Here is a 58,828-nt window from a genome sequence, read left to right as displayed (position 1 = left end):
AGTATCTTTTTGGCTACTTTGTAGATGTACTGAGTATCTACGGAAGAGGATTAGGGCCAAGCAATAATAAAAAAATAAAACCATCTCGAGATTAAAGTTGTTAAATTATATATAGAGAAAATATTTAATATATAATGGAATTTGGAATGGTTGTATAAGGGGTGGGTAAATAATAAGCTTTTGCTTCATCCCACTCCTTTTCAGACGCATATAATGAATTGATGATCATTCGTAGATATTGTTTCTTTTTTATGTGGTAACACAATTGTTGTATTTCATATTTTATTTTATTTTATTTTTTATTGGCTGTTGTTTGAAATAAAATAAATAAAGAAATAAAGAAAGAAAGAAAGAAAGAAAGAAAGAAAGAAAGAAAGAAAGAAGGAAATTTCGAGAAAAAACTCGTTAAATTTCGAGAAAAAAGTCGAGATAAAATGTTGAGAAAAAACTCGTTAAATTATGAGAAAAAACTTGTTAAATTTCGAGAAAAAAGTCAAGATAAAATTTTGAGAATAAAGTCATTAAATTATGAGAAAAAAGTCGTTAAATTACGAGAACAAATTCGTTAAATTATGAGAAAAATGTCGTTAAATTTCGAGAAAAAAGTCGAGATAAAATGTTGAGAATAAACTCGTTAAATTACGAGAAAAAAAATCGTTAAATTTCGAGAAAAAAAAGTCGAGATAAAATGTTGAGAATAAAGTCATTAAATTATGAGAAAAAAATCGTTAAATTACGAGAACAAATTTGTTAAATTACGAATTTGTTCTCATAATTGAACAACTTTTTTCTCGTAATTTAATGACTTTATTCTCATAATTTAATGAGTTTATTCTCAACATTTTATCTCGACTTTTTTCTCGAAATTTAACGACATTTTTCTCATAATTTAACGAATTTGTTCTCGTAATTTAATGACTTTATTCTCAACATTTTATTTCGACTTTTTTTTTTTTCGAAATGTAACAAGTTTTTTCTCGAAATTTAACAACTTTAATCTCGAGATGGTTTTATTTTTTTATTACTGCTTGGCCCTAATCCTCTTCTGTAGAGTATCAGAGATATTGGCAACTTTTACTCTCTACTTGACTACATTTTTGAGCAAGTAAATGTACTTTTTACTCCACTACATTTGTGATGAGTAATGCAATTACAAATTACATTTTTCAGGACACCTAACTTTTTCTGCAGCAGTTTGTTTCTGATATATTATGAAGTGATATCACCATCTAAGGACATTGAAGGAACTATATCTTGTGCATTTTGCAATTAGCAGGTAGTTTCTGATCGCAGGTGTTTTATTTATTAGATGAGGAAATGACTGCAGCTGGTGATGAGGCTCAAACTAGCACATACAGTAGACTTTGACTATTTAATTTTACTTAACATTGTTTTATTTATCCGCTATATTGACAAGAGCGATTTGAAGGATATTGGTTTACTTATGGCCTTTCTGTGTGCTTGAGCTGTAGATGTTTAAAAGATTGTTAACCTTGATTTACTGCAATATTGAGGTGTTCAGTTTGATTTTAGAAAATAAATAAACTTGATTTCTCATCTTACAAATCAATTGTTTCTTATTTTCACTGGCAGTCTCTCAGGGTGCATCTCTGAGCCTACATTCAGCATGAGTAAAATACTTAAGTACTGTTAAAAATCAGATACTTTAAGACTTTTACTCAAGTCGTATTGGGATTGTAACTTGTAGTGGAGTCATTTTCAATGTAAGGTATCAGTACTTTTACTCGAGTATGGTTTTTAGGTACTCTTTACACCTCTGCATATAGATCAACTTTTCCAAAATCATTACAATTCAATTTTTTATTTATTTATATACCTTAAAACAATGTTAACAAAGTGCAAAAAGACAGGAGACTGACTTGCATTACAAGGAAATTAACATATGTAAGTTTAAAAGAAATAATTCACCCAACAAAAGAAGATACTTTGAAGAATATGTGTAACCAAACAGTTGATGGGCACCACTGATTTCAATAGTATTTATTTTTTTTCCTTTCTAAGTCAATAGGGTCCATCAACTTTTGGTGACCAACATTCTTCAAAATATATATATATATTTTCTTTTTTTAAAATGCTTTATTAACGCCAAACATGTACAGAATTGTAACAAGGTCAAAGCATAATATGCTTCAGAATACAATCTGTATTACATAAGAGTAAACCAAAAAAAAAAAAAAAAAAAAGAGAAAACAAGAGGAAATAAGAGAAGAAACTATGAAACACGATGAAATTGGGCTTGCTGTTTGTAAACTTGCACTTGTGGATATGAAATTTATAAAATATCTTCTTTTGTGTTCAACAGAAGCAAGAAACTCGTACAGGTTTGGAACAACTTGAGGGTGAGTAAATGATGACATAATTTCCATTTTTGGGTGAACTGTCCCTTTAATTATTATTCACAGCAATTTGGATCTGCATCAAGTTCTTGTCTCTTAGTGATATCAGTACTTTATAACACTAAATAAGCATTCAATTACCAAATATGTTGTGAACATGTAAATGGTGGTAAATAAATAAACTGGTAACAGAAATACTCCGTTATATGACCAACACGTTTTTTGAAACTTTGGCCATGTTTAGCATGAGAATCCAACTCTTTAACAGTGTGCAGCTTAATTTTTCATTTTTTCATAAATTAAAAAAATGCTGCTTGTTATAGGTGCTCATAGTAATTTATCCAGACAATTCCTGAGTTGCACAAACAAGGCCTATTAGGAGAAAATGTTGGAAGATCTTGAACTAGAAGCTGGGGTTAGTTCAGAGGAAACTGTGTGCATTTGTAGATGCTCAGAAACATAAGAACTTGAACATGTGAAAATGTGAAATTGAGCGATCTATTTTAATCAGTTATAAACAATAATGGTAACACTTTACAATAAGGTTCATTAGTTAACATTAGTTAATATGAACTAATAATGAACCACTTATACATCATTTATTTATCTTTGTTAATATTAATTTCAACATTTACTAATACATTATTAAAATCTTGTTAACATCAGTTAATGCACTGTGAACTAACATGAACACACAATGAACAACTTTATTTTCATCAACTAACGTTAACGAAGATTAGTAAACTCAGTATCAAATGTATTGCTCATGGTTAGTTCATGTTAATACATTAAATAATGTTTAACTAATGAAACTTATTGTAAAGTGTTACAAAAATAATAAACAATTCACCCAGGTTGCTTTGCCAATATCATTTTCAATAAAGTAAAAAAAGAAAAAAAAAAGAAAGAAAAGATTACAATAAAAAAAAAAACAGCCTATTTAATTACAACAAGTTTTTTTTCATTAACTCAACATATATTTTCAGAATGAGCCATTGTTAACAGCCTGTTTCTGCAAAATAATAAAATTTAATTCACAGAAATTTAACTGAGCCATATGAAAATTTAGATGCAACAACTAGCAAGTGTGGGTATCAGGTCAGAGTAATGGATGTGCATAAAGATCTTTACAATTGGTCATGAAGGCTACGCTGTGGGGAAGGGTTTTTTAGGCTTATTTTGAATAGGCTACTTACTTTGTGACCACTAAAAAGTATGTTCTATATAATATAAATGTGTGTAGTATGAATGTAATCAGGACGTACTACATTCGCCATGCTGTCATTATCATGTGACCTACCAGAGTCGTTTGCGTCGCTTCACTGCCATTCACAATTCCTCTCCCTTGGCCTCATGGGATAGTAAAGTGACCATTGTATGCGCACTTCAGAATCTTACTGGAAGAAGATTCTTTTGCCTACTCTTTTATAAGCACTGTGAATTCATACTTCTTTTGTCACATACTGTTTTTCGTATTAGGGAAGTATGCGATTTCTGATACAGCCTTTCTGTTGTAGCATTGTGTACCTTTCGGCACGCCCATTACTCCAACCTGCAGTTATCCCTGTCTCACAATCAGCCCTTTCTGACCATTTTGGTGCCCTAGACAAGATCCCCATTTGGCGCCCCCTGCCCCCTTACATTTTAAAGGTGCCCAAGAATGCTTTTTCACAAGATGTAATATAAGTCTAAGGTGTCCCCTGAATGTGTCTGTGAAGTTTCAGCTCAAAATACCCCATAGATTTTTTTTAATAAATTTTTTTAACTGCCTATTTTGGGGCATCATTAACTATGCACTGATTTTTTCAGCGCGCCGCCCCTTTAATTCACGTGCTCCCTGCCACACGAGCTCTCGATTATATTACAGCACATTTACAAAGTTCACACAGCTAATATAACCCTCAAATGGATCTTTACAAGATGTTCGTCATGCATGCTGTATGCATGCTTCGAATCATGTGAGTAAAGTATTTATTTTGATGTTTATATTTGATTCTCTATGAGTTTGAGGCTATATGCTCTGTGGCTAACGGCTAAAGCTACACTGTTGGAGAGATTTATAAAGAATGAAGTTGTGTTTATGAATTATACAGACTGCAAGTGTTTAAAAATGAAAATAGCGAAGGCTCTTGTCTCCGTGAATTCAGTAAGAAATGATGGTAACTTTAACCACATTTAACAGTACATTAGCAACATGCTAACGAAACATTTAGATAGACAATTTACAAATATCACTAAAAATATCATGATATCATGGATCATGTCAGTTATTATTGCTCCATCTGCCATTTTTGCTGTTGTTCTTGCTTGCTTACCTAGTCTGATGATTCAGCTGTGCACAGATCCAGACGTTGTCTAATGCCTTTCATAATGTTGGGAACATGGGCTGGCATATGCAAATATTGGGGGCGTACACCCCGACTGTTACGTAACAGTCGGTGTTATGTTGAGATCCGCGTGTTTTCCGGAAGTCTTTTAAACAAATGAGATTTACATAAGAAAGAGAAAGCAATGGAGTTTGAAACTCAATGTATGTCTTTTCCATGTACTGAACTCTTGTTATTCAACTATGCCAAGGTAAATTCAAATTTTGAAACACCTTTAAACACTCAATGATTCTAAGCATTGATTTGATATTTTTTTACAAATTAGATAAGTTCTTTCTTAAAAAGCATTGAAATTATTCACCAATTTATGTATATTTAACAGACAAACTTACATTTATTTATCACACTGCAGTTGCACGTCCATATAGAGTAACAACTGCTTCAGCGCAGTTACCAATGAAAGTTTGCAGGTTTTGTGTGCACAGTAGCCAAATCTAAACACATTGACTGCAAATAGATTTTCCATTTTACTTTCTATAGAGACCTGACCATTTCTCACTCCCTACCACTCAATGCCCGATCATCAACTGTTATTCCTGTTCCAAAAAAATCTCATCCATTAGAGTTAAATTATTACAGGTCCTTGTCTTTAACATCGATCATAATGAAATGTTTTCAATTTGCATATAAAAGAAAAGAGGTACTGATGATGCAGAGGCTTGTCTTCTGCATTGTCTATTCCAACACCTGGACATCCCTGGAAATTATGCCAGACTTCTTTTTATTGACTTTAGTTCTTTAGTTAATAATAACTGAGTATCATATTAATTAGAATGATTTCTGAAGGATCATGTGACACTGAAATAAATAGTACATAACATTTGCTGCAATGAAAATATATTTATTTTACATATTTACTACATTAGAATTAATTAAATGTGAAAAATAAATAACTGCTATTTCAACAAAATGTTTATATTTGTTTTTATATGATACATTTTATATAAAAATTATAAAAATTTTCCAAAATTTCCAATTAATTCCCATACATTCTCGTAAATTCCCATAAATTCCTGTTAAGTTTCCAAACTGGAATATTTCCAAAATTCCCCAGGTTAAGTTCCCGTGGAAAGTTTCTGGAAATTTACTGGAAACTTTCCACCCCTTTGCAACCCTAGTCCTGCTGAAGATCCTCAATGCATGAGGATGTTGATGACCTGTTTGAGTTAATTACTGCAGATGGATTCATGCCCACTATCCTAGACAGTTTTGGTATCAAAATCAGTTGAATCAGTTGAAGTTGTGGCAGCTGACGTTGCAATGGAAGTCAGCATTAGATAGATTTGCTGTCTGGAGAACTGTGTGGGAAAAAAGCAACATGAGTTATGTACCTAGAATACCCTATTGACCACATAGCAATCTCCAATCAACTACCATGCCTAGCAACACCCTACCAACCACACAGAAAAATCTGTGTGGCCTTAAAGGGATAGTTCACCCAAAAATGAAAATTCTGTCATCATTTACTCACCCTCAGGTTGTTCCAAACTTGTATACATTTTTTTTTTTTCATTTTTTTTGTAATGTTGAACACAAAGGAAGATGTTTTAAAGAATGTGGGAAACTGAACAGTTCTGGGGCACCATTGACTTCCATAGTATTTTATTTTTTTTTGCCTACTATGGAAGTCAATTGTGCTCCAAAGCGGACTGGTTACAAACTTTCTTTAAAATATCTTCCTTTGTGTTCAACAGAACAAAGACATTTTTACAGGTTTGGAACACCTTGAGGGTGAGTAAATGATGACCATATTTAATTGGTGTTTTAAAACCTGCAGATCGTTTGCTTTGTTCCAAAACATGGGCTTAGATTTTTTATAGAGTATTAATTTATATGGAAAAGTAGACTCAGTGCCAAATTTCTGAAAAACAGACATCTGTAAATCTGTATGTAAGGTTATGGCACCTAAGTATTTGTTATAAGAATACTATTTTCTATTATCTATTAGAAAATTATTATTATTATTATTATTATTATTATTATTATTATTATTAACGACTGTTGCAGTGGCCTTTATTTTGAAATGAGCAGTTTCCGGTGGGAGTTGCTCAACGTCTCTTTCACGCTGCTGCCATTTTAGTGCGCGGTGAGAGACGAGTGGCCGCACAAAGAGTCTGCACACATAAACAATGCTGCAATAGTCACGGTCTGCGGTTATTTGTGATAGCAGAGCAGTCGACGTTTCTTTGCTCGGATCGCACTCATATTCCATCATGTCCACCGAGACTCCACTGGACCAGGTAAAGTAAAGACATCTGTGGATTGTGGAGTGTTTGAAATCAAGTGCTCGTGTTTGCGGCCTAGCTTGTTGAGATCGCTCCTAAAGCAGGATGGTGTCGATGTTTATTACACGCCTTTTCACAGTATACGTCGAGTGTTTGTGCAGTGATTGCTTTGTACTGCTGTGATAAATTAGGAAAACAGTTGAGGTGGTAGGAGAGCCGAGTGTTGACGTAATGCTGTTGCTTAGGTGTTGGCGATTGTATGACTGCAGCGCGACACACCACGATGCCTTTGAATTTTTTTTTTTTTTTTTACTTGTACTATTGTTTACAGCAACACTCAGATTTATTATGTTGACTTGAGATGGCCAACGTACTATTTTTCTATTTTAACTTATTATTATTCTAAAATTGTTGACTGGAGAGCTTTAAAGCTACAACCCCAAACTCGTGCAAGATGTATCTTTTCTAACCGAACAGAAGATTTACCTAAAAATCCATAGACTTGCACTGACAGAATGCTCAAACGACACAATACTAATCAAACTCTCACCCATTCTAGCTATTTTTAATCTCTATCCGTTTATTGATATGTGCATCTGTAAAACCTTAAAATAATACCACCCAGGACTCCCTAGCAATGCCCTAGAAACTAATTAGAACACCATAACAACCTCCTAGCAACCATTCAAAAACCATAGCAACGCTGTAGCAACCACCTAGAATACCCTAGTGACCCCATAGCAATCTCCAAGCAACTACCATGCCTAGCAACACCCTACCAAACCACACAGAATATATCATCTATCTGTGTGGCCTTAAATTCTAGGCTACCATTTTAAAACTAATTCAAACATGAAACTATTTAAAGGAACACTCCACTTTTTTTGAAAATAGGCTCATTTTCCAACTCCCCTAGAGTTAAACAGTTCAGTTTTACCATTTTCGAATCCATTCAGACGATCTCCAGGTCTGGCGGTACCACTTTTAGCATAGCTTAGCATAGTTCATTGAATCTGATTAGACCATTAGCATCTCGCTCAAAAATGGCCAAAGAGTTTTGATATTTTGCCTATTTAAAACTTGACTCTTCTGTAGTTACATTGTGTACTAAGACCGACGGAAAATGAAAAGTTGCAATTTTTCTAGGCCGATATGGCTAGGAACTATACTCTCATTCTGCCGTAATAATCAAGGAACTTTGCTGCCGTACGATGGGTGCAGCAGGCGCAATGATATTACGCACCGCCTGTGACCCCCTGCTTACACAGGATAATCAAGTTCCTTGATTATTACGCCAGAATGAGAGTATAGTTCCTAGCCATATCGGCCTAGAAAATTGCAACACTTCATTTTCCATCAGTCTTAGTACACTTAGTTTTAAATAGGAAAAATATTGAAACTTTTGAGCGAGATGCTAACGGTCTAATCAGATTCAATGAACTATGCTAAGCTATGCTAAAAGTGGTACCGCCAGACCCGAGATCGGCTGAATGGATTCGAAAACGGTATAACCTAACTCTAGGGGAGTTGGAAAATGAGCCTATTTTCAAAAAAAGTGGAGTGTTTCTTTAAACTTAAAAGCTATTTAAACAGACTTAACTTTGAATTGAAAACCTTAAAACGTCAAGATTTTGAAACCACTTCAAATGTTTAGCCAGGCTTTCTCGAGACAACATCGAAGTTCGTCTGACATACTTTTTTTTTTTTTTTTATAAATCTAGTTTACTAATAACAAGATAAATGCTGAGTGAACCATGAAACTTTTTTTATCCTTTAGTATATTGAGGTGACTTTTTTTTTTGGTGTCAAAATGCTGTCTATGAAGGCAGCTTTCAAAGTTTTACAGCTGTATTTCAAGTACACTGCACACTTCTCATGTTTAAGATTGAGAACTGTTGATGTTCAGATTACGGTTATATATGCAAAATATGAATAGCTTTTCCCCAGTGTCTTTTGGGAACACACGTCGATGTTGCGCACACTTCAGGATAATCCGGTTTCACATTTGTCGTTTCTTTCCCCCCTCAACAGGCGGCAGAGTACATCCCAGAGAAGGTGAAGAAAGCAGAGAAGAAGTTGGAAGAAAATCCATATGACCTCGACGCTTGGAGCATACTGATTCGTGAAGCACAGGTTTAGTGACACAGGGTTGCATTCCTTTTTCCCCGGGGGTAACATGTTTTGGGAGGGGACGGGAGGGCGAATCTGATGCTGTTTCATGTAAACGGTCTTTGGGACGTACATTATGATTCTGTATGTAAACGAATTCTACTTCTTTTAGAATCAACCCATAGACAAAGCAAGGAAGACATATGAGCGACTTGTCGCCCAGTTTCCCAGTTCGGGCAGATTCTGGAAGCTATACATTGAAGCTGAGGTTAAACTTTATTTTAATTTGATGACATTTTCATATCTGTGCATGACAATGCTTCTCCCCATTTTGATCAACAATGTGATATTCACACAACACCAACAATGCACAATAACCGCAGGGCGTCAAGGGAAACTCTCATAGCTTGTATCATTTAGAGGTTCTCAAGTCATTCTTTTCCTTATACTTTGCAGTTTTATGAGGTGATATTGTTGCATGTTTTATCTGCAACAGCATTAAAACAATTTTAATGGTATTGGAGTGCTTTAGCCTTTATTACTTGTGTCAATTTCTTGCCTCCTGTGTCATTTCTTTGAGGTTGTTGTGGTTTGTTTGTAATTAATAATTCAAGATTTGGTCCATACTAGCATCTACCTCTCTCTCTTGTCCCTCATTCCATATTATACATGTGAGTCGTAGTCCACACATCAACAAAGTCTAGTTTGTCTGAATCCTGAGGCGAATTATATGGTATTTTACAAGTACACACTTGCACCACACAACGCAGCACATGCTCACATTCTTTTAGGTTTAGTATTAGATTTATTATTCACATCCAGAAATAGTTATATGATATATGTAGGAGTGCAGTTTAGGGACAGATTGTAATGGTAAGTATTTTACAAGTAACATTTAGATGCAGAGTTACATTCAACTAACTTAAAGTTAACTTGTGTAGTCACTTAAATGGTTAGGTTTTTGGTCTCTTTATTTAAAAAAAAAATATTCCTAAAAGAATTAGACTTTATGACTATTATATTGGCAACTATAAATGATTAAACCTCGTTTAGAAAATTAAATGTGTAATTTAGCTTTTTATACTCTTGAAAACATTTTGGTGGAGGGTGGTTGTGATCTTTTTTTTTCTTTCTCTATATACTTAGTTGATTGATACAATTGACCCTTTGCTAAGCCCTGTCCTGTAACATTACTGACCAGTCCTACCTTTGCAGTGATTTGCCGTTTTCTTAGATAAGTTTTGCGCTTTCCAAAACTCTCAGGCCTCATTCCCTAATGAACACGTATAATATCAGTAAGAGCATCTATCTTTGTGCCAAGATAAAGTTAAACTTGGTCATTGTCGTAGTCCAATGCATGAGTTTGCAATACTATTCTTGTAGGAATGTTACTAATAGTTCGTTTTCACTCGCATAGGTAATCACTTTCAAAATGTAGTTGTTTCTTTTAACAAAAAAGTGTTCTGATTTGCAGTCTTCAATTTTAAATCATTACTGAATCACAAAGTTGAGAGAATCTCAATTAATTTCAGCCCAAGTAAGAATCATTTCCAATCCATTTTTCTCACTTTATTGATTATCACTCTGTTTACTGAAATCACCTGTTTCTTTCTATGGGATGTTTTGTAAAGCTGGTCTCAGAAACATTAACCAATTGGCGTGGAGCTTATTGAAGGGTAATTTAGGATTTTAGCTGCAATCACATAGCTACAAAATAATTTCCTCTCTAAAAACAGACCTCACCATGGATAAATCAATTGGAGAGCTGTGGTTTTTGTAAAAATTATCTATTTTCGGATCCCCATTTGTGATTTCTTGATAATCAAAAACATATGCATATTTTTTGCTGCTGTCATCTGGATTTAAAACAAGTGTAATGGGTCTGAAAAATCATATTTATTTTGATTCTGTATAATTCATTGAAATAGTATAAAGGAACAATCATGGACCAATCAGTTTTAAGTGTTTATGCACTCATCTGGACTTGATTGAGCGTTTCCAATAATTGTTTAATTATTGTTCAAGCTTTTCAACCCTTAGTCAAAGCTGTTCTTTTTACCCCTACCGTAATAAAATGCACTGTAACAAGTTTGGCTTGTCGTTGTAATGTGCGTTGTAATCTTGTGTCAGTGAGTGTGCGTGCATGCGTGTGTCCGAGGCAAGGAGACGGCAGTACCACAGTGATCATGTCCCACAGCGACTCTGCCTCAATGCCAGTATTTTTCACACTCTGTCATGCTGAGTTTTGGTTTCGTTTGGAGCTGTTGATTGGTTGGTTAAGTATGTCCGGCTAACATCATTTGCCCTGGAGCACAGACACACTGCCAACAACCTCTTACAGCTGACCACAGTGATATTAAAGGCTTAGTTCACCCAAAAATTAAATTTGTCATTAATTACTCACCCTCGTGTCGTTTCAAACCTGTAAGACCTTTTGTTCATCTTCGGAACACAAGATATTTTTAATAAAATCTGAGAGTTTTTTTTTTTCTATCTCCCATAGAAAGCAATGAAATTACCACATTCAAGGTCCAGAGAAGTCGTAAAGACATCATTTTTGTTTTTTGTGCACAAAAAATATTCTCATCACTTCATAACATTAAGGTTGAACCACTGTCACAATGACTGTTTTAACCATGTTTTTACTGCTACTCTGGACCTTGAATGTGGTAATTTCGTTACTTTCTATAGGAGTAAAAAAAAATGATTTAATCAAATATCTTAATTAGTGTTCTGAAGATGAACAAAGGTCTTTCAGGTTTGGAACAACATGAAGGTGAGTACTTAATGACAGAATTTTCATTTTTGGGTGAATTAACCCTTTAATGCGATTAATGTTACAAAGAACCACATAGTTAATCTTGAAATGGCCTTAATGGGATAGTTGGGATAAAATTTTGTAATTTATTGTTCCAAACCTGTATGAGTTTTTTTTTTTTTTTTTTTTTTCTTCAGTGGAACAAAGAAGACCTTTTCTGTACAGTAAAAGTGAATGGGGACCAATGTTTTGGTTGCCATTAACTTTCATTGTATGGATGAAAACAGTTGAAGCATTCCTTAAAATATCTTTGTGTGTGTGTGTGTGTGTCTTCCACAGAGAAAAGTAAATCATACAGGTTTGGAATGACATAAATCATGACAGAATTTGAATTTGAGTCAACTATTGCTTTAATGATAACAGCGCACGCATAGTCATATCATGCAATATTATCAGGTTGTCCTATTTTGCTGCTATTTAGGGACAGCAGTGGACAAAGGGCTTTGTTTGCATAAAGTACAACCCTAGAGTGCAGTACAATTGCACAGACAAAGCGATTCCGAATGAACAAAATTCATTCAGCAAAAATCTGATTTTACCTCTTTTTTTTTTTTTGTTATCAGTAAAAATGCACCAACCCCTGATGGCATATACTGGTTAATCTGTTTTTAAATTTGATAATTTAACCCCCTTCCCTTGTCCAATCTAACCATGACTTCTTTTCTCAAGATGCATTTGAGCTCGTCTTGATGAGTTAGTCCACATAGACTGTTACAGTGTTTACGAAATCATAATTTGCATCTCAGCAATCACAATACCACTGTGATGATCTATAAGATCTTTGAATACTTGGGAGAATTTTCACATTTACTTGCTATTTGTCCTGTGGAATACATTAAGTGCAGTTGCCTCAAATTGCATTCATATGTTATCAGAATTCTGAAACATTTGCAGGTGCATGACTCTGAGTTTTAGTGCAAGTGACAGTTCTGGTAACCGGCCTATCACTAAATCATGCATCCCATGATATTATGTTAATAAACATCAGAATTTCTGTGATTTATTGAACACTTGCAAATTGTTCTGATTACTGTCACCAAGGTAATGTTATCTAGCTGGGTAATAAAACATGATTTATGGGAATTGACAGAATAATCAATGATAGACTTCACTTCAAATTGGTTGTAAACATATTCAACAAATGTTTTGCACTGTAAAGTGTGTTTATGAGTTTATAACTGTCATGGTGCTACATTATAGTTTTTTTTTATTTATTTTTTTATTGTGGTTGCATAGTATTGTTATTTCTGACACAAAAATGTGGTGCAGGGTGTAGTTATTTTTCATATTTGTGGCATGCCAGCTGAGAAAATAATTATTGGTGAGCCCTAAAGTTTCATTTCTGTGACTTAGTGTTGAGAAATGTTTTGAGAAATTGGTTTCTTGGTGTTTTTTTTAATACTATGAATACACATTATGGCAATGTTTTTGCTGTTTAATGTTGGCTCTTATTAAAAGTGAAATATTTATTTGAAGTTTCTACATTTTCCTGTAGAAATTAAAAAAAAAAAAAAGATCTGTAACTGCATCTCACTGCAATTTCCTTCACAGCAGCAACTTCTGCTAAACAGACTTTTGTGTCACTCAAAGGAAGTTGGTGAATAATAGAAATAATCTTATGTGAACCTGTTTTAAATTATTGTAACTATTACAGCAGTTGTTTGTACTTAATGTGCCACAGCTGGTTTATAAAATATTAGCTTTGTAAAACCTTCAGATGCAACCCATAGGGACTATGCTTAATCTTTCCCAGGGATTTTCACTCCAAAAAGAATGTTTACTTATACATATTCGCATGGTTTCACAGACAGGGCTAAGCTAGGATTAGGCTTTAGTTCAATAAGGACATTTAAGAAGCCTTTATAAAAATGCCTTTGAAAAAAAAAAAAAAAACATTGCTGGTGTGCATCTTGAGACAAAACAATGGCACTGACATATTGTAAGATATGTTAGTGCAAATTGCTTGCAGTTAAAATGGCTCAAATGTTAATTTTAGTATGGGACTAGGCTTAAACCTTGTCTGTAAAACCGGGGAAATATCCATTACACCATTTGAAGCTTTGTGGCCCATCCATGACTCGTTTTATGTGCATATTCTTCAAACTCTAGTGAATCTTATGACTCTATGCAGCATCACATGCAGTTAATAGAGGAGGCCAGACACATTATGCAGGGTTGTGTGAATGTCACATCGTTGACCTTAAAAGGGTTGTGTGTGCATGCGTGTGGACTCTGGAGCAACTTACTACATTCTGTCTACTGACAATATATATATTTTTAATAATATTGGTTTTCAAATGTGTCCACAGATCAAGGCTAAAAACTATGACAAAGTTGAAAAGGTAAGCATTTGTTATCGCATGGAAGCCACATTTTGAATTTATTGAGCTTATGAAATCGTGTTGGACACACACATAGGTGTAAGGCCATAAAAGCTGAGCTTTATCTAGGTCAGCACTCAAAAGCTCAGGGAGAGTAAACATGAAGATGGTGTAGTGAAATAACACCCTGCTACACTAGAAATATCCTGTTTGCTGTTTACAGTTAATCAGACACTTAAATATGAGGGGGAAAACTCAGATTTGACTCTTTATGATGGTGGATGTATTTGTTATATCCCAGTTCAGAGAGCAATTCACTGTTAATGCAGTTTGGCAACAAAACATCAGGGTCGGTTTTGTTGCTTATCTCATGTGACTCTTTTGTTTCTGAAAACACAACAGTACAGGATATTCTTTGAGATACCTTAAATTACCATGTAAATATGAATGTTAATTATTCAGTATTATGTCACAATACTATGATATTGCCATCTGATGATCACAGATTATCTGCCAAAAATTTTGAATTTTGAGCGTAATCTAGAATTGGTTGACTTTGATATGTGTTTTGTATTTAACCGCCATCATGATCAACGCTACCGTCACAGTGTTATTTGTATGCATGAGTCAGTGCTGTACTGTCATTTGAGGTGCTGTCTTGTTCGTCAGATGGGTTTGTTCACTGTTCAATCTCTTGCTCAGTTATTTCAGAGGTGCTTAATGAAGGTTCTGCACATTGACCTGTGGAAGTGCTACCTCTCATATGTCCGGGAAACCAAAGGAAAACTGCCCAGCTATAAGTATGTGACATGATTGTGTTTTCATGGCTTTAAAGTAGCAATCAACTGCCCTTTCAATGCCTGATGGCAGTATCTAGAGAGACGGCTGATTGAAATTTCATATACAGTGGGGGCAAAAACTCTGAGACCACAATTCAGTCTGGCATTGAAAATCTAATCATAAAACGGATAGTTCTGGTCCTTTATTTAAATCTAGAAAGAAATAGTTTTAGATTATAAAAAGAAACTTTAAAATTAAAATAAGCAATATTTCAGATTCTCCCTAATCAAATGTGTGACATTGACCTTGCAAATTGAAGCACAAGATGCTTTTTGAAACATCCTCAAATAATAATTATGGATAACATGATTATCAGGTTTTGCCATTAAAGTGAAGGAGGGACATACCAAAAAACAAATTATAAAATGTTAATTTTTCACTTCAACTTTCCTCTTATTGTTATGCTGATTATATAATTTATATTAGGACAAATTTTTAAATTAGAAGAATGCATTTTTATTAGTTTTTTCAGACTTTTGGACCCATTGCATATAATACTACACTGCCTGGCCAAAACAAAAAATGGATTTAAATAAGCAAATGTCTATGATTGGGTCATTATTGCAATGATTATTATGTTTCTTGCATGTTATATGTTTGGCAACAAGCTGCAGTCCATAATTGTTTTGGTTAAAAACTATCCAAAATCAATTTTTGAGCATGTACATAACCAGCCAGTGTTCAAAACTATCTCCTTACCTTAGCCCGATTCAAAACTGTAAGCTTGTAATAATGTTTTCTAATTTTCGTGGTACTGGTGGGTTTCCACGGGAAATTTGAGCATGCAGCTGTTCGTCTTTGCATCATTACGTCACGTCTGTTTACATAAAGAACGAGAGACCGCTAGTAGGCTATAACACGTGAGGATTCTGCAGATGATGGATCATTTATATCCTTTTCTCACAGCAGCTGGAATAATTAAACTTATCATTTTGATGGCGGATTGTATGGTATGACAAATTAACGTTAGCGATTAGACTGTACAGAAATTAATCTACAGTTAATGTTAACACACACTAAATACACAGTCACGCTGTATTGTTAACATTAACAATTTGAGAACAAAGTTTAACAATATTAATAATCTGCAGGGTTTGACGTGATCTGAGCAAAGCGATCGTTAGATTTAATCACCATTGGCAGTGCAATTTACTGTAATGCTTTTTTTTTTCTCAGTTGGTCAGAACAAAAGTGGCAGATTTGTTACTTGTTCAGATGACATTTTCTGGTGAAAATTCTTATTTTGGTCATACTTCCACGACTACAATCTGTGATTCTGAAGTACAGTATCCACTGGTGCAGTGACTAACAGCCAACATTCTCCTCAAAGCATTAGATTCATCCGCGTGCCCACGCACAACCCACTTAAAAATGGTAATTCCACAAATGACTGCAATTGCAGGTTTCAAACAGAGATGGCGACAAAGAGGCAAAACTTACAGACTGCAGCTTTAACCCTATTGGAGTGTGTAGCTTTTTATTTTTTAAACAACCATGTAGGAAAACACATCATGGCCATATTCCAGGATGACAAAGCCAAGATTCATCAGGCTCAAATTGTGAAAGAATGGTTGGGCGGGAGCATGAAGAATCATTTTAACACATGAATCGACTCTTGCATTGTCAATACAAGATCTTGACCAAAAATCACATTTATTTCCATCAAGAGGTTCATAATTTTTTTGGTCAAGATCTTGTATTGACAATGCAAGAGGTGAGCACTCTGTAAAGTCTACTCCAGCACATCCCAAAGACTTACACTGAGGTTAAGGTCAGAGGTGCCAATTCATGTGTGACTCTTTTGGCTGGGCAGTGTATTTAATAATAGCAAATGAGACAAAATTATGGAAATTAAATGAATGTTTTTTTATAGTGTCACTTTTTCTTAGAGCATTAAACAGACCTCACTTGTTCACTTTCATGTGCGTTGTGATTTGTATATGTTCTTGTCGCACATAGTTAGAAAGCGACTTTAAATGTTCTGTTCTTTGACAGGGAAAAGATGGCACAAGCTTATGATTTTGCTTTGGATAAGATTGGGATGGAGATTATGTCCTATCAGGTGAGAGTTTGACAGTCTTTATTAATCCTGATTTGTCCTATGGCATCATAAACATTAACTCAAAACTCTTCTCTTAGATTTGGGTGGATTACATCAATTTCCTCAAAGGAGTGTAAGTACACCGTCTGTATTCTCAAAACCCATTTCACAGTCATTTAAAGAATTTCATAATTGGAGGCAAGGCATTTGACGAGCTCTCTGTATGTGGCGTCTAGAGAGGCCGTGGGGTCGTACGCTGAGAATCAGCGGATCACAGCCGTCAGACGCGTGTACCAGAGGGGCTGCGTCAACCCCATGATTAACATTGAGCAGCTATGGAGGGACTACAGTAAATATGAAGAGGTGAGTACATAGAGGATGATGGATGTGTTATTCTGATGGAAAACTGCAATAATTCAGGTTTGTTATGAGGAACTGCTCTTCAACATTGAATAGGACTTTAATTGATTGTAATCAGGGGTGTTGGAGCATGTGCCCCAATAAATTATTACTGATAAATGAATCTAAATAAAGCTTGTGAATCAGCAACACATACAGTTTATATCCAAAACAGAGTACCGAAATATGGGGATACTTTTTGATGGGGGGGCTGTGCCTCAGTACAGAAAGGCTAAAAACAGTTTTGGTTGTAATGTGCATGGTGTTGACCTTAAAATTGTGCATTTTTGTTTTTCATAAATCGCTTTTGTTCCATTATAAAGGGCATAAATGTGCACTTGGCCAAAAAGATGATTGAAGACCGGAGCAGAGACTACATGAACGCCAGGAGAGTTGCCAAGGTGAGTTCAGCTCTGGTTGTGTGGAAAGCAACAGGGCCTGTCATTATGTTGGTCCTCAAAGCATATAAAAAACACCTATACCCATAAATAAAAATACACCATCCATGAATAAAAATACACCATAATTAACAAAAAAATTGTAAATATCGCACATGGTCCCATCTGCAGCTCTGGTTATCCATGGCTATGAACCCCAGTAGCAATTTACAAGTTGTAATCTTAGGCTACATCAACGTTTTCATTTCAAAACCCTCTCCACACACACTAGTGCTTTCAAGCATTTTCCAAAAGTTTCTCGATCACACTGAAACTTCGCAAGTCGCTTAAATAATCTTGCTGGTCATGTGTAACACGTAATAAAAGCTCACTTAGATGATACAGAGAGACCAGACATAATAAAGTTTTCACACTATTCTTCAGGCACAATCACTTTATTAACAAAATATCTCACCACTTATAGGTGCGTTCAAGTTGCACTCAGTCGGCATTCATTGTGTGGTCTAAAACACAGTTCCCCGTGTTTTGATGCAGGACCGCAATTGCGAGTAAATTTTCTGTTATCTTTGCAGGAATGTAATATGAAGATTTAACAAGTAACATTTTATCTTTAGCAAAACTGAATAGCACATATTCGGCAATATAAACAGATATCTATCGGTACAATATGGGTCACATATTCATACAATGGAAAAATGGCATTTTCAAATGTATCCACTTGGGAGCGAGCATCTTCAAAAATACAAAAATGCAGTCTCTGTGTAAAGAACGCCAAAATGTAAAGAAAAGGCTGTGTTTTCAAATGTATCTGGATTAGTGTAGATGTAGCCTTATTTTATTTGATACCAAAAACTCTTTTTAAGTCAATAAAACTTTAGATTTCTTCTCGTCACTTTCCTCTCGGTTCTAACTGCTGATGGTGTGATTTTTAACCCCTTTCAGGAATATGAAACTGTGATGAAGGGTTTGGACCGGAACGCCCCCTCGGTGCCGCCCCAGAACTCCCCACAGGAGGCCCAGCAGGTGGAGATGTGGAAGAAATACATCCAATGGGAGAAAAGCAACCCACTGCGTACCGAAGATCAGACTCTCATCACCAAGAGAGGTAGATTCATAAATAATGAGCAGCATGTTCTGACAATCGACCAACTGCTGTTTCATTTGTATGTCGAGCATGACTGTAGTCCAGTCAAATTTATTTGTGTAACATTTTTCATAATAGACATTGTTTCAAAGCAACTTTACAGAAAATCATGACGTTATGTTTATAATAATATCCTAATATCTTAATGCCTTTAGCAGATTAAAGCTGGACAATAATATATCAAATTTACGTTTTGCGATGATGCAAGCAAACAAGCAGTTGAGATTTGCTATATAGTATACAGTATATCACCCTATGTGTGTATACTGTATTTTGTTGGACACCCTTTATATAAAGGTGCCATAGAATGCTTTTTCACAAGATGTAATATAAGTCTAAGGTGTCCACTGAATGTGTCTGTGAAGTTTCAGCTCAAAATACCCCATAGATTTTTTTATTATTAATTTTTATAACTGCCTATTTTGGGGCATCATTAAATATGCGCCGATTCAGCTTGCTTCCCCTTTAAAGGTCCCGTTCTTCGTGATCCCATGTTTCAAACTTTAGTTCGTGTGTAATGTTGTTGTTAGAGTATAAATAAAATCTGTAAAATTTTAAAGCTCAAAGTTCAATGCCAAGCGAGATATTTTATTTAACAGAAGTCGCCTACATCGAACGGCCAGTTTGGACTACATCCCTCTACTTCCTTCTTTAATGACGTCACTAAAACAGTTTTTTGACTAACCTCCACCCACAGGAATACACAAGAGTTGCGTTTGTAGAGTGTGTTTGTCGCCATGTCGTCGAAACGCTGTTATTTTCATCCCGCAGTCCAATCACCGGGTCTGATTCCGGCTCAAATTGATAGGGTCAAATTAAAGACATGTTTTCAATAACACTGAGCGCGTGCATCTCCACGTTATGGTAAGAGGCGTGACCTTTCCGGGCAAGATGCGCTAAGCTGCTGTCGAATCACAACACAGGAACCGCTGGCACAATCAGAACTCGTTACGTATTTCTGAAGGAGGGACTTCATAGAACAAGGAAGTCATCAGCCCGTTTTTATGACAGTGGAAACAGCGGTATACAGATAAGTAAATTATGTGAAAAATACTGTGTTTTTTTTACATGCGAAACATGAACACATGTTATATTGCACACTATAAACACAATCAAAGCTTCAAAAAACCATGAAAAACGGGACCTTTAAATGCTCGCGCTCCCCGCCCCCCGAGCTCGTGACTCTATAATACATTGCATAAACAAAGTTCACACAGCTAATATAACCCTCAAAATGGATCTTTACAAAGTGTTCGTCATGCATACTGCATGCATGCATCAGATCATGTAAGTATAGTATTTATTTGGATGTTTACATTTGATTCTGAATGAGTTTGGTGCTCCGTGGCTAAAGCTAACATTACACACTGTTGGAGAGATTTATAAAGAATAAAGTTGTTTATGAATTATACAGACTTCAAGTGTTTAAAAATGAAAATAGCGATGACTCCTGTCTCCGTGAATACAGTAAGAAACGATGGTAACTTTAACCACATTTAACAGTACATTAGCAACATGCTAACGAAACATTTAGAAAGACAGTTTACAAATATCACTAAAATCTGCCATTTTTCGCTGTTGTCCTTGCTTGCTTACCTAGTCTGATGATTCAGCTGTGCACATCCAGACTGTTGAATGCCTTGAACATGAGCTGGCATATGCAAATATTGGGGGCGTACATATTAATGATCCCGACTGTTACGTAACAGTCGGTGTTATGTTGAGATTCGCCTGTTGTTCTTCTGTCTTTTAAACAAATGAGATTTATATAAGAAGGAGGAAACAATGGAGTTTGAGACTCACTGTATGTCATTTCCATGTACTGAACTCTTGTTATTCAACTATGCCAAGGTAAATTCAATTTTCAATTCTATGGCACCTTTAAGAGCTGGGTGATAAAAGTTAAAATTTACAATGAAATAAATATCAGTCAGTTGATATTTGCTATATAGTATATGTGTCTACACGAGTGTACTGTGTGAATTCAGATAAAGTTGCATATAATATGCATTATTGGCTAAAAGTGATGTCCATGTATGTCAATGTAAGTCTATGTATGCTTTTTGTTTTTCTATGCATTTTTTTTTCTTTTTTTGCATAATAAAATAAAACCTGTAGCTGTAGTTTGCCTTTATTTCCAAATAATTTTGTCAGATAAATACCTAAACCAAGTTTAGTGTTTTGTTCTTCCCTCATAATTAAATATCTTCCTTATATTTTGATAGTTTAATCGAACTTGTAGGGTCATTAATGTTTTGCGATGATATAAACGCACAAATGTACTGATATACATATATAAAAGTTAAACAGATGTAAATGTACTGAAGTGCATTGTGAAATTCAGTCTGAGATCTTCTTGGGTAGAATTTAGTCACATGCTGGAGGACAGTGTCTGATGTTATTTGTTGTTAAATTGTCTGTATCTAACTATATTATTTGTCACTTGCAGTGATGTTCGCCTATGAGCAGTGCCTTTTGGTACTCGGGCATCACCCTGACATCTGGTACGAGGCGGCCCAGTACCTGGAACAGTCCAGCAAACTTCTGGCAGAAAAAGGGGTTGGTTTGCACGTCACTATATAAAACAGTTTTACTGATGGTTCTTGAATTTGAAATGATTTCTCTTTGGTTGTATTTAGTTGTTTAGGTGTCATATTAGCATGATGCACATTTCCATGATCTCTTTCTTTCACTCTTGATCTCCTCATTCAGGATATGAACAATGCCAAGCTGTTCAGCGACGAGGCAGCTAACATCTACGAGCGTGCCATAGGAACTCTGCTCAAGAAGAACATGCTGCTGTATTTCTCTTTTGCAGACTATGAAGAGGTAAGACCTCTCAAACTCATGGACTCAAAGGTCCAAAGCTGTTGGACCTTTAAAAAGGCCAATAATCTACACTTTTAATGCATTTTAAGGCCTTCAATGAGGTCTGTTTATGTTAGTCAAGGTCTCTTGCACCAAAAAAAAGTCAGAATTTAGTTTTATGTGACAAATCTTTCCACCCTTTTTCTGTTGTCTGACCGTGACAATTGACGTTTTGCTACTGTACCTTTATGTCTTCTATAGGTAATTGATATAAAATAAAAGGCTGAGGCCTGGTTGAGTTAGTTAGTAGTGTGCTGAAACTCACGGATATGCTAAGGGGTGTGACATTTCGGAATCATGCTTGAATGGTTGATCAATCACAACACAGGTCCAGCTGGCCAATCAGAGCTCATTGTGCCTTTTCGGAAGGAGGGTCTACAGGAACTAAACAGTTACTTACAGACTGCAAGAGAGATGCTGCAAAAATGTCAAATATGTGAAAAATAATGTTTTTGTTGTTCTAGTAAACCATAAAACCAAAGTCAAGAATAAAAACAAAATCACTCATGATTGTCATCTTGATATATATATATATTTTTTTTTTTTGCTTAGCTTTCATTAATGCAAAGGGAGATTAATTGATTAAACTCTTTTATTTCAAAGGGGCAAGAAAACTCCTGTCCCCTGTAATGACAATTCAACTTTTGACCATTCATAGTATTGATCTGATCTGATTCGCAGAGTCGCATGAAGCACGAGAAGGTTCATAGCATATACAACCGTCTCCTGGCGATAGAAGATATCGACCCTACTTTGGTAAGTCAAGCTCTCTTTGGAGACAAACATCTGGGTTCATACTGACATGGAAAAAAATAGCAATAATAAAGCTCTCTCAACCTAAATTGTGTTTGATTTCTGAGTGATTCAAGAAAATGCTTTTTAAAATTCCTCTCCGCTAATCATTTATCGTTCACAAATATGAGGGATGCCTGAAATATAACACTGCATAGTCATGAATGAATGAATGAGCTCTAACATTTGTGTTTGTTTTGCTGTCTCTGCTAATAAAGAGACTGACCCTCTGATGTTTTTGATTCGTTCAGGTTTATATACAGTACATGAAATTCGCCAGAAGAGCTGAAGGCATTAAGTCTGGCCGCTCCATCTTTAAGAAGGCCAGAGAGGATCTTCGCACACGGCATCATGTGTACGTCACTGCTGCTCTGATGGAATACTACTGCAGCAAGGTAACATCAGCACCGCTCGTCTGTTATATAGACATTACCGTTCAAAAGTTTAGTGCTGGTAAGATTTTAAAAAGTTTTTGAAATGAGTCTTTCGTGCTCAGAAAGGCTGCATTTATTTGAACAAAGATACAGTAAAAACAGTAATACTGTGAAATATGCATCATTACTCCAGTCTTCAGTGTCACATGATCCTTCAGAAATCATTCTAACATGCTGATTTGCTGCTCAAGAAACATTTCTTCTTATTATCAATGTTGAAAACTATGAAAGCTTGTTTCCATCATAAAATTAAAAAGGTAATTGCGACTATCTCACATTTCTGACTTTTTTTCTTACAATTGCGAGTTATAAAGTGAAAATTGCATGATATAAAGTGAGAACTGCGAGATCTAAACTGCAATTGCATGTTCACGTACAATTTGTTGCACTGTTGCACTTCAGCATATTTTTATGCGTATATGTCTACATAATGTAGAAGGTGTACATTCTGGGTATAGTGTATAATGTGTAGTGTTAACTGTATGTATGTACATACTAAGTATAATGTGTAGTGTAGTGCTAACTGTAAGTATGTCTAATGGTACACTGTGTGCACTGACTATATGTATGTGCATATTGCACATTTTTACCTGTTGAAGTCTGTATGGTTATATGTTAACTGTTTCTGTAATTTTCTGGAGCATGCTCCCAAGAATTTCACTCTCCAAGGCACATGTGCTGTGGTGATGTGACAATAAAAATTGACTTGACTTGACTTATAATGCCCAATTGTGAGGGGAAAAAATACTGACGTTTATATCACGCAATTCTGGCTTTATTGTGAGTTTGTCTCGCAATTCTCAGAAAAAAATCTTTTTAATCAGAATTGCAACTCTATATCTCACAATTCTGACTTTATATCAGGCAATTCTGATTTTATAACTCGCAATTGCAAGAATAAAAGTCAGAATTGTACGGAAGAGGATTAGGGCCAAGCAATAATAAAAAAATAAAACCATCTCGAGATTAAAATTGTTAAATTTCGAGAAAAAACTCGTTAAATTTCGAGAAAAAAGTCGAGATAAAATGTTGAGAATAAAGTCATTAAATTACGAGAAAAAAGTCGTTAAATTACGAGAAGAAATTCGTTAATTATGAGAAAAATGTTGTTACATTTCGAGAAAAAAGTCGAGATAAAATGTTGATGATAAACTCATTAAATTATGAGAAAAAAGTCATTAAATTTCGTTAAATTATGAGAAAAATATTGTTAAATTTCGAGAAAAAAGTCGAGATAAAATGTTGTTGATAAACTCATTAAATTATGAGAATAAAGTCATTAAATTACAAGAAAAAAGTCGTTAAATTATGAGAACAAATTCGTAATTTAACGAATTTGTTCTCGTAATTTAACAGCTTTTTTCTCATAATTTAATGACTTTATTCTCAACATTTTATCTCGACTTTTTTCTCGAAATTTAACAACATTTTTCCTCATAATTTAACGAATTTGTTCTCGTAATTTAACGACTTTTTTCTCATAATTTCATGTGTTTATTCTCAACATTTTATCTTGACTTTTTTCTCGAAATTTAACAACTTTAATCTCGAGATGGTTTTATTTTTTTATTATTGCTTGGCCCTAATCCTCTTCCGTAGAATTGTGAGTCGCAATTACCTTTTTTATTTTTTTATTTAGTGGCGGAAACAAGCTTCCATAGAAAACAGTTGTTCTGCTACATATTTCTATGGAAACTGTGATGCATATTTTGGGGGTGGATTTTTTTCAGGATTCTTTGATGAATAGAAAGTTCAAAAGAACAGCATTTAAAACGGAAATCTTTTACTGTGACTTTTGATTAATGCATCCTTTCTGAATAAAAGCATACTTTTTTTGACAAAAAAAAAGACCTTTTGAACGGTACTGTATATATGAAATGCATATATTTTGGGGTCAATGACGACATTAAAATAACCTTAACCGTTTTAATGTTTTTTTTTTTTTTTTTCATGCTGTTCGATATCTTGACTGAAAAAATGTCAGGTGGTGTATATATGAAATGCTTATGTTTTGGGGTCAATGACAATATTGAATACCATTAATGGTATTCATGTTAATTTTAAAAAGTTAAAAGATTTCGTTGTTTACCAAAGTTTTGATTTCATGACTAAAAATGTCAGGTTGGTGTAACCAAGTAAAAAACCTCCTGTAATTATCATTTCCTTGTTATGGGTTTCTTTTCTTGTTATTTGACAACAATAGAGCATCCTGGATGATTGTTACACCTCACTGATGTTCGAGGTAAATTGATGAAATATTAGTAATATTTTAAAACAAAACTAAGTCAGAGTGTATTATTTTAAAGAGAAAGAAGCAAGCCAAACTGTCATTTTTATTCATTATTTAATCAAAGGCTGTTTGATCAAAAAATGTATGTATTTTTTTTATAATGAGACCTTCACTTTGTTACACCACCTGTATTTCATTTTAGGTTTTGCCCCTTATTTTTCTTTATGCCCCTCAAACATCATAATGACTTAATTTAGAAATTGCCTTTTAAATAAATGAATATCCAGACACACAAAACCGACTATCAAAATGACTGTTCTCTTGCCGACAGGACAAATCTGTGGCCTTTAAGATTTTTGAGCTTGGACTGAAGAAATACGGTGACATTCCTGAGTACATTTTGGCGTACATTGATTACCTCTCTCACCTAAACGGTAAGCACACACCATTCGATTCCCTTCATACACAATTTCCTTTTAATCTGATGCCAAACGATCAGTGATATTTATTAAGCCTGTACTGCTCTAATGTCACATTTCATACAATCTGTATCATGTTAGGTGAAACACTAGGGAAAACAATTTCAGCCAAGCATTGTGAGATTGCGTATCATTGACACGTCCTTGAGATGACTGTTTATTTACACACACAGAGGATGATATCTGACTCAGGAGTGCTTATCAGACCAAACAAACCATCCGTCCGCTTTATGAAGTAGATAGCTAGGAGATGGTGTTTGCCTTGCAGTAAACATCGGTCGTGTTTATCTTGTCGCTAGGCTATTACCAAAAAAGAGAAGTAAAAAGCCTGGCCAGGAATGAGTTTTTTAAAAAATGACAGTGAATTATTGAGCTGTTTGCCCTTCCTTCCATCACAGAGGACAACAACACCAGAGTCCTGTTTGAGAGAGTCCTGACGTCCGGCAGTCTTTCCCCTGAGAAATCTGGGTTAGTGGGATTGTATTGATCTTTTTATTTTACGCAAATATATACCATCTGTTTCTTTTCATTTACTCTTAAATATTCCTGACTATATGCTGGGCTTTTCTCACTTTAAAATGGTTGAAGTCTGTGTTATTTTAACCCTGGATTAACATAATCATTGATCAACGGATTGATGGTTCAGTCGGATTTAAAAAAGCCTTCAATTGAATACTTCAATTGATCCGACTGAGCTCGATCTGAATTAAATTATGATTGGAATGGGATTGGAAGGGGTTGTGTTGATCCGAAATATCTGGATTAGTAAAATAAGATTAATCTTCTCAGTTGGATTCAAAAATATGCCATATGATGTGGATTGCATATGGTTTACGTTGTACAAAGATGTGTGTTTATTTACATCTTTTGTCTTATGACTGAATAAACGCTAAATATTTGCTAAACAATCTCCTCGGATGTATATATTTGAACTTTCCTTTTAGAAATGTCGTCAAGGCAAAAGCGGAAATTATGCCCGCACATTTACATGTGGTTTTGTGTAACAGGGAAATCTGGGCACGTTTCTTGGCCTTTGAGAGCAACATCGGGGATTTGGCCAGTATCCTGAAGGTGGAGCGAAGGCGTTTCATGGCCTTTAAAGATGAATATGAGGGAAAGGAGACGGCTTTACTGGTGGACAGATACAAGTTCATGGATTTGTATCCCTGCTCCCCCAGTGAGCTCAAAGCCCTTGGTTACAAGGTACGATAAGAAATATAATCATTTTAATTCACAAATTCACAGTCATTGGAAAGGCCCTGGTATACTCATGACAAAGTTCTTCGTTTAAAGGGTTAGTTCACCCAAAAATGAAAATTGTTGTCATTTACTCGCCCCTCATGTCGTTCTAAACCCGTAAGACCTTCATTCATCTTCGGACCACAAATTAAGTTATTTTTAATGAAATCTGAGAGCTGTCTCTCACTCCATTGTCAATCTACGCAACTACCACTTTCAAGCCACAGAAAGGTAGTAAAGACATCATTAAAGGTCCCGTTCTTCGTGATCCCATGTTTCAAACTTTAGTTAGTGTGTAATGTTGTTGTTGGAGTATAAATAAAATCTGTAAAGTTTTAAAGCTCAAAGTTCAATGCCAAGCGAGATATTTTATTTAACAGAAGTCGCCTACATCGAACGGCCAGTTTGGACTACATCCCTCTACTTCCTTCTTTAAATGACGTCACTAAAACAGTTTTTTGACTAACCTCCGCCCACAGGAATACACAAGAGTTGCGTTTGTAGAGTGTGTTTGTCGCCATGTCGTCGAAACGCTGTTATTTTCATCCCGCAGTCCAATCACCGGGTCTGATTCCGGCTCAAATTGATAGGGTAAAATTAAAGACATGTTTTCAATAACACTGAGCGCGTGCATCTCCACGTTATGGTAAGAGGCGTGACCTTTCCGGGCAAGGTTCGCTAAGCTGCTGTCCAATCACAACACAGGAACCGCTGGCACAATCAGAACTCGTTACGTATTTCTGAAGGAGGGACTTCATAGAACAAGGAAGTCATCAGCCCGTTTTTATGACAGTGGAAACAGCGGTATACAGATAAGTAAATTATGTGAAAAATACTGTGTTTTTTTACACGCGAAACATGAACACATGTTATATTGCACACTATAAACACAATCAAAGCTTCAAAAAAACACAAAAACGGGACCTTTAAAGTAATCCATGTGACTCCAGTGGTTAACCTCAATTTTCTGAAGCAACACAAAAAAAACATAATTTACCACTTTTTAAAATGCTTTTAATTAAGAATTACAGCTTCCGTTTCTACGATAAAGCAGCTCTCCAGTGTGTTTTTCACTCACGTCTGACCTCGACAGACTGAACAGAAGAAATTAACCTGAGAAGATTTCCATGTCAAAGAAGCCACACCTACTTATTACATAATCACCACGGACCAATGATAGTTCAAAAGTGGTTAACAGCCGGAGCTGTTTCGAACTCCAAAAACGAACTCCAAGCGACTTTCGTTTTGGCCTGATTTTGTTAAAAAATGACGTCTCACCAGTTTGTTCGTTGATTTTGCTTGAAGTATATCGGGGCCTTGATACATCACTAACTTGTGTTACCATCTAAACATTCTCCATCATCTGATTGGCAGGATGTGTCTCGTGCCAAATACGCAATGATCCCGGAGGCGGTGGTCACTCCTTCTACTCCTGCGCTAAAAGACGAGGCCGACCGCAAACCTGAGTACCCCAAACCTGACACCAGCCAGATGGTTCCTTTCCAGCCGCGTCATCTGGCACGTGAGTATGACTTCATCAACGGCTCACATACGTTTAACGTTAAACCCCTGGTCTAAATCATGCCAATTACATGTCAATAAAGTTGTACAGTTGCATACGATTGTACTCTGAGATCTTGTTGTGCTTTGCTAAGTTTGGTCACATGTCTTTCTGACAGCTCCTGGACTACATCCTGTTCCTGGAGGAGTGTTTCCTGTCCCTCCCACTGCTGTCATCCTAATGAAGCTGCTGCCTCCTCCCAGCTGTTTTACAGTCAGTTCAACACCTCGTCTTCTCTTTACTGCTTTAGACAGTAGCATGACTGTCAGAATATCCTCATGTTATTTAACCAAAGACTTGTCATTGTACAGGACAGTGTGGTCATGTGTGTGTGTTTTTGTTTTCAGGGTCCCTTTGTACAAGTAGATGAGCTGATGGATTCTCTCAGAAGATGTGTATTGCCTGAGAGTAAGTATCACAGAATAACATTACTTAATTTACTCATTCATAATGAATGAAACCAAACCCTAGCCCTATAGTAAGTACATGTTAATAAATTAATGAGAATCTATCAAAAATACTAAGAATTACATTATTTTACATTTATTTTTTTATCATATTCATGGAAAAACGCCCCCCATTCTCATTAACACAATGCAAAAGTACAGTATGTAAAAATAAAGTATATGTAAACTTTAGTGCTGTCAAACGATTAATCACATCCAAAATAAAAGTTTGTTTACACATGTATGTGTGTAGTCTACATTTATTCTATATAAATACACACACATACATGTATTTTTTTAAAGATATATATATATATATATATATATATATATATATATATATACATGCGTGTTTGTGTATTTATCTATATGCATAATAATAAAAACACAGTACTCACATTATATAAACACAAACCTTTATTTTGGATGTGATTAATCGTTTGACAGCACTAATAAACATAAAAATGTGTCTGAGTGAATATCATAAACCCCAAAATTTATATTACTTATACAGTGAAATATCTATAATAGTAGTTTTCAATGTACTGCTTTTATGTTTTAATTACAAAAATATGTTCATTATATTAGCATTGCCATAATTTACTTTATTAAAGTCAAAAGAGAGTAAAAAATGCATTATTTTACTTTTTTTAATCTTTTTTTATGACAATCAAGCCCCTCCATTCTAATTATCATAATGTAAAAATTTATAGTATATATATATATATATATATATTAAAAAAAAGCATCTAAACATAAAAATATATACAAGTATACAGTACTGTTTAAAAAATTTAGAGTTGGTAAGATTTATAGGAGTATATAAGTATATAATTCCAATTGTAACATGTTTATACCTTGTAGTAATATTTATTGTACCATTTAGGACAGCAGATGTAATGCATGTTTATTAAAAAAAAGTTACAATTTATTTTAAGGTGTCCTTCTTACAGTGTAATTTTGCAATTTAGTACGGAGTAATATTAAAGGATTAGTCCACTTTCAAATAAAATTTTCCTGATAATTTACTCACCCCCATGTCATTCAAGATGTCCATGTCTTTCTTTCGTCAGTTGAAAAGAAATTAAAGTTTTTGATGAAAACTTCCAGGATTATTCTCCTTATAGTGGACTTCAATGGCCTCCAAATGGTTGAAGGTCAAAATTACAGTTTCAGTGCAGCTTCAAAAGGCTTTAAACGATACCAGACGAGGAATAAAGGTCTTATCTAGAGAAACGATCGGTCATTTTAGAAAAAAATACAACTGTATATGCTTTATAAACACAAATTATCTCCTTGCACGTGCTTCCGCTTTCTGTATTCCTCAAAAAGCTTACGCTGTATGTCCTACGCCTTCCCTATTCAACTTACAGAAAAAACGGATCTGGAGCTGCGTTCGTTCCGTAAGTTGAATAGGGAACGCGTAGGACATACAGCGTAAGCTTTTTGAAGAATGCGGAAAGCGTAAGCAGGTGCACAGAGATCTTTTGTGTTTATAAAGCATAAACAACAATTGGAATTATATACTCCTATAAATCTTACCAACTCTAAATTTTTTAAACGGTAGTATATACTTGTATATATTTTTATGTTTAGATGCTTTTTTTATAAACTATATTTTTTGGATTATGATAATTAGAATGGAGGGCTTGATTGTCATAAAAAAAGATTAAAAAAAAGTAAAATAATGCATTTTTTACTCTCTTTTGACTTTAATAAAGTAAATTATGGCAACGCTAATAATGAACATATTTTTGTAATTAAAATCAACATAAAAGCAGTACATTGAAAACTACTATTATAGATATTTCACTGTATAAGTAATATACATTTTTGGAAATTGTGGGTTTTATGATATTTACTCAGACACATTTTTATGTTTATTAGTGCTGTCAAACGATTAATCACATCCAAAATAAAGGTTTGTGTTTATATAATGTGAGTACTGTGTTTTTATTATTATGCATATAGATAAATACACAAACACGCATGTATATATGTATATATGTATGTATATATGTATATATGTATGTATATATATGTATGTATATATGTATATATGTATGTATATATGTATATATGTATGTATATATATATATATGTATATATATATATATATGTATATATATATATATATATGTATATATATATATAATATGTATATATATATATATATATATATATATATATATATATATATATATATATATATATATATATATATATATATATATATATATATATATATATATATATATATATAAAAATATAAATGTGTGTGTATTTATATATAATAAATGTAGACTACACACACATGCGTAAACAAACTTTTATTTTGGATGTGATTAATTGCGATTAATCGTTTGAACAGCACTAATGTTTACGTATACTTTATTTTTATATATTGTACTTTTGCATTGTGTTAATGAGAATAAGGGCCGTTTTTCCATGAATATGATAAAAAATAAATGTAAAATAATGTAATTCTTAATATTTTTGATTCTCATTAATTTATTAAAGTGAAAATTATTATTATTATTATTGTAAAATATTTTAATAAAAATCAACATAAAAGCCATATATTGAAAACTACCATCATAGATATTTCATGGCATAATTAATAAAATTATTATTATTTTTTTTTAATTCAAATAATGAGATTGGGGTACTTAATTGTCACACATGCCTAACATAATGTCATTATGCAACACATGTTTTGGGGTGAAATATGTCACGTACGTGTTCTTGACATTTTATGAGATTTGGTCAACTGTAATGATTATACACTAATTCCACAAACTCGATCTCTCTCTAGCTGTAGATGCTGCTGTAGAGTTGATCACTGGGAAACAGTTAGAGATGACCAGCGAAGGAAACGGGCCTGTGGAAAACCACGCTGTTGCTAACAAGTCCTTGAAAAGGCCTAACGCGGATTCAGACGAGGAGGAAGACAAAGGATCCATCGCACCTCCCATCCACGACATCTATCGGGCGCGACAGCAGAAGAGGATCCGATGAGCTGACCCGAAAACACACAAACACACGCACCTGAACATCACAAAGGACGATTGAACCCGAACCCACCCGTGTGTCAGAGCTCGCTGAAGCCGTACTGACTCCAGCTTCCTCCCTGGTTTACTGTGAACCTGCGCTCCTACAGCGACGCAGCCAGTGGACGAGAACGAAACGTGTCCCTCAGTGTCGACTCGTGTTTCAGAGGGCTTTCAGACTCATCGCTAGAGATCACAAGTCCATCTCGTACCCGTCATCGCTGATCTCGTTTTGGTTCAGTGCTTTCAAAGTTTCTTTTTTTTTAACAGTTTTATTTTTTAAAACTGGGTGGTTTATACTGTATAAAGTTTTTATTCTGATTTGCCTCATAGTTCTGAACTTGCCATGTGTAGTTGCTGGTGATGGAAGAGTTGAAACTCCTTTTGTAGTGAACTGATGATCACACACAACTGGCTTCCAATAAAAAAAATGATAAAAATTGTATGTGTGTGTTACTTCACTGTGTGCCAAACATGTCCGTGAGCTTTGAAACAAACTTCAGTGCGTTTGTGCTCACCACTAGGATGCGCTATAGTGCAATAGATGTGAAGCTGTTTGTGCACTACTGTAACTGAGTACACCACATCACTTTGAAGACCAATGTGTGAATCCCACAAAAACATCTCCAGGTCAGATTTAACCAAAATCAATTCAAAATGAAAAGAAATATATTTATTTTGGCTAGTAATTTTAAACCATTACATTTTGTTGAATTATAAAAGTAATTGTATCCCAAATGACACACTATATACTACTTATGCTCTGTGTACTCAACTGTGCAGTGTGTGAATTTTACAAGGTTATTTTTTGCCATTACACATCAGAGTCTGATAGCTCCTCCCCCTCTGCTACTTATTTAAAGGGATAGTTCACCCAAAAATTGAAAATTTACTCATCCTCAAGTAGTTCCAAACCTGTATGAATTTCTTTCTTCTGCTGAACACAAAGGAAAATATTTGGAAGAATGTCAGTAACCAAACAGATCTCGCCCAACATTTACTACCATAGTAGGGAAAATAAATAATATGCTAGTAAATTGGGGACGAGATCTGTTTGGTTACTGACATTCTTCCAAATATCTTCCTTTGTGTTCAGCAGATGAAAGAAATTCATACAGGTTTGGAACTACTCGAGTATGAGTAAATAATAACAGAATTTTAATTTTTTGGGTGAACTATCCCTTTAAATCAGTTGAGTGCATGAAGTGTTTTTATTTATTTATTTTTTGGTTAAGTGCATCATCCTGGTATTTAAAATGTAGCCTACTTTTCTTTTTGGAGTTTTCAGTGTCAACACACAACTCACATGGGGACTCACCTAGTGTTTTCAAAACAATTAAGACAAATGAAAAAGGATGTTTTGTTTTATACATTTTTGCAATATTACTTGAAACTGTCTTTACTAACTGATAAAAGACTATTTATTAGGTGCACTGAAAGGAATAATATTAATATACATCTGTGCACGAGGTAGGGCCTTAAAAACATCAGCCAATCGTTTACGCGATCATCACGTAAACGATTGGCCCTCTGGCTTGTCAATCACTGCCATGACGATCCATGTGAGAGACGTGCGCGGCTGCGCGCTCCAGTAACTTTCCACACTCCACAGGCGCTGCATGCAATGTTTTTGTCAGGAGACAGGAGTAACGACTGCAGATTATGAGTTACCTGCGGTGAGTCCGACATAATGAATCCACTAACACGACACAGCGAATGCCGGTGGTAAACACTCGTGTTCCAATACTCGTGCACGAGTTTTGGGAGGCGTTCCCTCGAAATGAGCTGTGAAGGAGGGGGGTTGTTCTTACGCATGCGCTCATTTCAAAAATTCACTAACAGTCTTTGGTTTCTCAGTCAACGAAAAGATCCTCTTTAGCACCTTTAAGCATCATTCCCTTCTCAAATTCTTAGTACCGTAATGCAGCATTTTTGAATTAAATGATTATGAAAATGCCATAAGTGAACACTGTTATATATATATATATATATATATCACCATGTCCAAGAACTTATGACCAGTGTTGGGGGTAATGCATTACAAGTAACGTAATCATTTACTTTCTTCAAGTAATTAGTAACACAATACTTTTAAATTTACAACAAAATATATGAGTTTGGAGGGAAAAATATTTTTATGCTTTTGCTTTCCCCCTAGAAAATTTGCATTCGCTCGCAAAGTACACAAACAGTTTGTAAGTGAACGCAAAAGCATTGACATGTTATTTTCCCTCCCATCTCATATTTTTTTCCACCACCATGTCCCTTTAGGGCAGTGTTCTCAAACTCAACTCCTGGAGGGCCCACAGCTCTGCACAGTTTTGCTCCAACCCTAATCAAACACACCTGATCCAGCTAATCAAGGTCTTCGGGATTACTAGAAACTTCCGAACAGGTGTGAGCTGGAGCTAAACTCTGAAGAGCTGTGGCCCTCTAGAAATTGAGTTTGAGACCACTGCTTTACAAAAACAGATTCAGTATTCCTCAAAATGTATGACAGTAAAATACAATCCCAGAATATTACACAAACCTGCAATAATTAAATATGGTATTGATATTACAAATGCATTTATGTATTTAATCTCACTTCATTAACCAATGTCTTTGCTGCTGACCTTTGATGATTCATTTCAACCATACTAATAAGCAAAAATGACTTTAGATAAACATCATATTTGTACATTTTTGTTTTGTTTTTATAGCTCTTGTATCCTATTTTTCTTTAATCCAGAATTGCAGCACATCTGAAAGGTTTGTTTGAGCTGCGCTCTCTACTGTACAGGCGTGAATTTTCCATTTCCTTCAGCTTGAGGCTGATTCATTTCACTTTGGGTGTGAAAGAGCCTTTACATTTGCCAAATATATATATATATATTTTTTTTTTTTACAAAAACAAACAAACAATCAAGCACAGAATGAGGTGAGAAAAAGTAAAGCAAAAGTAACATAAGCCATTACTTTCCAAAAAAGTAACACAATTTACTTTTTTAGGGAGTATATCAATATTGTAAAGCTTTACTTTAAAACACTGCAACTCTCCAACACTGCTTTTGGCTGTTGATAAGATATTAATAAATGCTTTCTGAAGTTTATTTTTTACCCAGTTTTTTTTCCAAAAAATAAATGTGACATTAACGTTTTACACAACACCATTTTCAACTAAAAACAATGTGTTTTGGCCGTTCATTTACAAGACAACAGCGTTTTGAGGGCCTGAAAATGGTAACTTATGAAAACGGGATTCACAGTGCAAGTTTTTGAAAACAATACCATTATCGTTTCTGTGTAAACTACAAAAACATGAATTTGTGACAGCAGTGATGCCATGCACATGCGTATTACATGTTAGCTTAGTGTTTCTTTACAAAGTGACATGATCGCCAGCTACTGGCCTGGCAGCAGAATACAGCGTTTTTAGTCGTTAGTTCGATGATCCGTGTGAACAACATTTGTTGTCGTCTGCGAAAAAAACGCAAAGGAAAACTTTTCCATTTTTAGTACATCATTGTCGTGTAAATGTACCCTGAGTCACCTCCAATCAGCACAATTCTTATGTTCACTGCTATTAATTTTATAAGCCCAATACAGGACACATAAAATATTTATGATTTGTTGGCACAATGTGACACTGGATTCCTTAAATATGATTGAAACACTTTTTCTCACAAGTTCAAATAATCTTTTAACAGACTCAAAGTAAAAGGCTGTAATTATCGTGCCCTGAAATGTCTAATACAGTCTCAAGACAGAAACTGACAACATGCACTTGGATGTTCCCCTCACAATAGACTTCAACATCTGTGTGTAATTACTAACCCACCTATTTCCTGCCTTTATATTCTGAGCACATGCAGATGTGTTGTTTTGTGCTTTTGTCTCTTATAATCCACCATCATTAGTCTGATGTTTAACCATTAGCAGCTCATGATGGTTGATGCTGTTGTTTCAGAATTGTCATGCCACCATGTCCTTTGTTTCACAACCGAGCAGCCGGTGCTTGTTAGACGCAGAGAGTTACAGTATCACACGCAGGAAGAATCGCAGTATGTTTTTAAACCCGATCTTGTTGATGCTAGGCCTAATTTGCAGCAGGGCGCAGACAGATGCATTGTTCCTTTTAGTGCCGATTCTGAACACAAAACGTTCATCTGTAACAGGGCGTCTGACCTCATCTGCCCTGAGGATTCATGAAGTAGGTATTTCAAGGTTTATATTTCACAGTTTAGGTTAAAATATTAAAATGAGAGTGCCTCGTAATCTTAAATTCCCCTTCCTGTTTTCTGATGACGCGTTTACTGGCGTGAGGGTCACTGTCAAGACACATGAGATTGACCAATAGCAAACCAAAACCAGCCAATCAATTCCCCATGGACAAAATCAAGCCCCGCCCTACATTGTTTCTTGTTTGAGAAGCCGTTTCACTCTGATATATGTCACAAATAGGGAATAAAAGACTATCACAACTTCCGTTTCATGGCAACTTTAAATAGAAATGTCAAACAATTTCTAAACAATACGTATGACAGAGTCAGCATATCATGGTTATGAAAATATAAGCTCAATTTTTTTTAATTATTTTAGAAATGGTAAATCTCACCAGAGCCTGTGACCTCGATGAACTCAGAGCAGGTGAAATACAGAAAGAGGACCTTCAGGATAAAGGCTGTCTTTGATTTTGCCTGATTTCGTTTTCATATCTTAACAGTGTTGACAAAAAGATAGGACAGCCTATTTTTTTCTATTAAAAACATTTTACTTTGTCTGATTTGTAGGAAGTTTAAGTTGTGGTCTGATGACAGGTAGTTTTAGGATAATAAGTGATAATATAAAGTAATAATTTTGATGTGATTGTCCAACAAATGTCATTCTCTCATCAATCCAGACATAAAAGTAGTAGTATTCAGTTTTGTCTATAATATATACATATTTACAACATACAAAATACTCTTTACATATTATACAACATTTGGAATATCAATTAAAGATCCTATTAAATATAAACATTGGATATTCTGTTGCCAAAATATTGCACAAATATTTCAGGATGGCCTCTGTAGAACTGTCCGAGCAGACGGCGCTTCTCCTTCAAAGAGAGTTTAGTGTTCTCGTGAATAGTTTTTAGTAATGTCCAAAGCTCCTCTCTGGTAGTTTTCTGAACTGTTTCCATGTAATCTTTTCTGGTGAGACGGCGACAGTATGTTGTTCCTACAAGAGGGAAGATTTGAAATGTATTCTCTTAGCAAATAAAGGATCACGCATTAGCAGTGTTTTACTTACAAATACAGCTGGAAAACATTACTAAGATTTCTGGTTATTGTTATTACCTTGATTACCAGGTAAATGAGGTCGTTTCATAAAAATAACCAGCATGGAAAACGTAACGTAAATACTTTTTTCAACATATCCTTTTTAGTTTTACCTGTGATGAGATCAGGATCTGATCCTTTGATGATACTGGCCAATTTATCACTTACAAGGTTGTGCAATGTGACGGGAATCTAGGACAAAAAGACAATCAGATTATTATTACAAACATTTTAGGGTCCGTGCTGTCAGTTTACTTCAGGCACAGAAACACAAGATTTTTTTTTTTTTGTGTGTTAAAAGTCTCTTCTGCTCACCAAGGCTGCATTTATTTGATCAAAAATACAGTAAAATCAGTAATATTGTGAAATATTATTACAATTTAAAATAACTGTTTTCTATTTGAATATATTTTAAAATGTAATGCAAAGCTGAATTTTCAGCATCATTACTCCAGTCTTCAGTGTCACTGAAGAAATCATTCTCATATGCTGATTTGCTGCTAATGAAACATTTCTTATCATCAGTGTTGAAAACAGTTGTGCTGATTCATATTTTTGCAGAAACCGTAATACTATGGAGTCAAATTAATGCCTTAAAGTTTTGCACAAAAATAAAGTTTTGCAAAACAAAAAAAAGAATTGCGCAATAAAAAAATGTTTTGCAAACAAAAATAAAGAATTGCAAAGGAAAAATAAAGTATTGAGCAGAAGTTCTGCAAACAAAAGTAATAAATTGCAAAATAAAATAACGTAGTGCAAAAATAAAAATATAATCAATTACAAAAATCAATGACAGCTGTAATCCTATTTTATCTTTGCCACATATTTTTCATGCTCAAACCTACTAAATTATTTGCAACGCTCATTTTATTTTGCGTTTCAGTCAAGCATGCGCTCACGATACCGGTTTTCCTTTGCGCTGCACTTTTCTGTGCGGTTCTCTTTATGGCACTGGTTTGACGTGGGGGTGGAGTCAAGAAACGGGGGCACGCCCCCGTAATACACGTCATCGACAGGAGACGCAGATCGGAACAGAACAGATCAAGCATAGAGACAGAGCACATTTATTATAATCTGAAAACCACGCCCACCGGGGGAAAAACAATCCAACCGTCTCCATTGACTGTATTGCGTGAGGCTGCCTTCTTGTCTTTTCTGACTCATTACAAAAAACAGAACAATGCCTAAAGCTGCTGTGTGACAAGGTGTACAGCTAACAAGCTAAAAAACCCAGAAATAAGTTTTTATAAGCTGTCGACCCCAAAAAACGAATGTTTAAGGACACAAAAGTGGATACAGGCAGTGAAACAGAGCGCAACGGGTCAGATTACTATAAGAAATGCATTGGAGGGGGTCGAAATCGGCGACAACATATGCTAAACAAACCAACAAAAACAAACCATTCATTATTTTTAACCATGTCAAAGAAATATTTCACCTGTCGCCGATTACGTTCCCCTCCAATGCATTTCGCGGGGGCGTGCCCCCATTTCTTGACTCCACCCCCACGTCAAACCAGTGCCATAAAGAGAACCGCACAGAAAAGTGCAGCGCAAAGGAAAACCGGTATCGTGAGCGCACGCTTGACTGAAACGCAGAATAAAATGAGCGTTGCAAATAATTTAGTAGGTTTGAGCATGAAAAATATGTGGCAAAGATAAAATAGGATTACAGCTGTCATTGATTTTTGTAATTGATTATATTTTTATTTTTGCACTACATTATTTTATTTTGAAATTTATTTTTGTTTGCAAAACTTATTTTTTTTTTCCGCTCAATACTTTATTTTTCCTTTGCAATTCTTTATTTTTCTTTGCAAAACATTTTTTTATTGCTCAATTCTTTTTTTTGTTTTGCAAAACTTTATTTTTGTGCAAAACTTTAAGGCATTAATTTGACTCCATATAATACATTTTTCCCTTCGATGAATAGAGTTATTAGCATTAGCATATTAACATTTATTTGAAATAGAAATCTTTCAATAAATCGCTTACACTAAACTAGTGTATATATATATTATACCATATATGACTAGTTGTATTTAGTTAAAGGGTTAGTTTACACAAAAATTAAATTTCTGTCATTAATTACTCACCCTCATGTCATTCCAAACCCGTAACCTTTGGAACACAAATTAAGATATTTTTGATGAAATGCGAAAGGCATATGACTCATCTATAGACAGCAAGGTCCAAAAAGGTACTAAATTGTTAAAATAGTCAACGTGACTACAGTGGTTCAACCATAATTTTATGAAGCGATGAAACTACTTTTTGTGCGCAAAAACATACGCTGCTTACGCTCAGAGGTTCCAGGTTCTGTCGGAACACCGGCTCAGTATTGGCCGACGTCGGTCATGTGAGCAGCACGACGCATGCGTGTGATGCTGACGCAGGAGCCGGCCAATAATGAGTCAGCGTTCTGACGTAGGACCTGGAAGCGTTGAACGTAAACAGCGTACGAGAATGACACAGAAGAGAAGATATTGTTGAATAAAGTCGTTGTTTTTGCTTTTGCACACAAAAAGTATTCTCGTCGCTTTATAACCACTGAACCACTGCAGTCACGTCAACTTATGTCTTTACTATAGTACCTTTTCTGGACCTTGCTGTCTATGGAGGAGTCAGATATCTCTTGGATTTCATCAAAAATATCTTAATTTGTGTTCTGTAGATGAACGAAGGTCTTACTGGTTTGGAACAACATGAGGGTGAGTAATTAATGACAGAATTTTTTGGTGCACTAACCTTTTAACCACTGTGCAAATAGATAGTTTTGGGTTTTAGAGGTCAGTCTGAGCTGCTGACTCACCTTGAAGAGGTCGTGGTGGTTGTCCATCATGAAAAGTACCAGAAGATCAACCTTCCCCTTGGCTAGTTTAGTTCCATACACAATGGCATTGGAGAACGCCCTCTTTACTGCCATTCTGTTCTCTATCTACAGAACAAAACAAACAAACAGCTTGTCAATTGTCTGTACAGATGTAGGAATGGTATTCATGTAGGTGTAAAAAATAGAAAAGGGAATTCAGTGTCTTTTCACTAGCATGGCAACTGCAAATCACTTTAGTTTCCATGTTTTTAACAATGACACTTTTGTGTGATGTCAACACTGCCATACTGTGCACTGCTCTAATTTAGCAGCAAGCATGCTGGACGATCGACATCAATTCCAGTAAGGGCATTTTTTCCACATTTTTTTTAATACATAATTGAGTTACATAAGCATAAAACACAGTCTAGGGGTGGGTGATATGACCAAAATCTTGACAAAGAACAAAGAAACTAATTACAAACAATAGAACAAAGACACAAATGAAATAGTCCTACCTGAAAAACTTCAATCACTAGAAATAAGAAATACAAAAGTGATTCAGTCAAGAGCAGTGAGAGATTTTCTCTCTTTTGTTGTTTTGTTAACACAGACGACAGAAGGTATATTAGGCTGCCGTCACTTTAAGATCAAATGCACGGATCTAATGTACTGTTACACATGCGTTTTCTTTCTCAACTGTTTATGTTCATCTAAGACATAAATGGCTGTGTTTACAAGGATACTTGCAAAGATGAGCGCAAATATGTGTATTTAACCGTTGAAGCCCAATTATGCAGCAAAAAGAACTCAGTTCAGTACTCGTGCACTATGAGCAGCGACAACGTGCGCGCGTCTCTCAGTCAGCGGTCACAGCGCATATAGCGAGATGAGTTCTTTTTCGCTGCTTATTGCGCTTCAACGCTTTAAAATCACTTGTTTTTAAACCACAATGCTTAAAAACGCATGTAAACATGACGTGATATCACGTGAGAGTAGCTGCGATAGAGATGATAGTCCAAAATCTCTGCCGGTTGTCAAATTTCTACCGGTTAATCGTGTCTGCTGGTATATCGCCCACCACTAACACAGTCAGAGTCAAACTTTAATTCTCGGTCTCCTGATTATTCGTACCTCTTTGTGTAGTTTGATCTCCTGAGGGCCGGCGGCGAGGGCCATAAAGCGCAGTAACCTGCGGAGCTCCTCTCTACTGCGCGAATCCTGCAGTTTCAGACACAACTGAAGAGACTCCAGCGCCTGCTCCTGCTTCCCATTCACTGCACACAAACACAATAATATAATATAGCAGTGCAATAATAAAGTGACGAGTAACAGATTTTAAACAACATTCCAGTGGCCTTCCATTTGAAAGAGAAGTGTGCTCAATTGTATTTAATGTGTACTTGTAGTATACTTCAAATCTTAAAAGTATATATTTTAAAAAACTGTAATTTAAAGCTGCAGTCCGCAATTTTTCCTCTTTGTCGCCATCTCTTGTTTGAAACCTGCAATTGCAGTCATATGCGGAACAGTTATCTGTACGTGCGTTCGTCAGCGCGGATGAATCTAATGCTTGCTGTCAGTCACCGCACCGGTGTGGATGCTGAACTTCAGAATCATAGATTCTACATCTTGAAAGTTTGACCAATTGTCATGATCACCAGTTGAAGTGCCCTATTTAGCCACCAGAGGCCACTCCACCCCGGACTAGTTTCTCACCACACTTGGACTTCATTTCCCATAACTCACTTCCTGGACTCATTTTCCCGTCATTGCACTCAGCTGTTTTGTGTTTGTTCATTAGTGTCTGTCTATTTATACCTGGTTTGTTTCTGCTTTTGTTATCGTGGTTTCGTTGATGGTCACTGGCTTCCGTTTGTGTTTTCTTTTTTTGTATGGACTGTTCTGTGGATTTTGACCCTTGCCTGTCTGATTACATTTCTGGATTACCAGATTAAAACTGCATTTGGATCTAACCTTCTTGTCTCTGTGCCATCCGTGACACCAATATAAGAATTTTCACTGGAAAATATAATATAAACAAGTAAGTAACATTTTTGCCACTTTTCTTCTGACCAACTGAGGAAAAAAGTATTAGGCCTACAATAAATCACGCTGCCAATGATGTTTAAAGGTGGTATAGAGGATGTTTTCGTCGACTGAGTTTTTGAAATGAGCGTTTGAAATGATACACATTTTATGACTAGCTAAAACATTCTGACTGTGCTCAACATACAGCGGTAGTTTCCTGCTCCTGAAGCAGATTTATATACTTTCACATGGAATTTGAACACCGACTGTAATCGCAGACTGAACGCAACTGGCTCTGACTGGACGCGTTTGAGCGCGATCAGTCATAAGTATCAATTTACATTCATAATCGGCCTTACAATCGTTAAGCCACGCACACACTTAGTGGATTCATTATGTCGGACTCACCTCATAATCTGCAGTTGTTACTCCTGTCTCCTGACAAAAACATTGCATGCGGCGTATGAAAGTTACTAGAGCGCGCAGCCGCGCCTCTCTCACAAGGAACGTCATGGCAGTGATTGACAAGCCAGAGGGCCAATCGTTTACGCGATGATCGCGTAAATGATTGGCTGATGTTTTTAAGGCCCTACCTCGTGCACAGATGATGTATATTAATAATATTCCTTTCAGTGCACCTAATAAATAGTCTTTTATCACTTAGTAAAGACAGTTTCAAGTAATATTGCAAAAATGTATAAAACAAAACATCCTCTTTACCACCTTTAAATCTAAAGATCGCTTAGCTCAGATCATGCCAAACCGTGCAAATTATTATTACTGTTATACTTTGCTCTCAAATTGTTAATGTTAACAACATCAGCATTGCGTGACTGTGTATTTAGTGTATATTAGCGTTACCTGTAGATTTCAATTTCTGTAGTCACTCCACAGTCCAAAGTCTTTTGCTTTTTGACTATGAGTGAATCTCCAGTTGTCACTGATGATTGTTATTTGGACCTTTCTGGATTACAATCCGCCATCAAAATGATAAGTATAATTATTTCAGCAGCTGTGAGAAAAGGCTATAAATGATCCGCTACCAGCATCCTCACGTGATAAAACTGACTAGCCTGGACGGGACTCCTTCCTTTCTGTTTACGGACGTGACGTAATGACCCACAGATGAACTGCTGCATGCTCAAATTTCCCGTGGAAATCCACCATGCCGCTCTTATTATAAAACATTATTACAAGCTTACCGTTGTGAATCGAGCTAAGATAATGAGATCGTTTTGAACACTGGCTGGTTATGTACTTGCTCAAAAATTGATTTTGGATAATTTTTAACCAAAAAAAGTTGCGGACTGCAGCTTTAAGATACTATTAATAAAATAAAATGCCACTTAAAAGGATAGTTCACCCAAAAGTGAAAATTCTGTCATTTACTTAACCTCAATTTCTTCCAAACCTGTTTGAATTTCTTTCTTCTGCTGAACACAAAAGAAGATAGTTTGAAGAATGTCAGTAACCAAACAGTTGATGGGCTCCACTTGTTACATGTTTGGTTTAGTTTGTTCATGTTTAAAGTTTGTTTGCTTTCACTGTGTTTCTCTGTTCAGCTCTTGTCTGAGGGTGTGTCTCAATCAGCTCCCGAGCTCGTGAATCAGTATATCATGTGCACGACTTCGGGCACTGGTAAGGACAGTAAAGGACCCTGGCTCACTACACATTGGGACACTTATGACTCTATTTCCAGGGACGTGACAACGTCCTCATTGTACAACATCACTACTGGTGTTTATGAACAAAAGCAGAGCTGATATCATTCTGACATTACTTGTAATGTTATTTAAAGTACATTATGATAAATTCTTTGCTTGTTACATATACATGCAACATTTCAGCTGAAAATAAATTATAAATGTTAGCTAGATTATGTTCATTACCTGTCTAGCGATGTACTTTTATGCTGAAATATATTAACATAATGGTTTGTATTTTAAAACACAACTATTGTGCGTCGTTATGTGTAGTGAGTTGGCTCATGTGATTTGAGTTTCGCACTTCAGATCTTCCGTTAAGAGAGCATAGTGAGCATCGATGCTCCCTGGTTTTCACGGTGCATTGTGGGACTTTTAAGGGAGCGAAAGATTCAGTGCCCTGGAAGGATTCGCAATTGAGACAGCCCTTAAAGGTGCTCTAAGTGATCCTGTGTGGAGTAACTTCCTGTTGACGTTCGAAGTGTTGTCAAACAAAACAGAGGCTAGATAGACCCTCCCTCCTCCTCCTCCTCACCCTCCCCTCCGTGCTTCCTGAAACAGTCATGAACGCGCATTTAAAATCATTCTTGTCGGTTATTGGCTGGAGTATGTTTATTATGTTTTATGGTCCAGGCTGCACCAGTTTGTTTTTATTGCCGTTTTCGGAGCTTGTGGCGACTACAGAGACTGCATTTTTTTTACAGTGTGTTCAGGAGACAGGCAGCTAGCGGATAGTGAGGAGATGTTTGCTGTATGTGACAAATGTTTTGGCCTAAAAACGCGTGACATCACTTAGAGCACCTTTAAAATGGCTGACTCCCTGACTGCCCTGACTACTGAACTAGGGTGCTGATTGAGACACACCCGTTGATTGTTACGTGGTTTTCTCCTGTGTTCTTCCTTGTTCCTGAGTGTTTGATGATTAAAGTCTGCCTTCTAGAATTCTTCCTCGTCATGTGCATTTCTAAGAACCACGTTACGTAACACCACTGGCTTCCATAGTATTTCATAGAGGTGTGGACTGACATGAGGGTGAGTAAATGATGACAGAGTTTTCATGACTGTTTGTTAAACTTAAGTAACCTTTTACAAAGTGAACAATGTCAAATTAAATGTTTTACTTGAAAGTACATTGTTTTAATAGTCATGATAATTTGTCACAATTTAAAGAAGTACACTTACTTTGATGACAAATTTTTACTGTAATGTTATTCAGTATTACATTTAAATATTTTAAATGTACTAAATTGCAACTTCATTAACACAAATGTGTAATTACAAATATATTTCAAGTTAATAGAAATTACATTAAAGTATATTTTAGTCTACATAAATGCTTGTCAGTACACTTTAACCATATTTCAAAGATGATAGAATTATGAAATGACATATAAAGATGTACTTAAAGGTGCAATATGTAATATTTTCTGTCCACTAGAGGTCGCTAGAGGCCTGTTCAAAACAAAGGTGTAGCTTGATGACGCCAAGTTTGAGCGTAGAATCTTGGGACATGTGTTCTTCAACTCAACGGCCGGTGCAAAAGAATTGAGATAGGACTCGGGCAGAAATCATGTTCATGGATGTGATTATTAACGTTACTGTAGTATGAAGCAGAGCAAGACCGAGTGTTGTGGGAGCTGAACGAGGAGCTGGAGCGATTGCGCAACACACGCCTCACGAGCAGCGGAACTTTTATTATGACACAGTCGCCGGTGCTGCTTCTGCTTTTCCAGTCATGAGTATGAGGTAACACAGCTCTGTTTATCATATTAGATACATTTGAGTGTGTTGAAAGTGATGTTATAACTTTACTCTGTGCGTTCACTCGGCGGCTGCTCTGAGACACTGTTACACACTGCAGATCGATTTTACAATATCATATTAAATGCTAGATGTCTTGTGTTGATAAATGGCATGCAATTAATTTTCAAACGTATGATGAAGAAAATGCTGTATTACTGTTACTAAAAATAAAGCAGCTTCTGATTATGCTATTTTAGCTACTTCACAAAATAGTGTTTTTCTCTGAGGCATGGTAAAGCATGGTGATTTAAACAACAAGACTAAACGTGTTGAGCTATATAACAATAATTATTTTTCTGTCTATAAATATATCAAAACACTTATTCCCTTGTCTATTAAAACATGTAAATATTAAAGTGTCTTTGGTGTTTCGCTGGTTTCTACAAAATAAAACCGGAAACCGAGGGTAACGCGGGTATGACGCAATTGACAGGCGACTCCTCACACGTCCCGGAGCCTTGGTTAAAATTGCAATTTTCTCACGATTTACAAATAGTTGAAAACATTTGGGATACTGTAAGTACTCAAGAGAACAAAATATATAACACTGGCCTAGTGGTTTTTGGATATTTTACTGCAAAATTCTTACATATTTCACCTTTAATTAGGTCCAAAAAGCACTCTTAAGTTCAACTAACTGCATAACTACATTTGCATTTCATTGCAATTAACATGCAAAAACATTACATTAAGTATATTATTTGCATAAGTACTCTTTTTAAAAGTATGTTAAAGTGTACTTCTTTTTTACAAGGGCCACTAATAAGCCACATTTCATTTAATATAAGTCAAGCCAACATATTCTGGACTGATGTCTTACCAAGCAGCTCAGAGACACCTGAGTGGATGTCAAAGACGTGGTTGCTGAGCAGCGGTGGGTATTCAGACTGGCCGTAGTGCTGAACAAGGACTCCGTAGAGGAGCTTCTTGTACTGGGACGTCTCCTCTGCACACTTGGCCAGCCCTCGGCTCACATCCACCACCAACTGATCCGGAAGAAACTCCAGACAGTCCACAGCTGCTGACAACCAGCTATCTGCCCTGTTAAAGAGATAAAGATGGAAAGAAAATGATGGCAAGATCAGATACAGTACACAAATCCAATTTGCCAGCCTAACATGAACAACACTTTAAAGGCAAAGACAGAATAAATATGAAGATATAGTATTAAGTATTTAGTTTTTTAAGATTTGTGGATACCTGACTCCCTCGAAATCGTTTCTCCACAAACTGTCAGTTAATTATTATCCTAAGTACATACAAATTATATTAATTTAAAATACGCATATAGCTTAATATATAATGCACAAGAAAACAAATTAGTGCATACTAAAACCAATTGAACGTAATTTCTTAAGCTTGATTAACTGTTAATTAATACATAATAATTATAATAGCCTATTCATTGAACATCATTAATTTGTTTTATTTATAACTGAAATATTTGGACATTTATCCCTTAATTTAACATCATTACATTAAAGATGTTTGAGAATATACGTAAGGTAAGTGCAAATGTGTGCATAAACTAAGCTATCAGGCTAATCGGGTATCTGTTTGCTATGCTAGTACATAAGCAAACTAATACAGACATATTACGTAGTTGAAACAGCATTTATCATAACATGATTTTGTAGGAATTGTAATCAGGCACTAAAAAGAGTGCCTATTAAAAGCCATTTGAACCAATGGGATTGCTTGGGGTCCTAAAGGAGACCCGGTTTGTCACTACACTGGCTGTGGTTAACGTAAAGGCAAACTTACATAAAATAATCCGTTATTTATTGGTCCTTCCGCTCTGATAACATATACTTTATGTACGTTAGCACCTGTGCCTTGAACCACATTTCATCCGCGCAGAGGAGCAGAGCCGAAGCACAACCATGACAATGCTCTTCCGCAAGACGCATGTAGTTTTATTGTTTAACCGCTAGAGGGCCACACGTTTCAAAGTGTAGCTTTAATTATATAGATTTAAATACTTTCTATATCCTCCTGAGTCTACTAAACATGTCTGATTCATCACTGAGGGTATATTCTGCTTCAACAGGACATATATATATATATATATATATATTCTGCTTCAACACTTTTGCATTGTGAAGTGTGGACTTCATAAAACGTAAATTCTAGTTTTGTCATTTATTGCAACACTAAAACGCCCCAGAAGACTAAGGAGGGAGAGAGAAACAAAAAGAGATGGAAATAATCAGCATACTGAGCTTCGCTGAAGGCCTTCAGGATCTCACGGTCCAGGTAGCTGCTGGTGTAGAGCAGGTCTGGGTCGCTGTCCATGCTGTGGAGGGGCGGACGAGGGCTCTCTTGGCCCTCCAACAGGCTCTCCAGAAGCGGCAGTTCAATCAACTGCAGGAGCCTTAGTACCGTCTGCTGCCGCCACACCTCATCCATCACTGACAGAGACAGTCACGACACACGTAAGATTTAATACTTTAATAAAACATCCAATGTATTCTTGCAATCATGTCTTTTAGCAATATTAAATAATAGAATGTTAAAAATCACTGATATAATATGTATATAGTGATTTGAGGTGTTTACACAAACATGTCAAACTGTGTTTCATGACATTAGATATTTATTTCCAATAAAAACCTACACTCCTGTGATAAGCCCAGATTCATCATCTGTGGTGTGATGGTTGTGTTCATGTTCAGATTTCCTAAAACATCCTCCAGAGATTTATCCGTTTTGACAGGCGAGTTGTTTGAATTCACAGAATCCTCTTTCCTGAAGAAAATAAACAGGAAATAATATTTATATCATAAGTCTGAAATTGTCTATGAAGAACTAAACTGAACAAGTTTCATGCATTCTTGTAGGAATCACCAAGGCTGCATCCAAAATCACATACTTCCCTACTATATAGTAGGCGGAAAACTGTACGTGACAAAAGATGTCTGAATTCACAGTACTAATAAAAGAGTCGGCAAAAAGTACCTGGATGACCTTCTACTTCCAGCGAGATTCTGAAGTGTGAACACTTTACTATCCCATGAGGCCACGGAAGAAGATTTGTGAATGGCAGTGAAGCAATGCAACTGACATTGGTAGGTCACATGATTATGACAACATTATGAATGTAGTATGTCCTGATTATCTCCATACTACACATAGTTTTTTAGCACTCTTGAGTAGTACTTTTTCAAAATAAGTACCTACTCAAGAGAGTATGTGATTTCAGACACAGCCTATATATGAGCTGTAATCCATGATTCACTGGGATGCTGACATTTCAAACATTTCATATTTCTAGAGAACTGGCTTTTAATAGCAACCTCAGTGGATTTGAAGAATTTAAAATGTCATCTCAAAGGAAAAAACAATTCAGGGAAATAGCTCTATGCTTCCCTGTGAATAAAGAAACAAAACTAAAGTCAAGTAAATGATTAACTTGTTTTGCAAGGTTCTGCAGTGCTGTAAGTGGAAAGAAGATGCACTTTTCTGCTGTTTTCCATACATCACATATTTCACATGTCGCAGTATGACAGAAAAAATAAAGAAAAAAATTTATATAAAGTTTTTTTTCAATGCAGTGAAATTAAAATTATTGGGAATTGATGCTTTCAAGCTTCAAAAAGCATGCAAAAGCAGCATAAAAGTATCATAAAATTGGTTATGATTTCATGATGTGATTTGTGCATTATAATCCAAGTGTTCTGAAGTCATGTCTTTATTCATTGAAATTTTTTAATTTGTCACGTTCATTAGGAGAAGTAGTGATGCACAATCAATCTTAGTCTAATCTTTTCGGTCATCCAGAATTCAGTTGATCCAGTTCACAAAGCCAGTATGAATGATTCATTCACAAATCTGACTTGGTCATTAAGATTCTGAGGTGAAGAGGTCATCGGAGGGGAAGATATTCTTATAATTTAAAACACTTGTATAGAGACCACTTTTATGATACTTTTTTGGTGTTTTTGCCTCCTTTTAGAAGCTTGTAAACCTCATTCCCCATTCCTTGCAAATGCATGGGAAAAAAACGGCACAGTCTTCAAAATTTCCCCTTTTGTGTTTCAAAAAAATAAAGTCCTACAGCAATGGGCTGAGGGTGAATGAATGATGACAGAATTGTCTTTCTTTTGTGGCCACAGTATTTAAAGGGTTAGTTCACCCAAAAATGAAAATTCTGTCATTAATTACTCACTCTCATGTTGTTCCAAACCCGTAGGACCTTCGTTCATCTTCAGAACACAAATTAAGATGTTTTTGATGAAATCTGAGAGCTTTCTGTCCCTCCATTGACAACCTAGGCAACTACCACTCTCAATCCCTATAAAGGTAGTAAAGACATCATAAAATACTCCATGTGACTCCAGTGGTTTAACCTCAATTTTCTGAAGTGACACGAGTGATTTGTGCAAAAAAACATAATTTACCACTTTATTTACAAAATATTAATCTCAAAAGCGCATTTAAGAGAGCACTGCGACGCATGCGTGTTGTGTTGATTGACATTGTTACGTGAACATGCATTGGAGATGAATATTTTGTAAATAAAGTGGTAAATTATGTTTTGTTTTGTTTTTTTGAATTGAGGTTAAATCATTGGAGTCACATGGAGTACTTTAATGATGTCTTCACTACCTTTCTGGGGATTGAGAGTGGTAGTTGCCTAGGTTGTCAATGGAGGGACAGACAGCTCTCAGATTTCATCAAAAAAATCCTAATTTGTGTTCTGAAGATGAACGAAAGTCTTACGGGTTTGGAACAACATGAGGGTGAGTAATTAATGACAGAATTTAAATTTTTGGGTGAGCAAGCATTAAAGGTACAAATCACCCCAAAATGAAAATGTTGTCATCATTTTTTGTCATCATGTCATTCCAAACCTGTACGACTTTCTTTCTTCTGCGGAACATAAAAAGAAAATATTTTAAAGAATGATGGTAACCAAACAGTTTTGGTTACCATTGACTTTAAAGGACCACAGAAGAAAAGAAACTCATACAAGTTTGGAACAACATTAGGGTGAGTAAATGATGACAGAATTTTCAGAACAGAAGCACAAGTCTACAAGTTTATTCACTAATGCAGATATATTTATATAATTCTACTAATTACACCGAGAGAAGGTGATATGACCAGGGAAAGCAGTGTTGTGAGATACCTACCTTTCGTATGGTGGGCTGTAAGTGTTCCTCTGGTTGCTGAGAGAGTTGTATCCACTCTCAATGGTCTCTGAGCTCGATGTGCTGGGAGTCGGCCTGTTTAGAAACCTGTACAGACTACAGCTGCTGTCCTCAAACTTCGCTTGCCTCTTTTCTTTCCCAAACACCTTAGTGTCCACCGCCTCAAAGACCCTGGCCTCCATGAGGGCCTGACAGAGGCGAACCGCTTTGGAACGAGGCACTGCGGCATCCCCGCAGACTTTGCTCTGAATGATGTGAGCCAGAACCACGTCCACTGCCTCGGACCCCAGAAAGCAGTCATGGTAGATTTTCAGATTGTGGCGTCTCCTCTTTACCTCCACCTGCGTCTGAAGGTTGTTGATGATGTTAGTCCAGATGTATGTGGCTCGGAATGGCTTCCCAGCCATCCCTGTGTCTGTTGAGAGATGGACTGGATGAGAAACGCCAGAAGTATGATCTCAACCTTCATTCCTGGGTTTCTGATTTCCCAAACATTAAATACGTCTAGGCTTTGACTGAAAGGACACACATTTTGGAAAATTTAAGAGGGATCGTTCATCCAAAAATGGCTATCGTCAATTGTCTGGATACCAACTTTCTTCAAAATATCTTCTTTTTGTGTTCAACAGAAGAAAGAAACTCATACAGGTTTGGAACAACTTGACTAAATGATGACAGAATTTTCATTTTTGGTTGAACTATCCAATAGGTTTAAGGCCCATCCACACTAATGCATGATAACATTCTCTTTATCTGTCTCTTTAAATGCTCAAGCATGGATTCTGATTGGCTGTCACTGTTTTTATCGTAAAAATGTGATTCCAATTATATTGTTCCTCTGTCATTATCATTATATTTGTGGTGTGGACTTATATTCTCATTGAATTAGGATAATTATTAAACTTTATAGTAATGATTATCATTACAGTCATCATCCTTGGTCATCCTTAAAAATGGTCCCATAATGCTTTCGATTGATTGGACGTTTCTTTACATATATCACATCATGTATCACGGTGGACGTAAACTAGACGTTATATGCCAATATTGATGAGTTTTATGCAGGTTAAAATCAATTATAACAATAAATTACACACACACTTTGGCGCTGTCTGTTAATACTAGAATAAGTCTACAAAAGGAAGCACCTCAGACTTGAAACTGGACCAAGAGGTTTCATTTTACCCATATTTTAATTTCAGCACTTTATCATTTTAATCAACGTGACAGTTTCAGAACATTAGGTTTCTCATATTTTTCTCTCACGGGTGTAATGCTGGACTAAAGCGAAAGCTTTTACAGATGCATCTTCCAACACACAGAGCATCTGCTGCCAAGATCAATACCTCACAAGCCTTATAAATGACACCGGGGGAGGTTGATCATTTCTCGCAAGAAGTGTTTGCTGCAGAATTTTATGTGCAGCCCTGAGGTAATGATGAAGCTCTAAATTACCCATTAGGAATCAGGATATTTACTAGGGGTGGCTAGAAACCTACAGGGCGACTGTTGTGATTACATAGAGATTCCCCTCTCACACACACACACACACACACACACCTAGTCTTCATTGAAGGCTCGAGTGAACAACAGCTGGCTGCAATATAAAAGATTCTCTCTAGAAACAGCAGTTCAAGAGCTTTCCTGGGAAGTTTGTGAATATAGTCATTGTTTGCCCTTGTGAAAAAGAGGCATACTTTAGCATATTATTGAAAAGAGTACTCATCCCAGAAACAATAAAAGAATATGCAAGAAAACATTGTTTTCTGAAACTTAACTGCATGTTTTTTACAATTTAATGAAATTGTATTTATATGAGTGCTTTTTGACCCACTTAAAGGATTAGTTCACTTTAAAATGAAAATGACCCCAAGACATCCTAGGTGTATATGACTTTCTTCTTTCTGATGAACACAACCAGAGTTATTTTAATAAATATCCTGACGCGTTCAGGCTTTATAACGGCAGTGAACGGGACCAACGAGTTTGAAGCTCAAGAAAGTGCATCCATCCATCATAAACGTACTCCACACGGCTCTGGAGGGTTAATAAAGGCCTTCTATGCGTTTGTGTAAGGAAACTATACATATTTAACATGTCATGAAGTAAAATATCTAGCTTCCGCCAGACCACCTTCCATATTCAACTTACGAAGTAGGCTATAACACCTCTCGCAGTTCAAAACGCTTACGCTACGTCCTACACCTTCCCTTTTCAACTTACAAAAAAAGTGTAACTGATGCAACATCACGTTACGCTTTTTTCGTAAGTTGAATATGGAAGGCGGAGAGTGGATACAAATATCTAAATCTAGATATTTAGGGTGAGTAAATCTTGGGGTAAATTTCATTTTAAAGTGAACTAATCCTTTAAGCAGTACATCTTTATTTATAATTTAAAAATTACTTTTATTGTCTTTGAAATATGCTGAAAGTGTACTGCCAATAGTACTGACAAGCATTTATGGTAGACTAAAATAGACTTTAATGTCATTTCTATTGAAACTTGTATGTCATGTTAAATGTAATATTGAACACACTACAGTTACAATTTATTTAAACACTTTACATGTGCTTTAGTATACACATCAAAATAGTTGTACTTTTTGAAAGCAGGACAAAAGATTATTAAAGCATGTTTTAAAATGTACTTTAATGTAAAACTTCTACTTTAACATAAGTGCACTTTTTAAAAGTGTTATTGCGTATGTTAATAAAAATAGTGATGAAAGTCTACTCTCTTAAGTGGCCTTTTATTTCATTAATATTATATGATCTACAAGTACAGTTTTTAAGATTTGAAGTCTACCAAATGCACATTCAATACAATGAAGTGCATTTCATTTTCACAAGGGTGAGCACCACAGTTTTTATGCCTAACAAGCACATGTACAAATCTGGACAAGCAAGTCAAAAACTAAAAAACTAAATCAGTTTCTCCCCAACTAGCTAGATTTGACTAAACTCATCAGATGCATCAATAACGCATAACCCTCCATCTGATAAACCTGTTGAAAAGGTAACTTCCTTGTTATGTTCACGACATGCAGGCTTTAGTTCATTTGCATGCCACTAGTTGAACAACTGCTTTGCTGAGATTTTAATCTTAAATGAACCATTTGAAATTATTTATTCCTTATAAATGTCACTGAACCTTACAAAAAAAAAAAAAAACACTATGGTGGTGATACATTAATGGTATGGTAAGGCTAAATATGGAAAGTTGGTTCTCAACACAATGTCATGTGTTACACAAAAGTACTTCAAAGAACAGCAGAGAATTACCATGGTACGTCTACAATGCTCAAACATGGTCATGTCATGATACTTCTTTGTTAATTTGTTAGTTTGCATGAATAAGCAGTATCATAGTGCTTCTCTGAGATCTGAAGAACATGCATTAGGGGACAGTAGAGGATTCACCATGGTGTTTGTCCCCATGGACAGAAGGCATCTGATGGGATTTCACTCCTCTCGTGATGGGCAGTGTTTGCACAACACTCAGATAAATAATCCCAGAGGGAGAAGAACACCTAATGATGGCACATCTACACTATTATTATGTCACAAAACAGGCTGGAAACAACTTGGCTTAAACACAATCTCTAATAATTAGTGTTAAGTGTATAAGAGCTCTAACTTAGTCTGTCAAGCACAGGCAAGTCAAACGAGTTTACCCTCTGGCTACAGTAAATTCAAATTATTTAAATGAAAACATTTGCCAGCTAAACCTAATTAAATTTATAGGACTACCTATTTAAACTGCCTAAATTCACTTTAGCTTTAGTCAGAAAGTGAGTTTAACCATTATCTCAAACGCAAAGACAAAAGCATTCAGACATAAAATGCAATCATATGCATACTATTTTAATATTAACTTTAGCATTTACATTTTATTTTATTTACGTTTGATTAATAAACTAAATAGTCGTATCATTCACAGCATTCAAATTGAAAAGGCACAAACCACAATATGACTTAAATAAAATCAAAACAGCCAGTTGTAGACGCAGAAACCTACCTGGAGGTCTGTGCATGTGATGTCTGTAGTTCAGGTTAAAGCTGGTTGTCTCGCGTCGTTGTTGTATTTATGTAAAGCATATCCTTTTAGTCTCGCGCTGTAAATAATGTTCCCACTCGCGCGCTCTGAACTCATCTACACACAGTGCGGCAGCCCGCGCGCTCTCTCACACCCTCGTCATGACGTCATGAGGGCAGTCGACGGGTCATTAGCATTATAATGATTTCATTTACACTATAGCAGTCCCCGAAACTTGCAAATGATAAACAAGCACCACTTAATGTAAATAATGCTGTTATAAAGACAAAAATAACTTATTTCGGCTCTTTACAGTTTTTTATTTTTTAGAGATTCTATCATAGAAACCATAGTTCCCGCCAAAACACCTCAGACTATCCTAGTACTGTAGAAAACCTTTGTAAAAAAGAAGTTTACTTAATTTTATTGAATGTGCACTTAGTGTGCTTTAAAGAAGTACAGGTACGCCTATTTTAATTTGTTGACTAACATAAGCCTACTAAAGCACATATGAAGTAGGCTACTTTTTATAATTTTAAGTTGAACTGTAGTGTGTCATTCGATATTTCACTTAAAGTTAATATATTTTAAATGTACTAAATTGCAACTTCATCATTACAGTGTAGTTACAAGTGTAATTACAAAATATTTAAATACAATGTACACACTGAATTAAAGTAAGACATTAGAAGTAATTTTGAAATTACTTGTAAAGATGTAAGCGAGTCAAAAAAACACTCAAGTTAAACTAATTGCATTTAATAGGCTTATAAATTTAAAGTAGGCCAATATTATATTTTCATTTAATTACAGGCAAATATGTGTCCGAAAACATTACATGTAATAGTGTGTTCGGTTACCCTTTATTTTAAGGTGCCATTGTTACGGTGTAATTATATATTTAAGCATTAAGTAATATTGATTAACAACATGTATAGGGTTAGGTTTAGAAATAGGGTTTGGTTTGGGATTAGTTGCATGCATTATGCACAATTTACTGTTATTACTATAGTAAGTACATGTAACGTGTAACAAGGGTGCTGTAAAATAAAGCGTTGCCGTATATTCTTTTAAAAGTCTATTATTTATTTAATAAGTACTCTAAAAGTATGCTAGTGTATTACTTTTTCACATGGGAATAAGCATGACTGTCACAAATTTGTTTGAATGAGATCTCATATTATTATTATGATTAACAGCCTGACCTGGAAGAAAAAAAAAAAAATCAACATATAGTCTGTAAGTAGGCATAACCTTGATTATCAACCTCAAAAGGTCAATTCTGAAATTCTATATGAGTCATCTCACTGGAATAAATGTTGGTGCTTATCAAGACCTTATTAAATCTTTATTTGTTTCGGCTTCTCAGTCTCAACTGGTTGAACAGAAGGAATTCTGATAACAACAAAGCTCTCACACCATGGCATATGGTTTTAATGACATTCAATTCTTAGAAAACTTCACTCAAAACACTGAAATCTACCAAACAAGCATTTCATGTTCAAGGAATTTATCCAGGATTTAGGTTACTTGGAAATATCAACAGACTGTAGCTAATATGGTTTGAGAAATCTGTAATTTGATAGTCATATTTAATGCATCAGTGCATTTAGCGACCTCTGCTTACTATGAAAAACAAGGTCAACTCAGTTCAAGCTGTTATTGTGTATGCATTTTGCATTCGTCCTATACTTCACCCGCCATGTAAATCATTGCCCATGACATCCACATAAAATCCTTCAGATGGAAGTTATGAGGGACAACTCACGAAACTCTGATTGGAATAATGCAAACAGAGCTGAATCCAGCACGAACGAGAATTCAGTAAGCAACAATCTGAGAACAGTATGATGTTGTTGAGCATTCAAGAGACAAAGGTTATAAAACATGCCATGAGAAGATGTCATTTTGTTAAATCATTCAGATCAAAAGATTAGGATGTACTGAGTTTTTACAAACGCTCATCAACAATGACAGGTATCTTAACCTGACTTTAGTCCTCAGCATCAAAGGAAGAGTCAGACTGGACTGTATTATTAGTAAGTGTCAGTGTTAGTAAAGAAACCGGTTAGACAGGGGGAGGGATGGGATCTATTTACAAAGTCCCGCTCTGAGGCTCTTCCTTGGTCACCTTCTCATGATACTTTGTCACAGATTCCAGGCCAAAGGATTGTAAGACAAAATTTGCCTCTCAATGCTAGCTTTCACACTCTTCAGGGGGTCTCATTCACTCCTTTTTCCCAAGTCATTAGCTCTTTTACTGTCCCTCTCGGCCACGGATAACGCTTTTGCATTCCAGTACACACAACCAACCACTCTGATTCAAACACATACTGTATGCCAGTCAAACATCCACAATATAAATCTTCCATACATCTCCATGAATCATTATACTTCATTTAAGCTTCATTTTTTGTAATTAACTGGCCCATAAAATCTTTTAAAATACACAAATAAATGGTTTTCCTAATTTCAGATACTCCTGAAAGCTATACTAATAATGTAAGAAGGTGGTTGGGAAAGTTTACTTACCTCATCAGAAGAAAAAACAATGAAAAGCTTCCAAAGTTAAGCTCATAAATGTGTTAAATTAAAAGTCTATTTAAAGAAAACAAGTGACGCTTCCAACCACAAAAAACACACGTGTGTCATCTGAACTGGTTGTGCCACTTCTGCATCCTACCCGTGGGCAGTGATGTTGTTGTGTAAACCTGTGTCGCAGGCTAAAGCATTTTCTCACTCCTCTTATTAAACACAATCCTACAGCTCAGAGTTCAATCATGCTGGAGAACCTGTTGGCAAGGTCACCGTCCCTGGCTGTTGTTCCGGTTTTCTTATCAAGAATCCAGAGTCACCTTCCCTTCCTATAACCTGCCCATCTGAGCCCTGTATGTAGGGTGGTTTATCACCTGGGCTTTATGGGAACACATGAGGGTGTGATAAGGCATGCACGTTAAAGGGGTAGTTAATGATGACCAGGGTGTTACACTCTTTGTCAGGTTTATTGGTCTGGTCATGTCTGACGCATCACAGCACAGGTATGGAATGTCCTCTGGAATGTTTAGATCTCTTGAAAAACAGTCCAGGTCACATTCCCCCTGAAATCAAAAAAATTTAAAAAGAAAATGTTCCTGACAATTGGCTCAGTTAAGTTTTTTTGTGACATTTTTGTTGTTGCTGTTTTCATGAGTTAATGCCTCCACACAACTCTCATTATTGAAATGCAAAAAAATCCTATTTTCATTACTGTAATACTGTTATTAAATTAATAGTTTTAAAATAATATTATTTTTTCTAATTACTGTGACATTCCAGACTGCGGTAAAAGGATTTAACAGGTTTAAATGTGACAGAAACTGACAGACAGACCAACAGACAGACGATAGATAGATAGATAGATAGATAGATAGATAGATAGATAGATAGATAGATAGACAAAATGGTTAGACAGACAGACAGATAGATAGATACATAGACAGACAGAGGGCAGACAGACAGACAGACATATAGATACATAGACAGACAGAGGGCAGACAGACAGACAGACAGACAGATAGATTGATAGACAGACAGAGGGCAGACAGACGGACGGACAGATAGATTGATAGACAGACAGACAGACAGATAGCGGACGGACGGACAGACAGACAGATAGATAGAGGGCAGACAGATGGACGGACGGACAGACAGACAGACAGACAGACAGATAGCGGACGGACGGACAGACAGACAGATAGATAGAGGGCAGACAGATGGACGGACGGACAGACAGACAGACAGATAGCGGACGGACGGTCAGACAGACAGACAGACAGACAGATGGACGGACGGACGGACGGACGGAC

At 35.7% G+C, this 58,828-nt stretch overlaps 2 protein-coding genes across 4 annotated transcripts; one reads left to right on the top strand and one right to left on the bottom strand.

Annotated features, from left to right (window-relative positions):
- Positions 1 to 6,780: 6,780 nt before the first annotated feature.
- cstf3 (cleavage stimulation factor, 3' pre-RNA, subunit 3) lies at positions 6,781 to 32,583 on the top strand. Of its 2 annotated transcripts, XM_048168478.1 has the most exons (22): positions 6,781 to 6,984; positions 9,001 to 9,102; positions 9,251 to 9,346; positions 14,206 to 14,238; positions 14,920 to 15,017; positions 17,053 to 17,119; positions 17,197 to 17,231; positions 17,335 to 17,461; positions 17,821 to 17,898; positions 18,838 to 19,000; positions 21,489 to 21,598; positions 21,752 to 21,868; positions 22,589 to 22,663; positions 22,951 to 23,094; positions 25,337 to 25,375; positions 25,695 to 25,797; positions 26,241 to 26,310; positions 26,850 to 27,045; positions 28,456 to 28,603; positions 28,761 to 28,855; positions 28,990 to 29,050; positions 31,904 to 32,583. In XM_048168478.1, the coding sequence occupies exons 1-22, from the start codon at positions 6,958 to 6,960 to the stop codon at positions 32,104 to 32,106; spliced, it is 2,187 nt and encodes a 728-aa protein (XP_048024435.1). In that variant the 5' UTR covers positions 6,781 to 6,957; the 3' UTR covers positions 32,107 to 32,583. The 2 variants fall into 2 exon arrangements, with proteins under 2 accessions (XP_048024435.1, XP_048024436.1); XM_048168479.1 differs by lacking the exon at positions 25,337 to 25,375 and having other exon boundaries at positions 6,782 to 6,984.
- Positions 32,584 to 36,602: 4,019 nt separating this feature from the next.
- depdc7a (DEP domain containing 7, paralog a) lies at positions 36,603 to 58,113 on the bottom strand. Of its 2 annotated transcripts, none has more exons than XM_048168999.1 (9): positions 57,516 to 58,113; positions 50,928 to 51,360; positions 48,410 to 48,540; positions 48,011 to 48,203; positions 46,613 to 46,833; positions 41,390 to 41,532; positions 40,256 to 40,381; positions 37,558 to 37,636; positions 36,603 to 37,343 (listed from the first exon to the last, which is right to left on the bottom strand). In XM_048168999.1, exons 2-9 carry the CDS (start codon positions 51,350 to 51,352, stop codon positions 37,129 to 37,131), a joined length of 1,533 nt encoding a protein of 510 aa, XP_048024956.1. In that variant the 5' UTR covers positions 51,353 to 51,360; positions 57,516 to 58,113; the 3' UTR covers positions 36,603 to 37,128. The 2 variants fall into 2 exon arrangements, with proteins under 2 accessions (XP_048024956.1, XP_048024955.1); XM_048168998.1 differs by lacking the exon at positions 57,516 to 58,113 and adding an exon at positions 54,966 to 55,384.
- Between the last annotated feature and the right edge of the window lie 715 nt (positions 58,114 to 58,828).

The sequence above is a fragment of the Megalobrama amblycephala genome, linkage group LG19, assembly GCF_018812025.1.
Source record: "Megalobrama amblycephala isolate DHTTF-2021 linkage group LG19, ASM1881202v1, whole genome shotgun sequence".
Lineage (NCBI taxonomy): Eukaryota > Metazoa > Chordata > Actinopteri > Cypriniformes > Xenocyprididae > Megalobrama > Megalobrama amblycephala.
Note: the sequence above shows the minus strand (reverse complement) of the source record. Positions and strands in the feature narration are given on the sequence as shown.

Bases quoted from the DNA above. Each gene is read 5' to 3' on its own strand.
- cstf3 (XM_048168478.1), top strand. From the start codon at position 6,958: ATGTCCACCGAGACTCCACTGGACCAG. The intron at 14,239-14,919 runs GTAAGCATTTGT...TCTCTTGCTCAG, and splicing joins ACTATGACAAAGTTGAAAAG to TTATTTCAGAGGTGCTTAAT. The intron at 28,604-28,760 runs GTGAGTATGACT...TCTTTCTGACAG, and splicing joins CCAGCCGCGTCATCTGGCAC to CTCCTGGACTACATCCTGTT.
- depdc7a (XM_048168998.1), bottom strand. The intron at 48,204-48,409 runs GTAGGTTTTTAT...TGTCTCTGTCAG, and splicing joins TCTGGGCTTATCACAGGAGT to TGATGGATGAGGTGTGGCGG. The intron at 37,637-40,255 runs GTGAGTCAGCAG...TTTTTGTCCTAG, and splicing joins ACCACCACGACCTCTTCAAG to ATTCCCGTCACATTGCACAA.